The sequence below is a fragment of the Larus michahellis genome, chromosome 19 (assembly GCF_964199755.1).
Source record: "Larus michahellis chromosome 19, bLarMic1.1, whole genome shotgun sequence".
Taxonomy (NCBI): Eukaryota; Metazoa; Chordata; class Aves; order Charadriiformes; family Laridae; genus Larus; species Larus michahellis.
This window is the reverse complement of record NC_133914.1, coordinates 134673-201437: the sequence shown is the minus strand read 5'-3', so window position 1 is coordinate 201437 and position 66765 is coordinate 134673. Positions and strand designations below refer to the sequence as shown.

General features: G+C 58.5%; 5 protein-coding genes and 1 long non-coding RNA gene across 12 annotated transcripts in view; 1 reads left to right on the top strand and 5 right to left on the bottom strand.

The window, feature by feature from the left end:
• Positions 1-3679, bottom strand: part of LOC141733009 (uncharacterized) — a 6283-nt gene extending 2604 nt beyond the window's left edge. Inside the window, exon 1 of the long non-coding RNA XR_012584195.1 lies at positions 2418-3679. This is a non-coding gene — a long non-coding RNA (uncharacterized LOC141733009). The remainder of the gene's footprint in view (positions 1-2417) is intronic.
• Positions 3680-5032: 1353 nt separating this feature from the next.
• On the bottom strand, positions 5033-16958 carry NT5C1A (5'-nucleotidase, cytosolic IA). Its single transcript, XM_074562727.1, has 6 exons — positions 16656-16958; positions 10484-10651; positions 9506-9635; positions 9065-9187; positions 8460-8644; positions 5033-8168 (listed from the first exon to the last, which is right to left on the bottom strand). Exons 1-6 carry the CDS (start codon positions 16899-16901, stop codon positions 7803-7805), a joined length of 1218 nt encoding a protein of 405 aa, XP_074418828.1. The 5' UTR covers positions 16902-16958; the 3' UTR covers positions 5033-7802.
• Positions 16959-19122: 2164 nt separating this feature from the next.
• On the bottom strand, positions 19123-23238 carry HPCAL4 (hippocalcin like 4). Its single transcript, XM_074562591.1, has 4 exons — positions 23116-23238; positions 21165-21334; positions 20806-21021; positions 19123-20549 (listed from the first exon to the last, which is right to left on the bottom strand). Exons 2-4 carry the CDS (start codon positions 21324-21326, stop codon positions 20352-20354), a joined length of 576 nt encoding a protein of 191 aa, XP_074418692.1. The 5' UTR covers positions 21327-21334; positions 23116-23238; the 3' UTR covers positions 19123-20351.
• A 3190-nt stretch (positions 23239-26428) lies between these two features.
• LOC141732968 (CYFIP-related Rac1 interactor A-like) lies at positions 26429-34761 on the top strand. 6 transcript variants are annotated; one of them, XM_074562584.1, is made up of 13 exons: positions 26440-26879; positions 29680-29761; positions 30296-30376; positions 31636-31715; positions 32207-32328; positions 32412-32517; positions 32710-32846; positions 33007-33084; positions 33212-33328; positions 33434-33513; positions 33604-33730; positions 33968-34038; positions 34153-34761. In XM_074562584.1, exons 4-13 carry the CDS (start codon positions 31643-31645, stop codon positions 34214-34216), a joined length of 975 nt encoding a protein of 324 aa, XP_074418685.1. In that variant the 5' UTR covers positions 26440-26879; positions 29680-29761; positions 30296-30376; positions 31636-31642; the 3' UTR covers positions 34217-34761. The 6 variants fall into 6 exon arrangements, with proteins under 6 accessions (XP_074418686.1, XP_074418685.1, XP_074418687.1 ...); XM_074562585.1 differs by lacking the exon at positions 30296-30376 and having other exon boundaries at positions 26429-26879; XM_074562586.1 differs by lacking the exon at positions 31636-31715 and having other exon boundaries at positions 26457-26879.
• Positions 34762-39208: 4447 nt separating this feature from the next.
• TRIT1 (tRNA isopentenyltransferase 1) lies at positions 39209-55405 on the bottom strand. 2 transcript variants are annotated; one of them, XM_074562583.1, is made up of 11 exons: positions 55245-55405; positions 48528-48668; positions 47964-48062; positions 47601-47749; positions 46561-46703; positions 46167-46278; positions 45458-45570; positions 44250-44327; positions 42698-42807; positions 42237-42354; positions 39209-39857 (listed from the first exon to the last, which is right to left on the bottom strand). In XM_074562583.1, the coding sequence occupies exons 2-11, from the start codon at positions 48597-48599 to the stop codon at positions 39712-39714; spliced, it is 1140 nt and encodes a 379-aa protein (XP_074418684.1). In that variant the 5' UTR covers positions 48600-48668; positions 55245-55405; the 3' UTR covers positions 39209-39711. The 2 variants fall into 2 exon arrangements, with proteins under 2 accessions (XP_074418684.1, XP_074418683.1); XM_074562582.1 differs by lacking the exon at positions 55245-55405 and adding an exon at positions 54743-55023.
• Positions 55406-56930: 1525 nt separating this feature from the next.
• MYCL (MYCL proto-oncogene, bHLH transcription factor) lies at positions 56931-62268 on the bottom strand. The gene is made up of 2 exons (XM_074562810.1): positions 61588-62268; positions 56931-59095 (listed from the first exon to the last, which is right to left on the bottom strand). The coding sequence occupies exons 1-2, from the start codon at positions 62090-62092 to the stop codon at positions 58536-58538; spliced, it is 1065 nt and encodes a 354-aa protein (XP_074418911.1). The 5' UTR covers positions 62093-62268; the 3' UTR covers positions 56931-58535.
• Between the last annotated feature and the right edge of the window lie 4497 nt (positions 62269-66765).

Sequence of the window (66765 nt, the reverse complement as noted above, 5' to 3'; positions counted from 1 at the left end):
CGGGCACATCACTCCCGCCAGGATACTCCCAAGGCAGCAGCCGTCACAGCTGGACCAAGTCTGACAGTTACGCACAGCTGGAAGAAGCCCAGCCTCGGACAAGGACGGAGGAAATCCGCTGCGAGTGGTGCAGACCCTCCGTGTGGGGAGGGGGGGAAACGCAGTTGGGAGGGCCGTGGGAGACACCGACACACATGCACACGCACACACACAGAGGCCAACGTTGTTGCCGCAAGAGGAAATTATTAATTTGCTAGGAATAAAGTCGGCAGCGAGTCAAAAACCCATCCTCCCGAAGCGGCGGAGAAAAGCCTGCCGCCCTCCCCCTCACGCCCTCCCTGTGAGCAGCCCTGTCGCCTTTGTACTGAGAGACAGGCCCGACACAAGGGCGTCTGTCTGGGCACCACGTCCCCATGCCGGGATGAAATGGCTTCGCCCAGACGCCGAGAACCCTCACTCCCCCCGCGGGACCCGGGGCGCCCTGACCCGTCTCTCCCCCCTCCCCAGCCCCACGGTGGCGGGGGACGCGGCCACGGCCCCCTCCCAGACAGCCCTTTGTCAGTCACTGTGGTAACAGCCGCAGCGCAAATGCCGCTTCCCTGTTTGTTTTCTCCCTTGCCTCCATCGCGGGGGCGGCCATGGCCTCCCTCCCTCTGGCTCCCCAAGTGGGAGCCAGGGCATTCAGGGCTCAGCAGCCTGAATGAAGCCAGATCCCCGGACACATTCCTGTGGGTTTTTTTTTTTTCCCTTCCCTTTTTCTCTTTATTCCCCCCACCCCCCCACCTCCCTCACTTGGCACAAGCTAAAGGATTCAAAAGGAAGCCAGGCTTGGCAGACACAGGGGGAGGAGGGAGTGGGGAGATGAAAGAAGGCCTCTCTCCAGCTTTCTCTTCCAGTTCCCACACTCAGCCCGGCATGGAGAGCTCCTAATGATTACCAGCCGCACCTGGAGGAGGCCGCCTGGCCGCTGAGGAAACAGGGGCCTGTTTATACAGTCATCAGGAAAGGCCCCAGCACCCCAGCCATGCCACGCGGGGTGGCCCAATAGCCCCCTAGCCTGGTCACCCCGGTGACAAGGTGCCTGAGGTGGCTACCCTGTCACAGCGCCTGAGATGGCAGCCTTGCCATGGTGCCCGACATGGCCACCCTGCTGTGGCACCCAAGACAGCAGCACTGCCTCAGCACCCAAGACGGCGGCCCCACCTCACCACCACTGTGCTGAAGATGGCAGCCCCACCTCCGTGCCACTCTGGCATTTATGGACATGGTGCCCCATGCTGGAGCTGGCACTGAGGAAGACCTCTCCATTCTCAGCTTGGTGGGCTTCAAGCATACGCCCTTCCCAATGAAGGACGTACCCCACGAGGCAGTGGGTTGAGGACCACCTAGAGGCTAAGATGGCCACTGGGGCTGCTCTGAGGCAAAGACACCTGCTCACACGGTCCCCAAATACACGCCTGAAGGGGAAGGAGCAACAGGCGGCCCCGTGGAAGGTGGCGATGCCACTTGGAGCACGTTGGCCCATGAAGGACGCCTGCAAGGAGGACGCCTGCCACCATCGCAGCCCTTCACGCCCTCTCGTGGCACCCACTTGACACCACAACTGTCACCATCACGGTCCCCACGGCTGTGGCGGCAGAAACAGGCCCGCCATTCCCCAGGGTAAACTTATCCCTGCCAGGATGGGTGTGAATTTCCAGCACTCGCAACCATTTCCACCCGTGCAAATTCCTGACAGATGCAGCCCAAACTCCAGTGCTGTGCGGGGCCAGCAGAGCCAGGTTTCCCTCGCAGGGCAATCAGAGCAAGTTTTCCCCTTATTTATCCTCCCTCTCACAGAATTCCCCAGATAAAGACTCCTCACTCGGGGGTTTGCTGCCTCTGGGCAGTGTTTTGTAAGGCAGTGGTCTGGATGTTGTGACTGGAAGCAGTCCCCGTTTTGGACTCCGCTGCCTGCGGATGCCAACTTGCATGGACCCCAACAGGTTTGCTTTATCTGAAGGGGGAAGCTGCAGCTCGCTGCTGACAGCCATGGTGACAAGGACACAGCCGCAGCACAAGCGTGGACTAGTTGTAGCTGCAGGGCTGCTCGTGGCTACTACCACTGGCCGGTGGGATGTGACCTCCCATCGAGTAAAGCTTAAAAATTCAGAGGTGGTCCTGGGCTCTGCACCCCCTTTTTGCCACAGACAGAAGGGATAACCATGCAATCTTCCCTAAGGGAAAACAAGCATAAGTCCCATCCTGGGCGCAGGACTGCTGGATGCTATCTATCCCTGAGCATTTTATCTGTATATTTTTTTAAAAAACCACTAATGCCCATCTCCTTTCAAGTCATCCAGTCAGAAAACTTGGCAGCCAAGCTCTCAGCAGCATGGGGCTGGCCATCACTCCCTGGCGGGTGCAGCCGTACTTACCCGGCATCTGTAGCCCCAGGGCTGTGGAGACTCCCTCCTCTCCTCTCCGCTCCTCCTCAGTGGGATTATGTGCACAGTCCCAACTGGCACAGCGCTGCCAGCAAAGCTTTGAAGTGCAGCCCTGGTAACAAAGCTTTCGCTGCAGGAACGGGAAAGAGCCAGGAGAGAGACACCTCTGCCTCCATCGCTCCCTGGCCTGGGCAGAACTAGGAAAAATGAAGCAGTTTTTTTAAAAGGCAAGTCTCCAGGCAGGGAAAGGGGCATATTCACTCTGCAGTTTAAAGATCTTTGCCCTCTTGTGTTTTGGTCCAGCCCAGTAACCAAAGGGTTATCTCCACCAGCCTGGGCAATGCACAGAGCTATTCCCACAGCTACCTTGAGGACTCACATGAAGCTGTGGAAATTGATGGCTCCCCGACAGAGCTGGACAAGCCCCAGTTCTTGGTGGAGGAGGAAGATGCAGGGTGGAAGGTGGGTCTGTTTACCCCACTGACTCTTCCTGGTGAGGGGCCAGGCCTTAAACAGAAACCGTCTGGTGCATCTTCCAAGGAGCTGGCCTAGCGCAGAGCTGCCTCTTGGCAGAGGGAGATGCCGGCTTCCTCTGTCAGCAGGGTGATGAGCAGCTTCATACACGCTCCGTTGAGTCACTGCTTCGTTGGTGGCCCCCCCAGCACAGCATGGCTGAGCTCAGCCGCCCCAGGTGCACACAGGGGAACCATTTTAGGCTCCGGTGACAGAGGCATCAGTGAACACTGCTATAAATAGCGGTGTCAAAGAGACGAGATCATCAGGCTGTCCAAATCCTGGCACGGCCCCGCTAGCGCTGATAGCAAGTGCCCTTTCCTTGTTCTTTTGACGCCAGGTCTTCTTATCTATTCTTCCAACTCTGGGCATTTCTGTCACCAGGTCCCCTGCCCTGACATTTTAGCCTCCTGGGATGGCTGCAGGTCCCTGCTTGCATTTGTTGGCTCCTATTCTGCACTCCAGAAAGGGCATAAAACAAAATGCGCTACAGGGACAAAGTGGAGTCCCCACCAGCGCAGCCTGGGACCCTTCATGGCCAACACCATGGGGTTGTCAGGGCAGCCCTGTGTTTGCACGGCCCCTACACACTGGGACATGCTGCTGGGCATGCAGGCATCACTGCAGAGATACAGGGTTTCACTGCACTTAAGAGTACTCCTGGATTTCTGCTTTTCTTCTGCAAGGAGCTGGAGTCATCCTTCAGACCTAATGTTACCTCTGGATCATTCAGTTCTCTGTTACGGTGATGGGGGAACTGAGGTAGGGAGGTGTCATGACTTAACCTATGTACATGAGGACCAGGAGAGCAGAGTCCATACTCTGCCCAACCTCCCTGCCATGCAGCTGGTCATCAGGGGCATCACACCCTCATCAAGAAGCTCCACAAGTTCTTGGAGTTAAATCCTGGATTCGTCATGAAAAGCAGTTCTTGCTGTTCAAAGGCCATGATTACCTTGTGAACATCTGCACTGACAATAGCTGAGTGGCAGCATAATTCTCCATCAGCTCTGCCTCCGCTTTCTCCTCCTCCATGTTCTTTATTTTAAAGCACACTCATTGCAAAGCCCTTCGATGCCTGATGAAGGAAAAAGCTCGGAAAACAGGCAACAGAAAAAAAAAAAACCTCAGGCTTGCAGCAAACCAACAAGATACCACAGACCCAACTGCACAAACATGTCCCTTCCCTCCCTGCGTGGCCTTGGCGCATGTTTCTCCATGACCCGTTGTCTCCTCGGCCCCAGTGCTAACACTGGTCCCCAGGAGCGAGTTAAGGGCTCAGGACAGTCTTTACATGAACATCAGAGCCAGCTCCTGGTTTTGGCATGGACATCCTGACCTCTCAGAGCTGGGTCCACCTGGACTTTCACCGGTGGAACATGGGCCTTATCAGTGCTGGAATTTGACTTTTTCCTCCAGGCATCTGGTGGAAGAACAGGCAGGATTAGGGGACGGGCTTGGGGAAGGCATTCCAGCAAGCAAGGCTGCACAAGAACACTCTCTGCTGAGGGCCATCTGAACGCCCATAGCAGAGATGCTGCCCTGGGGCCTATGGACATTCCTTGGCTATATTTGGTGACGAATGGAGAATTTGTTGCTTCCCCTTAACCCATCTGTTCTCCCTATTGGTAGGGAGGAGCTAACACCAGAACTGTAGTGTCGCTATTCGGATAAACCCGGTATTTCAGCAGCAATAAATCTCCTCTAAGAAGCTTTTGCTGCCTCCCACCTGTTGGCTGGGAGAAGATCAAGTTGACAAAAGTCTGCCAAATTGTATTTTTATCCAGGACTTCATCACAAGTCCAGGTTACAATAAAAGCCTGTTCACGAAGCAGAGGGAGGTAGCTGTATCACAGTACATCTCTCAACTCAGGAATCGCACCTCTCCCAGAGGTCTCCAGTTCCCAGGTAGCTGCTTTTTATTACATTTTCTGAATTCCCTTAAATCCCAAAAGGCTCTTTTTCCTTCTCGTCACCCCCACCCCTTCACCATAAAAGCTGGGAGGTCCCAAGCTGGGACCCCTGACTCTCTTGCTGGCTGCACCAGGGAGCCAAAATACCCATTGTGAGAATGGCAACAGAGAGAGCCAGGCTGGGACCAACACAGTTTATTACAGAAAAACACCCAGAGGGATTTCATTAACACGGCAGTCCATTCACAAGAAAAACCACCGGAGGACAACGAAATGAAACCCACAGCAACAACACACAGCGGGTAAGTCCAGTCATCGGCCAGCGCAGCACAAGAGGCACAACCGCACTGGCCCATCAGGGTGGGAGACGTGCCCAGCTCATGCAGCCGGTCCTGGGGACCGCATTGCTCCCCCAGCCCGAGGGGATGTCACGGATGAGCAGACGAGGAAGGGACACAAGCAGCAAATCCACGTCTGCCAGTTGCAGTGACAGAGGAGAAAAAAAAGTAGGAAACCATGTGGATAAAAGCAAATGCAGCCATTGCAGGAACAGAAAATCCTCCCCCCCCAGGAAGGAGTCAGGAGGTGCAAAGGGAGGTCTACTGCACCTGGGGCTTGTTTCCCAAGCCCAGTGTCTCCCTGCAAGCCCCTAAGCTGCCCTGGCAGTAGGAGGACCCTAAGTAGAGTCACTAAAACTCCTGCCTGCGCTGTACCCTGCACCCCAGCTTGCCCCCCGCTCCCTGTGCATCTCAGGCCCCAGAAAGGCAGCGGTGAAAGCTGCTGAGATCCAGGGACCTGCCCCAAAACCACAACACAGTGCTTCCCTAGAGCTAACAGCACCTTCAGACAGGACATCTTCTCCCGCACAGCCCAGCCCTGCCAACACCCCTCATCCAAAAGGCACATCCCCAGTGGCTGTGCTTGCACGCTGTATCCCAGCTCAGCAGCACCTTCCCTGGCCGGGGGTTCCCAAGGACTTGCTGACAACCCTATTCCTCTTGCGACATCACCTCCTGGGCTGGCGAGAGGCCCCGGTGCAGCCCATTTGCGAGCTGGGCTTGGCTGGGCTTCCACGATGTGATCTTCAGGAAACACCTTGGAAACGTTTACTGGGAGACCAGGATGTTCTCCCCCTGCCAAAAAGGTCTCCGAGATACAGTTCAGATCCCAATATCTGGGGTTCACATTAAAAAGACAAGATCTTTTTATAAACCTGTATTTAATAGAAGCGTTACTGAGATACTCATTTCTTTCAAGACTTTAGTTTGTTTGTTTGGATTTTAGACCTTCCTCTAAGGTGCTTGTCACCCATATGTGACAACAGTCTGTCAAAGTGAAATAGTGTAGGGGGGGAAAGAGTGCAATCTGCTTTTCACTGCTAGAGCAGGATTTAGTGCAATGATAAAACAGTCTCCCAAGCCACTGAAGGCATCACTAGCTTGTTTATGTATTTGTCAAAAGTGCGGTAACTCAAGCTCTAACTTGGGAAGGGCTGAGCTGTTTTAGCTGAAACCTCCCCACAAAGTCGAGCCAGAAGCAGACACATACCTGGGAAAACTTCAGCCCACAAAGTTGGTGTTTGTAGAAAACTACTGTCTGATAACAGTGGGCATCCATTCTGCCCAACCACAGGGTACACTGACTGGAAAAAAGAGAAAAAATAATAAAACAAAAAAGAACAAAACCCCACAAGAATGAAGTCATCTTTAAATTTTGCTCCTGAGAGCTTCCTTTGGGACAGGGCTTTGTGCAGAAATGTCAGTGTGATTTTCACACCACTTTCAGAGCAGCTCTCCAAATGGTTTCTCTTCCTGTTTTTTTTAATCGGAGATTTGTTTCTCTCTCCCAGCATCACTAGCAGAGGTGTCTATTTTAGGAAACACCAGAGGTTTTAAAAAGCTGAGGAGAAAAAGATTATCAACTCATATGGGCTCAGCATAGAAAAGGAAAAGAAATCTTTTAATTAAAACCCCCAGGCTGAAATTCTCTGCAGATTTACCTAAGTGGACTTCAAATGATGCCCCTAATACATTAGGGGCTGCTTTTAACTTAATTCAAGCCCTAGGCATGTGTCTGCGGACCCTGGGCGGCTCACACAAGAGCTGGGCTTTGGATGCCTCACTGAGATTATTATTTTTAAGTGGTAACTCATGCAACTGTGAAACCCAAATTTAAAAAAACCGGGCCAACAATACACTGGCCCAAAGCTCCAAGCAGGAAACAGGATTTTTTTTGTGTGTGTATATTTACGTATATATGTATATACATAAATATACGTATATATTTAAGTGTTTGTTTCTATTTTTCCAAATTTAGTGCATGAAAGGAAAAGCTGTTCAGCTGACAGAATCTTGATGGAAGGATAAAAACATGAAAGATTTTCTGGTTAGGGAGCAGGGGCTGGATCTGCGAAGGAACAATATTATGGCTTAATTTTATTTAAAAGGGACAACATTTTGTTTCAAGGCTGCTAGAACGGTTTTTGTGTGCTCCTAACTTTCCAGTTCAACAGTTCAGCCTGAACATTTGGTTTGCAAATCAAAGGCTTTGGGAATTACCTGGGGTTTTAAAGAAACGCCAATAGGTTAAACCTGCCTGGCACAAAGAGTCCACAAAAAGAGAGATCCATCCTCGAGGGATTTTCCCTGAAGCAGGTGCAAAGCGCGGGGAAGAGAGGAGATGGCTCAAGGGGCTGCCCAGCGCCGGGGAGCCTCCAGCCCCACGAGGAACGGGGACAATGCCACGACATTGCAACGAATACAGAGGCGAAAGGAAGACTTTCGTCAGCCCCCTCCTCCATCCGTGCCCCCAGCAAGGCTCCTGCTGGGGAATAACCTCACGCTCGCCAGGCAAATGCTCTCTGCCTTGCAGACCACAACCCAGGTCAGAGCATGGTGCACAGGGTAAAGTCTGCGCCGCACGCTGGGGGCCGCGGGACCAGCCAGCTCCACTACTTGCTGTTGGGGGTTTGCTTCTCCTGCGCCGTCCGCTTGTGCTTCTGGGCGATGCCATAAGGGACGTGGGCAGCGACAGTGCCCATCTCCTTGGCTCCCTCCACGTGGAACATCTGGTCATCGAAGAAGATGTGAGGACGGATCTTCTTCAGCAGTGGCCCCTTGGGAGCCCCGGCCAGGAACAAAGCCTCATCTGTCTCCAGGCCCCAGCTGCGCAGAGTCTTTAGGGCCCGGGCTCCCGAGCTGGCTGCACTCCTGGCAGTGACCAGGTAGGTGCGAATGGGACACTCCAGCCTCAGCCCCTTGGAATAGAACTTCTTCTGCAGCTTCCCCAGGGCCTCCAGGAAGCCCTTCAGGGGTCCCTGCCAAAGCAAGAAGAAACCATCACTCCCAAGACCTCCATGCCGTCCCCTCCTCCAGGCACCCAGTCCCAACAGAGCCAGACAGGCTGGCTAACTCCTTCTCCCTGCAAACCCCCAGAAATGACAGCGAGGGGCCCGCAGCAGCCATCCCATGGGCCAAATCCAGCAGTACCAGGCTGCTGACCCACCCCATTTCACACCCCACGTGCTGATCCCTGGCTCGTTCCCAGAGGCAAGAGCTGTGGACAGTGTCTCTCCCAGAGGCTTTTTCTGGCTGCACCCCAGCACTACCTGTGCCAGGGGCTTGTTCTCATGAGCCTTTTCATGTTCAAAGAACATGTCCAAGCCGTGAGCCTTCACGATCTGCTCTGACTCATCTGAGAAGAGCACGGCGTCGCCATCAAATGCCACCCGCAGCTGGTTCTCCGACACCTCCAGGTCTTTGCTGGGGCCGAAGATGGTGGCCGCAGCGATCCCTGTGGAGGTAAAGTGCAAGGCAACAGGCGGCAGTTACCCAAGGACCTGGCCTCCTGGCTCATCTGTTGAGGAGCAGAGCAAAACACGACGGGCTGAAAGCAAACACTACAAGGAAATGCATGCACCCAATAGTGCCTGCAGCTTGGCCCAAAGACCTTTTACAGCAAAAACAAGTCCCCAGATGATAAACCTCCCTTTGCATACAAGAAATAATGCGGAAAACCAGTGCCTTTGCCTTGGAAGAGCTGTGGAGCTCCCTGGAGGCTCTTTGGTGAATCAAGAATGGGATGTGGGACAAGGCAGACCCCAGCTGCACATCAACATAGGGACAGGGACATTGGAGCTATCGCTCCCAGCACCAACCCCCTGAGGGGTCCAGGCTCCCCCCGCTGCCCCCCCGAGCTGAACCCCAGACTCACCCTCTTCAATGGCCTCACTCACTTTCTCAGCATCAGAGGAGAGGTAGAGGTTGGTGTGATAGGCCTTGAGGTAACAGATGGGGCTGTTTCCTCCTGTCATGCAGAACCTCTCGATGAACAGATCTGAGGGCAGATGGACCCTGGAGTGAGCATGGTCACCCCGCAAACACTCCTTGACACTGCTCCCCTGTGGCCCCCGAAGACTTGGCAGGATGGGGGCTAATTTTGTTACTGCCGTTAAACAGCATTGCCAGCAGCCAGAGCATCCTCACCACCAGCCAACTTCCAGTCCAAGCCCATGAAATCTGGGAGAAGTGGGCTCAGCTTGTGGTTTGGAGGAAGAGACAGGAGAAAGTATCTCCTTATCTTGCTGCCAAGCAATAACTCCCTCCCCAAAAGCCGGCAGCACCTGTGTGAAGGACCACTTTGCTCTGAGCTTACCATAGTGGTTGATGCTGTTGATCAAGCGAACCCCGACCTGGGCATGGTTATTGGTCATGAGGACAATGTCGAAGAGCTCCTCGCTGTTGGGGTAGAGCTCACGCAGCTGCGTGTTCACCGCTTCCAGCGCCTGCAGCACCCCGGGGTGGTAAGGGTGGGTGTCAGTGAGCCCCAGGAATGGCCCTCACCCCCTTCCCACCGAGCAAAACACTTCTGTTCACCAACGCCAGGGATCTGACCTGACCTCAACTACGCCCCGAGCCAAGCTGACATCAGCAAGCAGCTTTAGCTGGGAAAAAAGACTGATTTTGGTGAAAAAAACACATAGCTACTCTTCTATTTTCAAGCACAAAAGGTTTCAAGCTTTCTTTAGGAGATGAGAATAAATTAGCTCAAAGTTACAGATAAGTGTTTTTTGAGCAATCAGGAATGGAACAAGTCTCTCCCCACTAAGTGGATTTGTTTAGTCATTCCGAATGGGCAAGAGATTGCTTCAGTGTGAGCCAGCACACAAAACTGCACAAAATCCAGTGGAACTAGGGCAGAAATTGGAAAATATTTTTAAAGTTTGAATTGCCTCATTTCCACATGTCAAAATTAGAAATTGGCCAAGACTGTAGCAAAGCTAAATTCAGCCAGTTTAGAAGAATAAATAAATTGTAATAGTAATAATTAAAAAAAAAAATATATAAGAATTCCCTAAAGGGAAACTTTAAATATGATCCAAAGAGATGATTTCTTCAATTCTTGGGCTCAGTTGCCAATTTGGAAAATTCAGCGTTTCCTCAGTCTTGGAAGAAGCACATCGCTTGCCAGGAGGTTTGTTTGACCTCTGTTTGCTCTGTAGCTACACCCCTTGTGCCACGCTGCTCGTTTCCCACCCCATCCTCACGCAAGCACCCCACAGCACACCTTTCTCCCCAAAGCTCTTGGGTCAGGACCACAGTCCAGATTCAGCTGAGGTGGGTGGGTGCTCACCTTGACGAAGGGGAAGGCAGCCCCGGGGAGGAAGGGCTCGTTCTCATGGTCCAGCTGGTACTTCACATAGGCCTCCACCCCTTGCTCGCTGTAAATCTTCTGCTCCTCCTCCATGCGGAAAAGTGCTCGCGACGACACGGCGATGGTGATGGCATTCTCGGGCTTTGGCTGCAGGGAAGGGGAGAAAATGGGAAGGCAGCCCCCATACCCCGCTGCCCAAGAGGGCATCTTTGAACTTCCAACATGAAAGGCCACAGGGTGGGTGACACCTCCATAGCGATCTGGAGGATAACGAGACAGCTGCAACCCTGATCTTCCAATGTTTCAACAGATGAAGCCCTGATGCATCCTTTCCACATATTCAGGACACGTGAGAGCCTTTTTCTGCTCTTTGCACCATGTGCAAGCCCTCCCACTGCAAACAGGCTCCCAACGTGCTACCCCAGGAGAACCACTCAACCCCATGCAGAAGGAATTTGTGTGGCTTTTCCCCCTCCAGCCAGGAAAAACCACACACCGTGGCTCGGCCAGATCCGCACTCCCACGATGCTGTCCAGATGTGACAAACAACCCGTGCCAGCTCAGCTTATAAAAATACTTGATATAGTTATTGTGGGCGGAAACATGACAAACAGGTGGTGCAAGCAATGATTTATGAGTCATTATTATTAATGTTTGAGGGCTTGATCCAAAATCCACTGAAGTCAACAAGGGGCCTCTAGTGGGACTTGGCAGGGAGAGAGGGGACACCACAAAAATCAATCTCATCTTGACCCTCACCCGTCCTCCCTCTCCCCTTAGAGGGCAGGAGGGTGTTAATCCCCATCACTCACTTGCAAGCATGAAAGCAAATTCATTACTGATAGCCAACAAGAAATCCTCGCTCCCAGAACAGCAAATCCTGAGGAGGGATGGTGGCGCAGGCAGCCCTGTCCCCAGCAGACTCTGCCTGCAGAGAGCCCTGGGAGCAGGACACCGCCTGGGGGCTCACAAGGGGGATGCTCCCCGGGAGTGGTCCCAGCCCGTGCGCTCTCTGGCTGTGCTCAGGGATGCACCTCCGCAGGGAGCCTGCGAAATCCAGGCTGTCAGCACTTCAGTAACACCTCACCCTCAGCTCCTCTGTGATTTCCAGGATCCTCATGTACCACGTTACCCCATGAGTAATCCTCCAGCAATGCTGTTTGCCCAGGGACAGGAGGGCGCCTTGGCCAGCTGCTCACACACCCAGGTGCTCCAAAGTTCAAGCTCCCACCTTGCCTAGGGCTGAGCTTTACAGAAACAGCAGCCTGGCAAGAACAAGGTACCCCATCCACACTGGGAATCTTCACTCCCCACAGGGCTGGCCCTGCCCTGGGGCTCACTCTGCTCCAAACCCAGCCCCGCTGATCCTGCCCAGCACGGAGACGCGCCCAGGAATGAGTCAATGGCAGTGCCATTCCTAGCACCGCACCGCCCCCATAAGCGGTGCCCGGGGCCAGTCGCACAGCACGGTCCGTCCCAGACACCTCTCCAAGGCTGCATCAGTACCCAAAATCCCCAGCAAACAGATTAAGCAGTGAGCGATTAGGACTAGACACAGATTAGCTCAGGCTAAGAACATCAATGCGGCTAGAGGGATCCTTTTCCCACAGCGTTTGCAGAAAAATAAGGTCCCATTTGGAAGCAACTGTTTTGAGAAAGCAGGTGAACAACCCCCAGGACACACAGCATCACCCAGGTCCACACAGAAGCTGATCGGCGACACCAGCATCACTCCCACAAGTGAACCACAGCCACCAGCTCCCCATCTTAAGCTACCTGGTGGGTGTTAGCTATTAACTTGTCACAGGCCATGTCTTGGCGCTCCAACTCATTAATTAATAACTCTGGTGTCATGGGCCATTTATTAGCTGAAAATATTAATAACTATTAAAGGTATTGGGACATCCGGCCATTAGCCTTCAGCAAGGAGTCCTGCTGCTCCCGAGCCCCTGCAGTGCTGGGTTATTTATCTGGGTATGTAGGAGAGCTGCCGGGCACTCGCTCCCCGAGGGACCGCAGGGCAGAGCATCCTCCACAGCCAGCACCGCAGGAGGATTCCCAGTGGAGAAAGTAGGTCAGCAGCATCCACGGCACAGAGGGATGTTCGGGGGGTGAGATGCATGTGCGGGGGGGTGAGATGCATGTGCGGGGCCGTAAGCCGAGCCTAGCCAGGTACCCAGCCTGAATTTGCATCTCTATCTCCCCACAGCACACACCGTGCACCTGGCGGGTGCCAAGAGCACAGGCACCTTGCGCAACAGCAACAGGCTGCTCAAGGTCCCTTCCCTGCCATTTAAAGGCACCAGCCTCCAGGAGGTTAATTTAAGAAGTAATAAACACAGCAATAAAAATAACCGTAAGCTTGGGGCCCTAACTCTGCCCCAGCGTGGGCTGCCGAAGCCCCAGCTGCCTGCATGTGGGAAGCCTGGCCTCCAGGAATGGGACCTGCTGGATCCTGTTTGCTCCTGCCAAGGAAGATTTGCACCTTTGGAGCACTTTCTGCAGGGAAGTCTCACCCGGACACTAACACAGCTCCCAGCTCCAGCTGGGCTGGAACAGCCCTGCTGTTCTCTGGGAAATGCTGACATTTAAAAAATAAGGCAATTCTGCTCTGTGAGGAGGGAGCCACATTTTGACATTTCTTTGAAGTAGAGGTTTCATTTGGAAGCGTTCCCTCCTCAAGGTTATTTGGATGCTTCTCCATCCCCACTGGTACTGCAGATTACTACATTCATTACTACATTCAAAAAATGGGCTTTAAAAAGTCACAGTGCTACCTCAAATCCTCTATCAGAGTGCTGTGAACAACCCAACAAACCTCACCTTGCCTTGAAACATCACAGTTTTGGGGGAAAACACACTTAATTTTTAACAGAAAGCATATGCATGGGAGGGGTCCCACTCACAGTCCTCTTTGGGATGTATTTAGTCCCAGGAGATGTCGTGGAGCCTGCACAGCATCCAATCCCAACGCAGCCTCCAGCTCTGGCTGCCCCAGCCCCGACGGGTTTGGGCACTCTGAATGACAAACCCTGTTTGACTCTCAGAGCAGCATCCAAGGTCAACCAAGGTCAGTTAAAGCTCATCATCCAACACAAGCCCAGGGAGCGGCTGTCGGGCTCTGCTCAGCCAAATCCAACTGAAATTTTCTGCTTGGGGATTTATGGTGAGCTCTTCTCCCTTCCCACAGGAAGGTCAGTCAGATCCAGCCCCATCCTTAACATCAAGCAAGAAATTAATGATGTGTTTAACATAAGTGCAAACAGGGCAGTGTGGGGGAAGGTCCCATTCCAACCCTGGGTCCATCCCCAGGCTCAGCCAGACAGGAGGGACAACCAGGGACACAACGCGACAGCCCAGCTCTCCGAAGAGGAACATCAGCCCTTGGCACAGCTCCAGGTGATCCACGAGGTCCCAACTCCATCTCAGAAGCACAAGTGACCTTTCCAGCAGGCTCTGGCTCCATAAAGTGCAAAACCCATCCCAGACCCAAACACCCCACTTTCAGGGCAAAGATGTATTTCAGTAGCGCCTGGAAATGGCACGTTTTCCTCTGCAGACCCAACAGCTGGCAGGCCTTTAAATCGCTCTTTTAATCGGATGCAAATCCTACGCAGCCCCCCAAGGATTAGAGACAGACATTTGGAAATCCCACACACTCCGGGGATGTGCAGCAGGGCCATGCCTTCTCACCCACGAGAGCCACAAGGTGCCCATAGCGGCACCCAACACCAGTGGCTTCACTGCCACCCCTGGAGGCCATTGCTGGCTGGCTCCATGGCAGGAGCCACAGCAGGGACCCTGTTCTGCACCCCCTGATGCAAAAGGTACGTTTGCATCGCTTGGGCATGAATAGGCTGGACCCACCTTGATCCTAAAAGCCTGGAGGAACTCTGGCAGCCCCATGCACTTCCCTGGATGCTGCAGAAAACCAAATCCAAAATTTTGAGGTGAATTTTGGTATGAGATTTGGCCACAGAAAAGGAAGAGGAAGGGCTCGCTCCAGGGTCAAACATGGTCCCCCACCCCAGATAAATCATCCCAAAATTGAGGCACCCTGGTGAGACAGATGGGTCTCCACGGGTGCAGGGGACTGGCAGAGCAGGGGAGGCTAGCAGAAGGCCAGCTCCCACCAACCCAGCTTCTCCTCGCCACATGCCGTCACTGGGAGGCTGAGGAGACATTTTCCACATTGCTGAAAAGTGACAAGTCTCATCGCTGACCTCCCCAGCTGGCAGGAACAAGGCCGGAGCAGGCTTGGGAGCCGGAGCGTGGGAAGAGCGGAGCCCCCTGCAAAGGAGAGAGCCCTGTGGGCTGTTAACCCCTTCCCCAGCCAGGAATGGGCCCCCCAGCAACACACTCCAAGATCACCCTGCCTTCTGCCATCTCACAGCCCGTCTCCAGGATGGGTTGCACCTGTGCCTGGTCCCTCACCGGTATCTGCTCCGTCTGGCGGAGACATTTGGCTGAGAGGACGGACAGACCCGGCACCCACAAGGGCGCAGACGGACAACAGCAAACTCCATTTCCCACGCACACCAGGGAGCCCTGGGCGGCCGCAAGCCCCCTGCTCGGGATCAGATTAAAGTTCAGGGCAATGGCTGAGATGTTTTTGAGTTTTCCAAATGCATTATTTATACTGCAGAAAAGTGCTCTGCAGCCATCCATCATGGGCTGTGACAGCTGCCTGGCAGGGCAGGGCAGCCCAGCTGTGTGCGAGGGCAGCCGAGCTGCCTGGCCATGGGCACGAGGCCCCCAGCCTGCCCTGGCCGAGGGGCATGGCGCTGGGCAGACACCGCGAGCACGGGCCCGGGCATCACATGGGTGGATGGCACAACCTAACTTCAGGGCCCAAGTGCCTGGATCTCGGCTCTGATGCTGGTTTGCTGTGTGAGCAAACCACAGCACTGCCCCTTGCCTCAGTTTCCCCAGCTGTACTACAGAGATGGGCATGCTGGTCACCAAGCTCGCTGCAAGGAACGGAAGAGGAGGAGCCTGTGCCGACATTCACAGGAGGCTGAACGCATGGCACGGAAGATAACTAGACACGTCCCACCACCAAGCCAGGCTGTCCCTCTCCTCCCAAAGGGCGAAGGCAGCAGCACCATCAGTCGGCAGCGGGTACAGGACCAGGGGGTGCAGCCAGGTCCCCAGCAGGGAAAGCACGGGGGCTGCTCCAAGTCAGGGTGCGCAGAGCAGGGGCTTGGCCATCTCCCATCGCCAGACTCGCACGCAGAGCCTCACTGCGAAAGGCACCAGGTGTCATTGGGCTCCCGACATCCCTGCGGGCAGCACCTCTGCCAAAACCCCACGCTTTGGGGGCACACAGAGCCCCAAGAGTGACTATGGCTGGGTGGGCTCCCAGGTTGCAGGGCCAAGGCCAGCCCGCCCCGCGATGCAGCCCCCAGCCCCGCGCGGGAGCAGCTATTCTGAGCTACAGCAGCACTTGCGGACGCTCCCATGTTTAAACCCAGCAGGCTCAGCCCTGGTTAGATAACACAGGCTTTCCCTCTAATCTCCCAGAGCAGGCGAGCCCCTGCGACACCCCGCTGCTCCAGGCAGGGATTCAGCCCCTGGGCCGTCCCCCTGCTCCACCACAGCCACCCCTCCTGTCCCTGGCAGGGCCTCGTGCCTTGGCGCAGGGGACAGGCAGCTCACAGGGCACCGAGCCACTCGGCAAGGACACCTCAGCCCAGGAGGGACCCAGGAACCCCCCACGGACCTGCAGGAACCCAGGGAGACCCAGAGAGACTAGGGGAATCTGGAGAGAACCCAGGCAACCAAGGGCAACCCAGGGATGCCATGGAGGAGTGGGGGCACCTGGAGAGACTCAGAGCTTCCCCAAGGACCTGGACGAAGACAGGGGGTCAAGGAAAAAGCAGAGACACCCAGGGTGACTCCAGGGCACCTGGAGGAGACAGGGTACCCAGAGAGATGCAGAGGGATCCACGGGGAACCTAGAGAAAATGGGGCACCCAGGAGGACGCCAGAGAACCTGCACGAGGTGGGACACCTGGAGAGACCCAGAGGGACCCGGAGGCGATGGGACATGCAGGGGGAGGCACCCAGAGGAGATAGGGCACCCAGAGGCACCCGGCGTGACTAGTTCCTCCCTCGGGCGGGGAGTGCTGCCCGGCTCAGAGTCTCTCACCGATTTGGGCTTCTTCTTAGGGGCGAGGTTGTCGTAGAAAGCCTTGGCCTCCTCCCAGGGCCGCCCCGCCGCGCCCGGCGCCCCCGCGGTGCCCGGAGGCTCCATAGCGCGGCGGCTCAGAGGCACCGGGCTCGGGCTCGGGCTCCGCCGCCGCTGCTCCGTGCACGACGGCGGCCGGTCCGCGCGTATCGGGAACTGCCGGAGCCGCTGCCGGTGTGGCGGAGCGCGCTTTATAAGGCATCCCATGAAGCTCCGGGGTTTCAGCCCACCGGGGCACGGCTTAACCTCTTCAGGACCGGGGCCGAGCCCGCCCCTCCGCCGCCTCCCCCTCCGGTGCCGCATCCCCCCCCATCTCCTCTAAATGCCGGGGTCCCGCGGGGAGGGAGGCGGGAGCGCTCCGCGGCCGCTCCAGGGCAGCAAAGCCCCGGGGGGGGGGGGGGCGCAGGAAGGGGCAGGGAGAGAAATGTGCCCCCAGCAGAGAGCCCAGGGGGCAGGTGACCGGGCACCCACGAGAGACAGCAGCTCGCTCTCGGCCCGAGAGCATCGGAGGCCGTTGGGGTTCACCCATCCTCACAGCATGGCACCGGTGGCGGGGAACCGGGTGGCTGGAAGGGCACAAGGGTGATCAGCACCGGGAGCCGGAGGGAAAGGAGCAGCCACAGACATGCTCACACTCTGCTCCGTGCCAAGGTAACCCGTGCTGTGTGCCAGTTAATGGAGGGAGCATGGGTATTAATTAAGGCTCTTCACTAAACGTTCTCCCATGAGCACTGGTGGGATTGAATCAAGCCACAGAGATATGCTTAGAGCCCAGCTTTCAGCTCAGGTTGAAAACTGCACCACGACCAGCAGACACCCACAGCCCAGAGGCCACCAGGGAGCAGGGACTGTGCCCCGGAGACTAAAACTCAGCAGCCAGGAAGGACCAAGTGATGGAGGATTCCACCTTGTCTCACCCAGCACAGGGCAACATCTGGGAGGAGGTCACAGAGCCCTAGCACAGAGGCCAGCAGAAGTGTTTTGCCCAAAGCTCTGTACCAGCAGCTAAACACCAACCCTCCCTACAGACCACGGTCTTGTGGACACTCGTGGCCCTGCCCATGAGACTGATCAAACGCAACCTCACTTGCAGTGAGGTTTAATCAGGAGAGCAGAGCCAGGAGAAGCCAAGTGCTGGTGAACAGGGCTGGCTCCAGGGCTCGCCCAGCTGCCCAGATCCCAAACCATTTGGGATGTCCTTCTGGGAGTTTCACATCATTTGAGCCTCAAAGACACCCTTTCCCCAGGGCCTTTGCGTGTCCTTCCCGGGAAATACCTGAGCTTCCTTTGGGGTGGCGCCAAGGGAAGCAGGAGCTCTGAGGGCCCTGGGATCACTGAGGCAATTCTTAGTTCCTTCTCGAGCTTGAGTTACTGCCCTTTCAGACGGCAGCCTTGGTATGTCCCCAGGCTCCCACACAATGGGGACAACCTGCCCCATATGTCCCTCTTTCCCCAAGCATCGCTGAGCTGCAAAAGACACACTCCCAGACAGCCCAGGCAAGCACTGCAGCCAAACCCAAGGTGCACAGAGCTCTCCCTCAGCAGCGCTCCTAAAAATACTCACGCAGCCACGGCTTTGGCATCCTCCCATCTCTGTGCTCAGGTGCTGGCTGCTGCAGGACTGATGAGATGCTGGCAATTTGCAGGGTGGAAGCTGAGCCATGCACCTCCCTGAGCACTGGAGCCAGGCAGGATGGGGTAAGCGGCACCGCACAGCCAAGGCTCGCAGCCAGGAGCCAGCCCTGCCTCATTGACTACAGAGAAGCGTTTAAAATTGGTGAGAGGCCCTTAGCAACAGCTACTGTCTCTGCAGGCTGCTGATGGAGAAGAAAGGCCAGAGGAAAATACATGCAGGGAAGATGGGCTTGGAGAAGAGGGGGCTGGGGAGAAAGATAAAGATACAGTGATAGCAGGTCCCAGTTGCTGATGGTGCTGGGATGGAGCCTGGGAAAAAGCCACCAGGTCCTCTGGCTACGCCCAGCCCTGATGCGTTCCTGTGCAACCTGCTCTGGGTGACCCTGCACTGGCAGGGGGGTTGGACTAGACTAGATGACCTCCAGAGGTCCCTTCCAACCCCTACCATTCTGTGATTCTATGAATGAAGGGAACAGCCAGGATCTGGCTCCTGGTTGACAACTGAAACCTATTTCCAGCACAGAACAGGGATGTTTGGTCCTACCCAGCCCCAAGAGATAACATTCCCTTCCCCAAAGCTACCTGCATGGCTGAGGGGTTACACTCTCACCAATCTTCAAGGCTCCCCAGACTGAGCCCCACTGTGCTGTCCCCAAGGGCTTCTCTCCTTGGAGCATCACAGTCTCAGATGAGACCCATAAATGATGCTCATGAATGCAGTGTTGTCATCTCACCCTCCCCATAGCTGCAGCAGCCAGCTGCCCCCCAGGAAGCTATTCCAGGGGACACCACACAGGGGGGACTGTTTATTTTTCCATTAAAAAAATAGATAACAACTTCACCATCTCCTAACAGATATTACAGTCATCAACACCACAACGTGCAAACTACATATCAATCTGTGACAATATTCCTGTCCTGGGGCAGGAGGGATGGAGGCAGCAAGTTGGGATGGGGGTAGGAAGGAGACAAACATGTTTCTTGTGGCCTCAGAGCCCTGCCAGGAGGCTCAGCAGGTACGGCACCCATCCACACCTCTCCACAGCCCCAGTCCTGGACCCACCAGTCCCCACAGTAGTGCCACTGACCTGGAGTAGCACCAGGGTATGCCTTTAACACTCACACTCCTGACCTTGTTCCAGGGCAGCCCACGGAGTCGGGCAGTCCTTGGCTTTGATTTGGGACACCAGGCATCACTTCAGTATCCAGGAAGGCCAGAAATGCCACAAAGCATCCAAGATGCTGCTGGGGCAGTTATGGAGGTCACCCGCTTGCTCTGCCAGCTCACACAGATGATGTGGTAGAAGGCGGCTTCTGGGATCAGACACTGGCCACATCCAGGGGTGGCCTTGGACACTTGCTCTCCCCTTAAAGTCCCCTGACCAACCCTGGCCGTTCCCAGCAGCAAAAGCAGAGGTGGAAAACCTGAAGCTGGGCAGAGGAAGCCAAGGCAGCGAGCCGTTAGGGAGGGGGCAGCACCCTGCCCAAGCTCCCCAGCACCCTGGGGCCAGCCCTGGACCCTCCAGGCAGCCTTGCAGGGAATTGCCAGTGAAGGAGAGACCAGGACTTGGGACGTTTCAGCCTCCCTGGAGGCACCACAAACAATGAGGGGAGATCAGCAGAAAGTGGAAAGACCTGGTTTCAGTTAGGACAAGGGAATGGGCCAGGCAGAGCAGTGGGGGAAAGCAGGGAGGAAGCAGCAGGGATGTGGGAGCAGTTGGCCCTGGGGAAACAGGATGCTTGCCATCTGCTGCTGGGAGTCCAGCTCCAGGACAGGGGAGGGTTGATTTGGGGGTAACCTCAAGCTGAAAATACCCAGAGGGGTCTTTACCCATTGAGGGAGAACTACAGCCCATGGGCTGCAGGCTGCCCAGGAGGCAGATGGGTGGCAGGAGGGATGGAGCGTGGCTCACACCTGGGGCCAAGCAGGTACAGGGGGAAACTCAGCAGAAACTGGGGATGGAAACCACCACAGGGAGAAGAGGTTGGCTGCAGCCAGTCCAGCGATGAGCCCCCAGGGCTCTATTTCTGCATGTCGCACTGCAGGAGGAGGACGATGGACGGGTCGCTCTTCGCTGCCTCCTTGAACTCCTCCAGGGAGATCTGGTCATCCTTGTCCTTGTCCATCTTTGTGAAGATCTTGTCAACACGCTGCTGGGGTGTCAGCCCATCTTGGTTCATCCTCATCATGATCACAGTCCCCACCATCTTGTAAATGGCCTGGAGCAAGAAGAGAAGCAAAGTACCAGGGCAGGAATGCTGAATGGGCGGAATGCCCCAGGACAAGGCAGGGGGCAGGATTGCTGCTCTGCTGGGACCCAGCTAGCTGCTGGCACAAGCTATGCTGCTGCACAGTGCGTACCTTTCAGACAAAGCTCCGGGCAGAAAAAAACATTCTTTGGTGCCCAAAGGGACCTAATAGATGTGAAAAGCCTGGAAAAAACAAGTTACCCCTGCTGATTTTAAGCACCGGTACCTCAATGATCTCCAGCATCTCCAGGCGTGTGATCTTCCCATCCCCGTCCAGGTCATACATTTCAAAGGCCCAGTTGAGTTTCTGCTCAAAGGTGCCCCTGGAGGTGACAGACAGGGCACAGATGAACTCCCTGAAGTCGATGGTCCCATCACCGTTCTTGTCGAAGGTACGGAAAGCATGCTGGGCAAACTTGGAGGCATCTCCATAGGGGAAGAACTGCAGGGAGGAGAAAGGAGAGAGACTGAAATGAGGAGGAGGATCTTGCTGTGGAGGCTGCACCCAAAGCAGCACCCTTGCCCTGGCAGGAGCAGGGTGCTCCAGCACTCAGGGCAGCACTCAGGCCCGTGGCCAGAACCCACCTTGATGTAGAGCTGCTGGAACTCCTCCAGGTTGAGGATGCCGGTGGGACAGTCCTTGAGGAAGCCCTTGTACCATTGCTTCAGCTCCTGCTCACTGAACTCTGTGCTCCTCACCAGGTCATCCAGCATCTCTGGGGCCAGCTTGCTGCTGTGCTTGCCCATGGCTGCCCCTGGGAGGGAAAACGCGCAGCTTCTACACACCGGGCATGGGAAGGGCTGGTACTCCCAGGTCCTGCTCCACCCCACATGCCTCTTCCCCATGCTGGAGCCGATCCACCTGGTTGGTGGGTGTTCATGCACTGTCAAATGCTGGGACAGCAACTGTGTCACAGGGGACAGGCTCGATGCCCATGCTTAGCTGTGGCCTTTGCTGCTGGAGCTGTGCAAGAGCTGCTAGTGCAGCCAGCAGTGTCACCTTCAATCCCCCCATCTGCTACTCAGCCCTTTGGGCTGCAGAAGAATGCTCAAAAACCAACTGAAGATCCAGAACATCTCCTCACGTAGCCTTTACCAGGCCACGATGTCCAGCTGCCCTCTGTAAGGATGGGATAAAGAAGAGGCAGCACAAGTTCGCCATTAAAGCAGGGAAAAGCCTCTCTGGCACTATCTGACTTGCAGCATCCAGCCGGCTGCAGCGATGCCCAACCTGCTCCTGGCCAGCCCTTGGTGAGGACAGGGTCCGCAGCCAGGCACCCCTCTGCCACGGGGCTGCCTGCAGCACAGTGCACTGGAGCTCTGGGAAGCCCGCAGCCGCGTGGGCAGGACACGGAGATGCTCCGATACATGCCGTGCCCGCTCCCACGCAGCCTTGGCTGCCAGCGCCACTCAGCCCGAGCAGCAGATGGTTTGCTGAGAGCTCCTGTAGCTTCTCTCTCCATAGAGAAAGTTGAGTAGAAGTTCACCTGGAGCCCAACCAAGCACCATCTCTCTTCCGAGCATCTAATTTCCTGGCCATGTGGGCTTGGGGGAGATAGGGGTACCCTGGGATGGGCACAAGCCCCCCCCCAACCCTGAGTGAAGCAGGGCTCCTGGTGCTTCCAGCCATCCCTGCTCCCAGTCAATCCCACAAGCAGAGGCTCCTTCCTGCCCCATCGTCCCACTAGCATCTGTCACCGTCTGCCACGGCAGTGCTTAACCCACCACCCCTCAGCATCCAGAGACGAGGAAACGCCCAGACTCCCACGGAGCACAACACTTCCCCAGCAATCCCCAGCTTGGCTGCGGAGCTACACAAGCACCACAGCCTGGCTCTAACCCACAGGGACCAATTAATCCCCACCATGTACCCTGCTGGTGCCCTCCAGCGTCTCCCACCAGCCGTGCTGGCAGGTGGACGCAACCTCTCACCTGCACAAGGGGCAGCTTTTCCCATATGGGAACAGCAGTGAGGACCTTTGCTAGAAGCACCACACCTTATCCTGCAAGCAAAGCCCTCGAAGAGGCCGGAGCTCAGGAAGAGCACCCTTTGGTCCACAAACATCAATTCTCTTTTCTGAGCAGGATCCAGCACAGGCCATGCCAAGGCAGGGGACAGCAGGGACAGCTGCTGGGGCCAGTAGCTAGAAGGGCCATCACACACTTGACACAAACCACTTGTCTCAAAGCGTTAATATCATCACTGATCACTGGCTGCTGGTCCCAAAACAGGACACAGGGGAGTCGCTACAGGTGTCCCCCCCGGGTCTGCACCCTGGGCAGCAGAGGGTCCCCAGGATCACGCCGATGGAAGGGCATCCTGGGAGGGGGCAGGGTCCAGCCCCAGGGGATGGACGGGGCGGCCGGGCTGGGAGCAGCAGCACTGGCCGGGGCTGCTGTGCCCATCCCGGGGGGGGGCAGCTCCGGGGCACCCGACTCTCGCTGCAACCGGCTCCCGGGGACAGTGCGGCTCCGGGCACCTGCCCCGACGGCGGCTCCGCACAGGGGAGGCAGCTCCGGCCCCGACGGCCCTTACCTGTCGTGCGGCGCGGGCAGGCGGCGGCTTGGCAGGGCTTGGAGACGGCACCGGTACCGGAGGGGCCGCGGTCCAGCCCGCCGGCTCTGCCCCCGCCGCTCCCGCCCCTCTTGTAGCCGCGGGCCGCCCGCCCCCCCGGCGGCAACGTTCCCCCATTGGCTGGGAGCGCTGTCAATCAGCAGGGAGGGTCCGCGGGGCGGGGGGCGCGAGGTGGGATACTGGGGGGCTATTGGGATGCTGGGGGGGAAACCGAGACTCGGACGCTCGGGGATGCTGGGGAGGATGCTGGGACCGGGATGCTGGCGGGGCGGGGGGAGGATGCTGGCAGTGGGCTGCAGGGCGGGGGGATGCTGGCGGTGGGATGGGGAGGTGCTGGGTTCAGCATCAGGGATGCTGCCGGCCCTGCCTGCCCGGAGGTGTCTGCCTGGTCCCCAGCCTTGAGCGCCGTTCCCCTGTGCTCCCTGTTCCTCCTGCCACTCTCTGCTGCTGCTTCCCTGCTCCTCCTCACTCTGCCCCCCTCACCTGCCTCTGGCTCCTGTCCCGGGTGGTGGCTGATCCCAGAACACCCCAAAATCCCCTTCCCTTGGTGTGCTTCAGGGCTGGCAGGGGCCATGCTGCCTGCGTCCCCTGCCAGGCACCCAGCAAAGAACCCCACGCTGCCTGCACTGAGGGGACACTGGGTCACACCTTGGTCCTCCTTGCTGGGCAGAGCCGCAGCTGAAGCACAGAGGGGAAAGGGCACAGAAAACTGCTCTGCTTTCCAGAACCAAACAGAGTGTTTCCATAGCGATCTCTGGTGGCTCTTCCCCGTGACCTTGGCCATCCTGCTGTGATCCCAGTGCCACCCAGACTCATCTGCAGCAGCCCCTCTGAAGCTGGTGGCCACTGAGCTCAGATTAAGTCTCCAGCCAGCCAGGGCTGGTCCCCATCCCGGTCCCCACCGGGGCTGTGGGGTGCCGTGGGGTGCCCGCCCTTCCCAATGGCTCAGCATCCCCTGGCCCAGCCCTGAGCTTGGATGCACCCAGCTTCACTGTGGAGGTAGCTGCAGAATCCGCCCGAGCCAGAGGCAAGAGAGGTCTGGTTTGCAAAAAGACACAAATATTTGCAGTTGTGTATATCAAGCAGGGCTGCAGGGATCCGTTATCCGCCTGCCCTGCGGACAGGAGGGCTGGGATCCCCCCACAGCCAGAGGTGACATCCCTGTGCTGTGTCCCTGTCCGGGGCTGGATTCCCACCCGGGGTGGGGGTGATTCATGGCTTTTGGGTCACTCCAGCAGCCTCTGCCAGGCTCTGGGTACATGGTTCTGTATGTCCCCAAAGCCTCTACATGAGCCTCCCTGAGACCGCGGGGGAATGAGCCCCCCCCCGTGCCTGCTGGGCAACCTGCTGCCGGTTCTTACATGCTTAAGTAGAGAAGACATCAATTAGCACCACTGCAAACCGCCCGTGCTCAGGGTGGGCAGGGGGACTGAAAAATTAATGAGGGCTTAATTGAAGCAGCATGGCTGCCAGGGCTGAGACTGGCAGAGCTCAGTTCATGGAATAGGGTGTGCTGGAAGGGGCACGGGGCAGCTGGAAGAGGCGGGAGAGCACCAGGCTGGGGGTCCGACAGGGACATCCTGGGGACAGGGACAAGGGCGGCTGTGGGGTATTGGGGTATCCACACTTTTGGGTCTGTGACATCCTGAGTCATTGTGCTGGGAAGGTGGCTGGGCTCATGCAGGGCTGGCGGCACTGGTGGCCCTGAGCGCATGGGCTGGAGCCCAGCACCCTGATCAGGGCACCCCAAGCCCTAACACGAGTCCGGGCTCTGCTGGGCATCAGCCCTGGGATCGCAGAGGGGGCACAAGGCTGCCCGGGGGGGTGGGCAGCTCTGCAGACAGTGCTGGCTCCGTGGCAGCCCTTTGCTCCCTGCTGCCGCAGCAATGTCACCCCAGCTCCCAGCCCTGGGGTTCCCGGGGTGCAGAGCTGCCGGGGCCTGGCTGGTTCCTAAAAACCTCGATATCCAGCCACGCTGCAGAATGCAAAGGGCTGCAGCTTCCCCCAGCGGCTACGGGCTGCACCAGCACGGCCTGGGGGGCCATGCCCAAAGAGGGGGACCCCACAGCCACAGCCCTGGGCCACTGCAGCCACGTCAGCCTCCACAAACTGCTGGGAGCCGTGGGGAGCAGGGGTCACCGCTGCTCACCTCGGCCTCCTGACAGCCCTCGTCCCACTGCACCATGAGATCGCCCGGCTGTGACACCGGTGATGCTCAGGGCATCGGTAGCTCAGCCAGCCCCTCTGTAACCCCCACAACGCTGCTCTACCATGAGTGCCCCCATGACACTGTCCTGGGCAGGGTCCATCACCCCGGGTGGGGTCAGCTGGGCAGACGTGGGGACAGGGACAGACACCATCCCTTTGGGACAGTGCACAGCGCTCACGGCCGGTGCAACCCCACAAAATCCCCCATTTTCCAGTGACACACTGGGCAGCAGCCACACAGTCCAAGCATGGGGTTGGTGGGTCATGGGCATATGCTGGGACATTGGGGTGGGCTCCAGATGGCTTCTCCGCTGGCATAGCCCTGCCACATCCACGGCATGGGTGCCCAGGGGCAACCCCGTGCCAGCCCTACTGAGGGCAGCGTTTGGGGCTGAGCTGTGGTTTGCAAAGAGTTTTAGAGCAAAACAGGGATTTCTCACTCACTTGCGCATTTCTTCTGCCATTCCTTTCCTTCAAGCCACATTTCCTCACCAGCAGCCTCAGCCTTTCCCCAGCCTCTCGCCATCCCAGAGCAGGTCCCTTCCTGCCCGCTGCGCCCCAGGGCCAAGGATTCATGGCAGGTGCCCTGGCCAGTATTGGGGTGCTGTAGGGTGGGCACCTATGCCATGCTCTGCTGCACAGAAGTGCCCTTGTAAAGCATCAAGGAGCTGGTGTCACCCACGCCATGTCCCTGGGGGGGACATCTCTGGGTGCTGCTGGTCAAGCTGGACGTGGGGTGACCACAACACTGGGGGTCCCTCTTGATGTCCCTCATGATGCCCAGCACTGGCTTGGGAAAAGGGGGTGAAGAGTGAACAAAACACAACATTCCAATTTGGGGGTTCCCCACCTGCTTCCCACCTCACTGGTCAGAGCATCCCCCCCACGGGAACAGCTCTGCGCTGGCAAACGCTCTCCAAACCCTTCCCGGCCCCAGTCTGGGGGGGTCCAGGGGGGATGGATGGTGTTGCGTTGCTGAAATGGTGCTCCTGGGGCATGTGTCTGCTTTGGCCCTGTGGCAGTGGCACTGGGCGGGTTTGGTGGCTGTCCCCCTCCCTGGAGAGGGGGAGCCAGGGAGAAGCGGTGCCGTCCGTGGGCTGGGGCAGGAGCAAACGAAAATCTGGGGCTTCCCTCCCCCTGCTCAGAGCAGGCTGCCGGGCTGAGCCAGGCCGGGGGGGGGGGGCAGGTGCCCACTGTGTTACCGTGTCCCCCAAAACCAGGGAGCGGCACCCCAGCAGGACCTGGAGCCCACACCCGGGCAGGCTGCAGCAGTGTGCCGGCCGGCACGCAGGGAGTTAAGCGTCCCCGTCTCCCTCACACTTGAGACGTCACCGTCACCAGTGGCGTGGGGGGGGCCGGGGGGCTATGGTGGTCTTTGTGGTGCATTCGGCAGCTGGCGCAGGGCGGCTCACGCACGCGGCGGACGGCTCGTCCCCGACACCCCGCGCTCCAGCAGCATCCGCAGACAACCGGCAGCGGCCACCGCCTGCCCACGCCTCGAGCTCCCCACCGCCACGGTGAGCAAGGGCCGCCACGGGGGACGGGGACAGGGATGCCACCAGGCCTGAGAGCGGGTGGGGGGTGGGGGGAGCTGTGGCAGCCCCTGGCTGCCCCCCCGCGGGGACCAAAACTGGTAGCAGCCCCTCACGGGGGCCCTTCCCTCCATTTGCACCCCCACTCCGGTGCACCCAATGCTTGCTGGGTGCCCCCAGGACGGCAGGTGATGGGGTGGGGGCTGCCCTGACCCCCCGCCCAGGATGCTGCAGCCCCATGGTGGCCCTGGGTGGGTGCGGGGGCACAGCTGGGTGCTCACCCGCGCCGGCTGGGTGCTGCAGCTCAGCTCCCCAGCAGTCCTGCAGTAAATCCTGCTGCTTGCCCGCAGCTGCAGCAAGGCAGAGGGGAGGCCCCCCAGCACCCCACTGGCCCCGCTCGGGGGGGAGCTCAGCCCTGTGGGGGGGACTCATGCCTCCCTCCAGCCAGGGAGGTCCCCAAACCCAGGGGGGAAACAGCCCCAGGAAGCCCCAACCCCACCCTGGGCAGGGCTAGGGGTGCCCTGGCTCATCCTGGGGCAGGATCTGGCCCCGGCACTCTGGTTCTCGATATAAGGCCCCCCCCCAAGAAAAATCCTTCAGGCACCATGCGTCTGACCCTGCAACATCTGCGGTGATGACAGTGCGGCCAAGGGTGGGGGGCAGCAGCAGGATCGGCATCGGTGGTGGCAGTGGGCACGGGGCCCAGCACCCAGAGGGCACCCAGCAGGCAGGGGGGGCTGTGGGGTGCAGAGCCGAGCCAAGGGCAAGGGGCACCCAGACCTTGTCCGGGGCTGCAGCGCTGCACCAGGCTGTGGTGCCCACAGCGATGCTGCGCTGGCAGCAAAGGGGCACAGCCCCATAACAGCCCCGGGTGACACAGGGGTAGCCTGATCCAGGGGCACCGCTGCCCCTTCGGTGTGGCCAGCCCGGGCACCGCCAGCTGGGGGGGAGCAATGCTCCTGGGTGCAGGATTTGGCCCTGCCTGCAGCAGGAGGGGGGTTTCACCCCATCGGCTGGGATGTCCCCGTGGAGGTGACACCGGCCGCGGGGTCCCCGTGGGGCAGGATGCTCAGGGGGAGTGAGGAGAGGCAGCGGAGCAGGGAGAGGAGCGGGTGCCCGAGCAGGGTAGTGGCGCGGGGAGGCCACCGCAGGGAGGGACAAAACCCAGGGCCACCTCGGGTGTGGCTGGGGGGGGACCCCACTGCCTCCAGCTCCGTGCCCCTCGCGGGCAGCCCTCCTCCAGCAGCACCCCTCTGCAAGAGCGGTCCCGGGAGGAGGTGAGTTTCCCAGTGGATTTGGGGCACGCGGCTCCCCCAGTTCAGCCTCATGGTGATGGGCAGCCCACAATGGAGGGAGCCCCTCACCCTCCTCGAGAGCCACCCGGGGAGGATGTGCTGTGACTCCCAAGGCCAAGAGCCACCGCAGTGTAGGCACCCAGAAACAGTGAAAATCGGGGGCTGAGCCCCAAGCAGAGCTGCCCCTCCAGGCGAGGGGGGACTGCAGCGATCCCCATCCTCCCACCCAGCAGTGAACCCCCATGCCACAGCTCAGGCCTTGTTCCGGGGTGTCCCCACGCCGAGGACTGTGGGCACCCATCCGTGTCCCCTCCCTGGGCATAAGCAGAGCTCAGCGGTGACAAATCCCAGCCCCAAGTCGCCCATCAAGGACAAGCGTGGCGCGGGTACGAGGACGCCCGCACGCCGATCACAGCATTTATGTAAATTCCTGAGCAGAGCAGGTGCGAGTCTCCCGCACCCCCCGGCACCTGGGGCACCCCAGGGACCCCCTCAGCATCACCCTGCAGGGACCAGCACCCTTCTGAAACACCCCAGCACCTTGTGGGACGAACCCCAGGGTCACTGTGCAAGGGCAGCGCTGGGCACCCCCACTGCGGGCTACAAGCACCCACCACACGTAGGGAAACTGAGGCAGGGGGGTACAGTGGGGAACCTGGGTGCCCTGGCTCCCCCAAGGCAGCTTGTGTTTTGGCACCCAGCTGGTGCATCCCATGGAGCCCCAGTGTAAATCCGCCACTCACCAGGTCCAGGAGGAGGAGCAGGAGAAGGCAGAGCCATCACTGTTGATGCCGAGGGGCTGCGCTGGGCTGGCGGCAGCAGCCACATCCCAGGCACGAGGCTGCCCCATCCCTCCCCACTGCTGCCACCTCCTCCAGCTCTCCCCCTCCCCTCCCCTCCCCTCCCCAGCCATGTTAATTAAACCCTGGTGCTTAATTGCAACCTGCTGAATCCCACAGCTGCTTCACGGAGCCTGCTAACACTGTGGGGCCAACCCCGACTGCCCACATCCCCATAGGAAACGTGGGGGACAGGGGAACTGGGGGATCATCCCAGCACCTGAGGGATTTGGGTTGCAGCTCATCAGCGGCATAAAAGGGATGTTCACGCAATGCGCAGAAAAGAGCAAACCCAACCAGCGGCGCCAGGAAAGGCGTCCCAGGGGATCTTGGCCTCTCCAAGGAAAGATGGGGACAGATGGCTCAGTCCTGGGTTTGTCCCCAGGCTGCTGGCAGGTCCCCCAAGTGGTGCGGAGGGAGGGGGATGCTCAGCTGGTGCCCGGTGAGCTCCTGTTGACACTGGCTGCTGGCAATAAAAAAATAATCAAGGCAAATAAGGTGAAGGCTGGTGGCAGCGTGCAGAGCTGTGAGCTGGGGTGGGGGGAGCCAGTGTCTCACCCACATCCCCGCCTGGTCACCCACCGGCGGGTCCCTGGGACAGGGAGGTGCCCAGGGGGGCGGCCTGACCCTCTCTCGCCCTCCTGCCCGCAGGTCCCCACCAGCCCATGAAGTGATTCAGGTGGGTGGCACAGCCCCTGCTCCTGCCGTAGCCACTGCCACACCAAGCACTGAGGTAAGGACCCAGAGCCATGGCCATGGGGTGGGTGGGATGCTCTGGCATGGGTGCCAGACCCCCAAACCGGGCCTGTGGGGCAGAAATCCCAATTGGGGTCTTCCCCTGTCCATGGGCGTTGCCCAGCTCCGTCAGCTGGGGGAAATGGCATGACCCCATGGGGGTCACCCGGGGCAGACCCCTGCCCTCCGTCCGAGCGTTCGGGGGGAACCAGGGTGCCTCAGGGGAGGCTGTGTGGCCGGGGCGCCCCCAGGAAGCACGATGCTTGTGAACCCGTACCCCACGTCCCTCCCCGCCGCGGCAAACAGCAGTGACAGAAGTGCCGGGGAGAGCTGCCACATTCCAGTGGACACTCACACCCATGTGCCCCAGCCGGGAGGGTGCGGGTTGGGGACAGCAGGGCCGCGGGGCGCAGAGCCCGGCAGGACGGGCACAGGTAGGTGCCACGGCAGCGGCGGCGGGTGCTTGGGCGTGCCGGGGCGTCCGGCCGGCGGCGCCGGTGCTGTTCCACTCTGTTCTGTTTCTCTCGCTCAGGTCTGCTGGCCATGGGCAACCTGATAAAGGTATTGGGCAAAGATTTAGAAAACTGTCCTCATTTTTTCCTGGATTTTGAAAGTAAGTCCCGTGAGCAGGGCGGGCGTGGGGAGGGGGCCGGGGCCACCGCCACAGCTGCTCTCCGGAAGATGGGGACAGGCACGGTGTCCCCGAGCAGCCCCGTGTCCCCAGGCGCCTCGGGGCAGCCCTGGCCATGCCCTGCGAAGGGCTGAGTCGGGCAGGGGAGCGGGACCCCAAGAGATGCCTCGTCCCTGAAAGCGCGGGGAGACGTCCCCAGCCGAGCGGCAGGGATGCAGGGTACATCCCAGCAGCAGGACCTGGCTCATGAGGACCTCAGGCACGTGCCTGCTGCTGTTAGTCAATGGCGCTGGGTGGCCATGTGGCACGTCCCCTGCCACCACCATGGCAGGGACAGCCTGGAGTCTGGGGGTGCTGGGGAAGGAGGGATCTGTGCCAGGAGGGGTGGCACAGTGGCCACAGCCTGTGCCTGAGGGACGTGGACTGGGGACCCCGGTTCAGCCCGGGGGATCTGCCTCAGGTTCCCACCGGACTGGGCTACCTGGGACAGGAGAGCATCGCTCTCGGACCTCCCAGGCTGGACACGGGGGTGCAGGGGAGATGGTGGCTGCTGTGGCCCGCCCTTCCTCCCTCTCCCCCCCTTCCTCCTGGGGCACGGCTCAGAGCGAGAGCGAGGTGGGTAAAAATAGTGCAGCGGCAACGGCTCGCCCCGGCCCAGCGCCGTCGGGGAGAGGCTGTGCACAGCTCACCGCACCGCCTCCGGCGCCGGCACGTCCCAAAATAGCTGGGGCTGGGGTCATGCAGCCACCCCGCTCCCACGGCAAGGGACCATTCTGTCTCCTCATGGGTGCTTTGAGGCAGCACAGCTTTGACCCCCATCCAGCCCCCTCTGCAGCCCCCCGGCTCCGGGACAAGGCCATGGGGGCCTCCCAGGACTGCCCGATTTGGGGCTGGCTCCACAGCTAGAGGGGAACATGCCCGTAGCCAAGACTCCGGGGACTCACTCACCGCTTCACCCTCCTCATCACAGCCCGGCAGCTCTCTCCTCCCTTCGCTCCTTCCTCTCCATCACCCCATCTGCCAGCGCTCATCACCATTGAGGGGGGGAAGAGGCTGCAGCCCGGGGCCAGGAGCAGCCACGGGGTCACCACCAGCCAGCCAGGAGCTCCCCGAGCCCCTGGGGAGCAGCGGGAGCAGGACGGGGGCTCCGGCCACCACCAGCCATTGCCCACAGCCCAGCACCTCTTCCCCAAGCACCACCTCACCATCATGCTTTTTTCCTCTTGTTTCTTCTCTTGCAGGTTTCACATGGGGAACCTTCTTAAAGTGTTGACTTATAACGAACTTGACCAAGGCCCTAATTTTTTCCTTGACTTTGAAAGTGAGATGGGATTTTTATTTTCCTTTTTTGTTTTGTACTTATTCTGAGTTCCACATTCACGCCATTTTGAGTTCTCGTCCCCGTCACCCATTGCATCGCGCCCATCCCAGACATCCACCCCCCACCTTCGCTGTCTGGGGGTCTCCCCGGGGAGGGGGGGCAGACCCATGACTGGGGGCTATCGCTCCGCACCTCTTCCCCAGGGCACTTCGCAGCCCGCTGGGGCCAGCCTGGGGCTGGGGGCTGCTCGGGGACCCCGGTGAGCAGGACCACAGTCACAGGGCAGCCAGGACTCACCCCCACCTGCCCCCGCCTCTGCGGCTTGGCTTGAGCTTGGGCAAGACGGACCAGGGGGAGAAACCCGCCAGGAAGGGCTGCGGGCTGGCGGGAGAGCTGCGGGACGGGGTGCTGGCACCCCAACTCCGGCTCTCGCCGCCCAGGACCCCGCTCAGAGCCCTCCGGGTTTCTCTCCCTGGGGCACTGCCCTGCAGATGCGCAGCCGACGGAGGCCGAGACGGCAGTGTGGAACCAGGTGAACGCCGTGCTGGAGGAGGCACAGGCCGTCCTGGCCGAGCTGCAGTCCTACACGGGCGCCGGGCAGGAGATCCGAGAGGTGGGTGCAGCCCCAGTGCCCACTGCCCACCCACCCACCCACCATGGCTTGGGACAACCACTGGTGCTTTTCCCCCCACAAAGGCCATCCAAAACCCCGGGGACCTGCGGCTGCAGGAGAGGGCATGGAGCGCCGTCTGCCCCCTCGTCGCCAAGCTGAAGCGCTTCTACGAGTTCTCGCTGCGGCTCGGTGAGCACCCCAAGCCTGTGTCCCCCTTCCCCGTATCCTCCCATTGCACCCTGCATCCCTTCCCAGATCCAGGAATGGAGCAGGCTAGGGGGAGCCCTGGCCGTGGTGTGGGTGCCATGCTGCCCCATGCCTCAGCCGGGGCCAGGGAGGTGCACAGGAGCGGGACGGGGGCCAGTGGTGCTTTGTCCCCAGAGAACGCCCTGCGGAGCCTGCTGGAGGCCCTCACCAGCCCCCCGTATGCCCCAACCCAGCACCTCGAGCGGGAGCAAGCCTTGGCCAAGCAGTTTGCCGAGATCCTCCACTTCACCCTCAGCTTTGATGAGCTCAAGGTACCATGTGGAACGAGGGCTGGTGGGGGCCCACGGGGTCCACACACTGGGGAAAAGCTGTGAGCAGCACAGTCCCTTGGGACCCCCATGGCTCACCCTGGGGACACCAAGCCGGCCATGGCCCCCGCCCCGGCCCTTAATGCAGGGCTCCCCTCGGCAGATGACCAACCCTGCCATCCAGAACGACTTCAGCTACTACAGAAGGACCATCAGCCGAAATCGCATTAACAACCTGCAGGTGAGAGGACAGTGCTGTCCCACCCCTGTGCCCAGGGACAGCCTCCCACAGGGGGTGGTGACAGGATGGGGGACACGCCAGGGAGGGTCACTCACCTCAATAGCCGCCATCATCCCCCCCTCCACAGCTGGATGCAGAGAGCGAGGTGAACAATGAAATGGCCAACAGGATGTCCCTCTTCTATGCCGAGGCCACCCCCATGCTCAAAACACTCAGCAATGCCACCACCAAATTTGTCTCGGAGGTGAGCGAGGCCAGGGGGTACCCTCAGGGGGGAGGGGAAGACCCCCTCCAGCCCCAGCACCCGGGTCAGGAGGGGAAACGGCAGCCAGGACCTGTTGGGTTTCAGAACAAGACCCTCCCAATCGAGGACACGACCGACTGCCTGAGCACCATGGCCTGTGTCTGCAGGGTGATGCTGGAGACCCCGTGAGTACCCCACACGGGGAAGGGGGACACCTCGGTGCTGGGGTCCCTGTGCCGCCCACCCGGGCTCAGCCGGCCCTCCTCCTGGTGCAGGGAGTACCGGAGCCGCTTCACCAACACTGAGACCCTCCTCTTCTGCATGCGGGTGATGGTCGGTGTCATCATCCTCTACGACCATGTCCACCCCGTGGGGGCCTTCGCAAAGACCTCCAAGATAGATGTGAGTAGCCATGGGGTGCACCAGGGGGTGTCACAGCCATTCCACTCATCACAGGACAGTGGTGATGCCCAGGGGTCCCTCTCGCTGGGTATCCCCTGTGGGGACATCCCTAGGTGAGCTGATCCAGACAGGGGAAATCATCCCTGCCCAAGCAGCGAGGAGGAAGATGGGGAGGAAGGGGAGCAGCTCCCTGCAGCGCGTCCAGGCTCTCACAGCCTCTCTTTCTCCCCACACCAGATGAAAGGCTGCATCAAAGTCTTGAAAGACCAACCATCAACCAGCACCGAGGGGCTCCTGAATGCTCTGAGGTGAGCTGGGGGACTGCGGGACGCAGGGGAAGAAGTGGCGTCCCCCAACGGTGCAGTGGAATGGTGGCAGAGTGGGTCAGGGTGCCACAGGGTGACCGTCCCCTCTCCATCCAGGTACACCACTCGGCACCTCAACGACGACACCACGTCCAAACAGATCCGAGCCCTGCTGCAGTGAGCACGGAGCCAGCCCTGACCCTGCGCACCGTCACCATGTTACCTACGTCCATGACCATATCGTTCATTTTGTACAGAGGGAAAAAGGACAATAAGAAATACACAGAAATACAAAAAAAGAAAAAATCAAAACGGTCCGAGGCCACCCCCTATGCGCTCCTGCCCCCTCCCAAGCCCCACCCCCCAAATTAGCACCCACTGCTGGACACAGGTGCAGGTGGCACCACGGGGACACTGCGCTGGGGGTGCTGGGGCTGGGCAGGATGGACCTGGGCAGGGATGTGCCGATGGGGCTAGTGGCAGCGAGCACCCATGGCACGGGGGCAGTTTGGGGAGGGGGGAAAGGGGCAGGTGTCACCCCCGTCCTCGTCCCCGAGCATCCGGCCGCAGAGGAGGAGGGATCCTGAGAGTCTGCGCTGACTCTGGTGGAAGTGGCTCAGTCTCACCCGGTAGATTTTTAATCTGAGCAATTAAGTCTCCACTCACCTCTTCTTTTCTACATCGGTTTTTTTTTTGGGTGTGAAATAAAATGACATTTAATCTGTTCATGGTAGAACGGGGCCGTCTCTGACACATCCCATCCCGTGCCACACTGGTTGGAGGCCCCCAGAGCAGCTGCAAACTGGGAGGACTGGGAGGCTGCTGGAGGCCATGGCGGGCTGTGCTTTTGCCGGCAGATGGCCCTGTGACACCGTGACAAAGCAGCCCCGGCACCCCCCCACTAGTGCCAGCCCACTGTGGGGGGACCCCCTCGGCCTCAGACCCCCACCCGCAGCCCCCCGAAATGGGGGGGGAGGCCCGAGGGGGCCCCTGCAGCGCAGGACCCCGCACCAGCCTTGGCGGGAGATGCATCACCCCCCCCAGGGACACCCCAGGGCTCCCCCCGCCATGGCCACACTCCTGGGGCACGGGGCCAAGTCCCCCGGGGTTTGGCGTCCCGCCACTCTCCATCCCGCTGCCTTTCCCGCCGGGCAGCCGTCCGCAATGCCAGCCCCCCTCGCTACTACGCACGGCCTCCCATGCTGCTCGGGGGCAATGGGCACCCCACGTGTGACACCAAGACCCCAGAACCTTCCTGAAGGGTGGCTCCCCAGCAGCATGGCTGTGCCTCAGTTTTCCCACCTGTGCAATGGGGCACGACCGCTGGGGGACGCATGGGTGGGGTCCCTGCAGCCCCCTGGGCCCCAGACGCCCCCACTGAATCGCTCAGGGTGCCAACACAGGGGCACCCATCCTGCCCAGCCACTCACTGCAGCCCAGCTCAGCCCCCACATCCCCAAACCCACACGGGCACCCACCAGCACCCCCTGGCCACGGGAGCCACAGGGGCTCACAAGCAGCACAATGAGGGGACACACGGGACCAGGGCGGGGGGAAGACCTGGCAGCCCCCAGCCCTTTGGATACCGGCATTTCCTGGGCCCAGTGCCAGAATCCGGCCGTGCACACCCAGGCTTTGCCGCCAAAGCCGCCAAACTCCCGCGCGACGCAGGATGCACACGCTGTTGCACAACCTGGGCCAACAGCTCCTTTTATTTTTGGGCTCTTGCGACACGGCTTCCCCGCAGCCTGCCCGAAATGCTGCCAAGGCACCAGATGGGACACAGGATCCGAAACACCCTGCCCTGCTCCAGCAGCTCTTAGAGTAATTCCGTGCACCAGCCGTGCCTCAGTTTCCCCATTAGTTACCTTCGCACACCAGCCCTGTGACAGCACTGATGCCAGCCAGCCCTGCCCACCCTACGCAGACCCCGAGGGCTTCCTCCCGCTGATCCCTTCACCCAGGGCTTTGTTAAATCTCCCTGGTGGTCCACGGATCCTACCTGCAAACTGAAGATGAGGCCAGGACGTGGCTCAGTTCGGTGGCTGCAGCTGCCATGGGTTTGCAGGAGACGCTGTTCCCGGGTGACACTGTCCCCCAGACAGTCCCCAGCCCATCCAAGGCAGGATCATACCCTGCAGTGTGGGAACTGGGGTGGGAAGAGCTGGGACAGCATCACCACCCGGGACCTCCAACTGGTACTAAGGGACAGCCGGACCCTTTAAACCCACCAGCAAACATGGGCACAGACACCAGCTGGTCACCGGTGCCAGGCGAGATGGCAGCTGTGCCACGGTGCTGGCCGGCTCCCAACTCTCCAGCCGCCCGCAACATCCTCCCCCAGCACCTGCAGAGCTGCCTCTTCCTTATGGGAGGGATGAGGCCAAACTCACACCACATCTGTGGCTTCAGCCCTGTCTGTCCCCCACGCAGCACCTCGTGGGGCAGAGCAGGCAGCACATCCCACCCCAGTGAAGGGCAGCACTGCACGGATGAGAAATTCCCTGCAGGATGAGCAGATTGGAGCATTTTACAGCCAAAACACGGTAGGAAAAGGCAACCAAAAGGTAGAAGAAACAGAGCAAACGCAAGTCCTTGAACATGATGGATGGATGTTGGATCTGAGATCAGCAAAGGGGCTGCTTTGAGCTCTGGGGATGGCGGCCACGAGCGAGAGCAGCAGCGCTCGACCAGCCCAATCTTCCTGTGCTGGCGGCGAGTCGGGGCTGAGCTCCACATGGTGCTGGGCAAGGGGCTGGCGAAGGCTGAGGGCAGGGAGCGATGGGGAGGCAGACAGTGGGATGCTGCCTGTGCAGCTCTTGCTGCCGGACGCGAGGACTGGGGCTGCGCTGGCTGCCACAACGCCTGCACTCCTCCCAGCGTGTCCCCTGGGACCCACATCACCAACCCCGCCTGGCACCCAGCCCTGCTGGTGGCCAGGGACAGGAGCCCACACCACCACTGTACCGAAACACCAGCACCCAAGTGAGGGGACTCCTCTGGGTACCGGCAGCACCATGGGGACGATGCTTCATCAGCGAGGGAACAGGTCTCCCAACTTCAGCTCTCCAGTTGCGATGCTGAGCCGTGCCAGAGCACCAAGGACTTTAATTGATGGCGAGCCAAGCCACACCAGGCCTGTACTGTTTTCTAATCCCAGTGTAATTAATGACCTTATCTCTGGCCAAAGCCATTTAGATTAAGTGGCTGGTGTGATGGGCTCGGCTGCTCCGGCTGCACAGATGGGAGAGCTGCGTTTGTCTGGGGATTAGCAGAGGGCAGATGGAGTGAAGTGCCATTCCCCATCCCCAAACCGCTCAGCATCGACAGCAGCCTGAAACCTGAGACCACAACAACTTTCTCAGCAAGTCCTGGCCGGGACTGGAGTGCGATTTCCCATTGTTTGTCCCTTCTGCAGGGCCCAGAGCAAGAGGAGCAGGAGTTGAATGTGTGCCGGCACCGGGAACCAGTGCGACCGCTGCCAGGAGCTCCATCCCAGTCCCCGCCTCGAGTCCTTTGAACAACAGAAGTACAACAGAACCAGCTTCTTCCTCGGAGAGCAAATCATCGCTGAGCCCTGGCTCTGCATCAATAAAAAGCTGTGTCCTCATCGACAGCCCCAACCTCTCCGAGAAAGCAAACTCACCTTCTTGCTGCTGGCAGGATCAGGGCGTGCTTCCACCTTCCATTTCCCAGTCCAGCCACAGCATGAACAAGCAAATGTGACAGACCTCCGTTCTCCTGGGACACCTGGGAGCTGCCACCCCCAAAACAAGGCACTGCAGCGGGTGGCACAGAGCAGGGGGGAGGCCTGGGAGACCCTGCCCTACCGTGGCTCTTGAAGAGAACAGGCAGACTAGCAGCTATTGTGGAAGAGGAATAACATTTATCTGCGGGGATAACAAAGTTCATATTAAACCGATTAAGGATATTAAATCCATTTCTAACAGTATGGTCATCTGACTGCACTGAGGAGACAGAGCAGGTAATCCCACTCCCCATTCACAGAGCTGCCCCAATGATCCCAGCCTGGCCTGGGGAGATGACTCAACATGTCCACACTATCAGAAGACCACACTCAGCACACCTGCGGCAAATGGGGCTTTATGCCCAGCCTCACCTGCACCTCGTCCATCCACGCCAGGAGAGCACAGTTCCACGCCTCGACCCTTGGCCGTGTGCTCCAGCGCTGGGCTGAGCCCATATCCACATGCACCTGAGTAAGGTGGACGGCAAACAAGTCTGGGCTGGAGAAGAGGTTCAGCTGGCGCCGCAGACAGACCCAGCAACAGGAACGCGGTGCCCAGCATCTCAAAGCTGATGCCCAGCTCTGCCCAGTGCTGGCAGAGAAAAGCCAACCCAAATTCCCAGCTCTCCTTTGCATATTCCCTTGAGTCCAAGCTCTCACGCCACCCTGCGCCCCTATCAAATGGCCCAAGGCAGCCATCCCACAGAGCATTACAGAAATAATTCAATGCGGAGGAACATAAACTGGAGGTTTAATCTCATCCCCATCAGAGCAGGCACTTCCAGAGCCCGCGATGGCAAATCTGCCCACGCAGCCCTTCCCCTTGCAGGCTGACCCCCAAGAGATGCCTCTTGCCACGTGGTGTATCGCGAGCAGCGGAAGGAAAGAAATGTGCTCTACCACCCCAAAACCCTCCCAAGGAGGAACCGTCTTGATTGCATTTGCCAGGAGAATCCCAAATGCCCTGGAAAAGGCCCTCCTGGTTCCAGCCAGAGCGGCACGCCAGGAAGTGCAGTGGCGCAGACGGCGCTCGTGTCCTCCAGGAATGCCGCCGCGGAGACCAACTGCCTCACGGATGCAGCACAAGGAATTTGCTGCTCAGCAACTCAGTCAAATGCGGGGCTGGTTCCCACTGCCAAACCACAGTGTAAACCCCCGGGAATTCAGCTTTGACTAGGACAGACTCATCTGTTGCAAACTTGATGAGATCATTTCCAAGTTCCTGTTTAACAGGTGTCAGCTCCTTCTGCACCTGCCCTGTGCCGAGGGATCAGACTGCCTCCACCACGCTGAGAACATCTGCTCAGCTCCCTCAGAAGCTGCACAAAAGGTGACTGGAAGAAGCAGCCAGGCCTGGATGTCCTGCCCTGTGCCCAGAGCAGGGAACCTGAGCCCAGGTGGAAACAGAGAGCAAGAAAACTGTGCTTGCTAATAGGGAGGGGAACCCACAATAATCCTGGAACTTTATTTCCATATAAAAGAAAAAAAATACATCCTCTCCACAATAAAGGTGGTAAGAACTCGCTCAGCTCCAGAGTTCATTCCTGGCCAAGCTGGAGGAGCGCAGGGTGTTTCTGTCTTTGAGAACGACACGTTCACATGCCAGCAGGATCAGCTCAACCATTCCAAGGATAATGCTGCGTCTGTGGCAGGAATTTTAACACTTGGCATGGGAGGATGCTCCTAGCAGCATTGCCCCAGGGCCCAGCCCTTTCCAGGCAGGGCTGGGGAAGCATGGGAACGGGGCGCGATGAGGCCACATGAAGAGGATCTGATGCAGCCAACGGCCTTTGTCCATCACTTACACACCTGCCTCATCCTGAAAAAAATGACTCAGCTCGTTCGGTTCAAGGCCATCCAGAACTCAGTTGCTTCCTCGCCGTACAGGTGGAAGCGTGGCTGCTCCCCTTTGCCAGCTGGTTTGCAGTCTACGGCAAAGGCAAAGACACGCTGCTATCCTCGCCCAAGGTCTCTGCACCCCCACTGTCCCCCTCAGTCTCTGCAGCACGGCTGGCGGCCTCCAGCTTCCTTCTCTTCTTCAGGTGGTGCAGGTGGGATTTGGATCGTGTGTGAGCTGGAGGAAGATGCAACCAAAGCATTTAACTCTGTGGAATTCGGAGAAGGAAACACCCAACCCGATCCCCACCCCCCTCCCTTCCCATCCTCCCGCACAATTCATTCCCGCAGAAAAGTGAACTCCCAAGCCCTGCCCTCACCATTTCTAAGGACACTTCTAGGCCAAACTATTGGGGCTCAGAAGGGGGGACAACACTTCCAAGCTGTCTCCTGACTGCAGGAATGACTGGGAAAGAGAAAAAAACTGGCTCTGTATATGCAGAAGACTCCAGATTGTCAACTCTCCCAACAAGTCCACTCCCAGCCGAGGCACGACACCGGGAGGATGGGAGAAAGTGTTGCCAAAGAAGCAGCACACTGCAGGATGCGGGTGAGGTTGTGCAACTCTCCGCCACCCCATGGAGCACTGCCAGGGTCGTTTGTAAGCCTAGATGCCTGCACCGCAGCACTGGGGATATCCTGTACATCTACAGCGCAGATAGGGACGGAGCCTGGAGCATAATTAGGCTTTTGCATAACTCCAGGGCAAGGCCCCCAGCTATGAGAGCATTTCAGTAGGAGTCGGACAGGAAGAGAGGCATAATCCCAAGGATGCAACTTGTACTGACACAGCAGGGCAGCAGGAGCTGCATTTCTGCTTGAAATCACACAGTTAAGGACAGTAAAAGCTCCTGTTATCAGTGGTATTATCTAAGTAAAAGGCACTTTGTCTAACCAGACCAATGTAACATCTTAGCAGGGTGGGTTTGCTCTTTCCAAGAGATCAGAGCAGCAATTAAAGCAGCAAACTTTTCAAGCAGGGCCTTAATTAAATGAGGGTATGTGCTCACTGAATCAAGGCCCTCAGGTGTTTTCCAGTCATCCTTTTCTGCCAAAGGATGAAATTACATGCAAAGCTGCTGCTATATCACAATGCTGTAGGGTCACCCTCAGCTTGAAATACGGTCTCACCTCTTACAATTTGTCGCAAGCAGCATCAAAGCATAGAGTGGCTGGATTTCTGCTGCTGTCTGGGGAGGTGTGCTCTTTTAAGTCCATACAAATTGTAAAATTAGATAAAATTTAAAAATCTTTCAGAGACAGTGGGGTACTGAGAAGCAGCTCCCAGAACTATCTGTAACTTGACTTAAAAAACCAGACCAGATTGCAGATCGACTCAGCTCCCACTACGGTCTTCACTTCCCTTTGAGCTTTTACATTTTGCATTTACAAGTAACACCCAGGTTTTGGACGATTTTTCTCCCACCATCTGGGGATTGGAGTCAAATTCAGCTGGATGCAGAGAACAACAGCTGATCTCGAATGAGAAAGGTATTGTCATCATCGATCAGAATTTGGGATGACATCCCTAGCTGTAGTGTTTGCAGCTGTAGTGTATGGGGGGATCTTCAGTTCCCACGTGGCCACAAGACTCGCTGGACCTGGCAGGAGGGCATGGACCCTCGCAACTTTCAAAGTCCTCTAGTTCTGGAGTAGGTAGAGCTCCTACAAAGCACGTCCAAGCTGAGACTGGCTGAAATAACAATTACACTTACAAACCGATCTCACTACAATGAGCTTCCTATTCTGAGCCAACTTCTATCTTTGCCTTCAGCAGCTCCCTGAAGCAATAGGAATAAGTGACTCGTTCAAATCCAACGACCAACGACCTGGGAAATTTATCTTTGCATTGTGTCTGCTTATACTGCATTCAGGCAACACATGGAGATTTACCAGTTTCATTTCTGCAGCCAGTTTCTCCACCACTTTTTGTTTCTGGTTCTCAGCATGAGCCTCACAGCACAGATAAATTCACTGAGTTAATCTGATTCCAACTGAGCTCTTTTAAAGTAAGTCTATTGAAAACAGAAAATCCCTTTCTGTTACTGTTACAGCTAGGAATACTTTTTTTTTGAAAAACATGCAAATAGGCGATATTGGAGCAAAACTGAGCTATTAAAAACATTAAGAAACTTTAATTTTATACAACAAAATTTTAGAAGAGTCAAATTTGTCCTGTATCTAGAAGTATCTAAAGTGCTGAAAAGGACCATCAGCCTTGACTAAACACAGCTCTGAGGTTTGATGCTACGCATAGATCCCCATGTCTGGCGTGACGGCAGAGCGCGGCAGTGTTTACTGGGTGCCGGGGAAGCGGGGGAAGCCTGACAGATGGCTGCTGTGGCACTGCTCCTGCACCCCCTCTGGGCTCGCAAATGGCTGCTTTCATACACGGGCTGTAAACAATTCTTGAAAGCCCAAGATCATGCGCTGAGTGTCACCCGGCCGAGCTGAGACAGCCAAGGAAGCTGCTCTGCTCCACAGAACTGCCTCGCTCCATCCCTCTGCGTCACCATCCCCTCCCAGGTCCTCTCCTCTCCCCCTTGCCGCATCCTACCTGCCCACTCCCTGTCCCCGATGATGACTCTCTCGCAGAGCTCACACACGTGATGACTCCGTTTGTTCTCGTTTACATCATACTCCATCTTCACAGGCTCTGCGGGGGGCTCACGTCCCTGTAGATTAAATAACTTCTCAAACTGGTTTCTACTATGAAAATGTGCTTGTCTGTGTTCATTTTGGTAAAGTTTGGGACGTGAACTTGCCATACACAGACACTAGGGTTAGCAGGACAGAGGCTGCAGTTTTACCATGGAAGACAAGCGGAGTACTGGGCATTAGGAGAAATTTTCAGCTTAGACAACAACCCTCTGCCACTGCGAGGAAAGCCCAAGGCTGGACATGTAAGCAGACAGCACTGCTCATGGGAGAGACTAAGTGCCAAGTGACAGGGCCTGGAGACTACTGAGAAGCTGACTTCTCAGCCGTGGCTCACGTGTTACTCTAGTTACCCAGTACCTGGATGAAGCTCTCCACAATCTCCAGAGCAGGTTTCAGCACATCCTCCTCCCACTGCAAGAGATCAGACACCTCCAAGCCATACACTGGGGGCACGTTGGGCCCGGGACCTACGGAGGCATAGAAAGGCAGGTCACCACCAGAACATGGTCCACAGGAGGCCACAGAAGATCAAAAGCTGGATCCAGGCACAAAGCCATCACACAAAGTTTACAAGGAGATGCAGGCATGGAGGTCTGGATGAGGAATCTGTGGGTGCAGGTCCCCACTCAGAGCGGTAATTGCTTGTGTGGCTGCAGGAGCCAATGCTCCCAGTAGCAGGCCACAGTGGGAGATGCTTTACTAATGCCTTGACCTGACAAGGCACAGTTTCAAAGCCACCCCTTTGGCCTCCCCCAGGCAGGGGGGCACAGAGTGCTCAATGCAGCCCAGCTGGGGGAGACAGCTGCAATCAGAGGGCACACACTCCCTCCGGAGATGTCGCTGCCTGCATTGCTCACCTGCCCGCAGACACTGGGCACATGGCCCCACTCAGACAAAGCCATCAAAGGCAGCCGCGTGCCAGTCTCCAGCAGGTGCTGCTTTTTATTGCTGTAACCATAAACAAGCTCCTGACAGGGCTGATCTGAAACACACCTGCCATCAGAAAGGTGAGCCACAGCCACCAAGCACATGGCTCCAGGAAAGCTCTTGCATCCCATTCAAAGCCCATCTTTTGACTCAAGTTTCTCCCTGCCTTTTTTTTTTTTCCTTTAAATTTTTTTATTGTTGTTTTGCCCCTGCCAAGCACCTTTCAACAAGTGCCTGGCTCCCAGCTGCTGATGCTGGCCTTGCTCCAAGGCTGGGGCTGGGACGGGGAAGTCCTGCTGGCTCCTCGCCATCACGGTGAGCATGGCCCAGGCGAAGGGCAGCCAATGGGCTCCTGCTCCTAATCTGAAGGGCAGCTGCCAACTGGGCTTTTCGCCCTGCGCAGGGAGCATGTGTGGGTGCATTGGGAGAGGGACCATACTGGGTACTCCCTCCCCGAGCCCCTCGGGAGCTGTCAGCAGCACAGCATCCCTGCAGCCACCATCATCTACTGCTGCCCACCATGGGGCTGAGCCTTTGCTTGCTTTGTTCTGTCAGGATATTAGCCGTCCTGATGGCACTTGTGTTGGGAAGGGAAGATCTTCCCTTGACTGGCAGCCAGGGGTACAGGGGAAGCAGTGAGAAGGAGCTGGACAGTGCTGGGTGGGCTGTCTCAGCAGGGTTGAGCGGCTGCTCTCCTTCCCACATGTTCAGGTTGGAATCAGGGCAGAGCCTGGTGGGTGGATCCTGGACGGATCTGGCTGGCAGCAGACACTTGCAGAGCCAGGGCAGCCTGGGCCAGCCAGAAGAATCCAGGCAGGATGGTCTGATCCTGCCAGACTCACACCCCACACACACACACTGCCCCAAAGCAGAGGAGCCACCACTCTCCTCCCTTGAGCTGGGAGCCAGGGACGTGCCAAGGAGGGGTGAGAAGAGATGCGAGAATAGGGATGGTGAGGCAGGGCAGGAACAGAGGACTTACGTCTCAGGAAGCGGTTTCGGACCCATTTGTTCTGTCTCCGGGCATACCTCTTGGTCACCTGTTTCAGGGCCTGGATCCCTTTGAAACAGAATAAAAAATAAAAACAAAGGTCAGTGCAATGCTGCGAGCTGAGTTCACAGCAGAGTGAGAAGAGGCTGTTGGCTCCAGTGGGGGGAAATCACACAAGACAAAAGTTTGTGCTGGAGGGTACCATGCTCGCTTAAGAGAAGTATTCCTACTGTCAGTCTGAAGGTCTCTGAGCCAGCAGGGAGAAGCAGTCACCATGGCAAAGAGGGTGAGCCCTGCCAGACAGTGTTGGGGCAGTGGCAGCGCGAAGGGCTGGACAAGGTGCCCCTTTTAGCAGGTAGGACAATGTGTTCAGGGGCCGCACTGCTCTCATAACACGTAATTGAATACTTCTCTGCACAAACAGAGCCCAGGACTCCTTGTCCTACCCCCAGTGGGCCCAAAGGATGGTTCACCATTGCACAACCTTTCAATATTTAGTACCAGACTTATCGTATTGCTCCACAATCGTCTCCTGAGCAGACACAAGAAGACCCATCTGCACCAGACTTGTTTTCAAGACTTTTATCATTTCAGTGGTTTCCTCAGCCTCCATCTCCACTTCACACCCAACCCTCCACACAGACCAACTCCGCCTGGGACCTCTGCTGTGCTGAGAAGCAGAGCAGCTCTCTCCTCTAACAACAGCGTATCTGTCCAGACACTCCAGAATGACACATGCCAAAGAAAAGGCATCACTACTGACTCATGCTGTCATCCGCTAGATCCCCAGATCCCTTCCCACCATCCTGCTGCTGAACCAGATGTGGAGTTCTGCTTCATTCCTTTTTTCTAGCCGTATTCTCCACATCATCCACACCTCAGCTGGGATCCCATCACCCAGGTCACTGATGGACCAGCTCCAGATCCCAAGTTACACTGTGCCCAGTACAATTTCCAAGGAGACCTGGAGGAAGGGAGGGAGGAATTGGTGGGGGTGAGCTCAGAGATGTTCTCCAAGCACTGAAAAAGGAGTCCCTGTCCCTCCTGGGCTGGCAGAAGTGGAAAACTCAGAGAGAAAAGTGCAGCTCAACCCCAACAAGACCTGCCCCAGGGTTTGAGCTTGGTTCAGACCATTACGCAGAGTCACCTGGAGCTGCGTGGGGCTGAGGGACACAGGGCATGCAGGGTGCCTCTCTCACCTTTTTGCAGCAGCAGAGCACTCGTCTCGGGTGAGCAATTCCCCTCACTGACAAGGTACTCATGGAACTCCTTGAATCCAATGGACTGGAAGATGCCGTGCTGGTAATCCTGCCTGGAGAACAAGACAAGAGACGGGCGTCAAAGCAGTAGCCTTCAGAACAATGGCAGACCTCAACCCTCCCCGTAATAGCTCACATCTATGCGTCTCACCCTGCAGGGACCTCCCCAGGTGACACAAGCCCATGGCCTCAGGGGACAAGCCAAGCCACGCATACAGGAATGCAGACTGGTGCCTTCAGTGCCACCCCATGTCAGCTGCGCCGTGTGAACACTCAGGCAGCACCAAGTAATTCCCCCCAATTACTGAGGGGAAATGTCACCGCTTGGCAGGTATGGTCCAGGCAAAATTAATTCAACACTAAGACCCACAGGGACTCTGCTGTTTGCCCAGCCCTGATCTAAGGGTTCTGGCAGGGAAGTCCAGGAAGTGCTGGAGGATCTGGCTGGTTCAGACCTTTCTGCTGATGGTGCTCCCACAGAGGCAGGCACCCGTCCAGTCTGCTGGCCTTGCTGCAGAAGCAGGTGCTGCTGGGACAGGGCTGGGAGCACTGATACATCGGAGCTGCTGCAGAGAGAGCTGGTCTGGGCCCTGCATGGGTCTGGAAGGTGGGACTGGGAGCCCTGAAAGGGAGCTTGCTTCTCACCCACCTGTTCTCGGCCACTTTCTCTTGGTTGTACCGGCGGTGGAAGTCCCGCAGCTCCTCCAGTAGTCCCGCAGCCAGCATGTCATCCACCCGCTTCTCCAGCCGCTGGTCCAGAGCTGAGAGGAGAAGAGCACACATCCAGCCGCTCAGAGCCATGCCCTCAGGAGGGCCACAACTGGACAACGTACTAGGACTCAGTTTGGCACTCCCAGCCTCCCGATCCACCAGAGGAAGGCACAGCCCAGCAGGGGAGAGGAGCTAGTCCTCTGTCACGCCCACTGATGCCAAAGCTATTGCTGCCTTCTTTAGGGAGGAGGCTGGAGCAGGAGCAGGGAGTCAGCTCTAACCCCACATCACCAAGCTCAGCCAGCCAGGAGCTGTGCAAAGCCCACTCTCACCTGCCTGGTCTGCATGCAGCCACAAGATGCAGGAATGGGGGTATTTCAGGGGTCCCCCTAAGGGTCCCCCGCCTTCCTCCTCCTGCTGCTGGTGCAAGATTTCACTATGGGGGATCCCCGTCTCTTCGAACACTTGGAGGCTCCTGTAAGCAGACACAGACAGAGCTCAGAGGCTGGGTGAGGATGAGCTTTTCCATTTCCCCAGCAGCCCTGGGGGCTCCAGCAAAGAGAACCGCAGACACTCGCTGCGATGCAACCCTCTCATGTGGGGGGAGGGCAGGTTTCTGCTCCATCCCGTGCCCGGCATCCCAAGCACACCCAGGTCCTGGGGGTGCAATGCAGTGCAGAGCACAGCAATGGCACCCAAGGAACCCAGAGCACAGCCACCCACTCCTGCCTGGCACTGGGACAAGCCCTGCAGGGGATGGGGTTCTGGCTCCAGCCCTGCCCTTTCCAGCCAGGCAGGGCTGCAGGGAAGGGGCCAGCATTGCCAATGCGGTGAAGCATTACTGCCAGCTCAGCCCAGCCCCGCCAGGGAGGTGGAGGAAGCTGCATGGGGTGCCCAACCCTCCATCCCCCTGCACCGTGCGAATGGGGTGGGCGGCATTCTGCTCCCCCCAGGCCAGGGCTCGGCTGGGACGGACCCGTCAAAGCAGCAAGCCTGGTCTTGCTGCTGTGCTGTTCCCACAGAGCTCAGGTATGTTACTCAGCTAGCACCGCAGCTTGCTCTTTAAATAGCTCCAGATAAACCCTGCTCCTGGGGCACCGCAGCGGGAGCAGCCCTGGTGCACACAAGCCAGAAGCCATGCACTGTCCTGGCCACCAAAGGCAGCTCAAACTGGGGGCTGTGTGGCCAAAGGTCTCAGATCCCAGAGAGTTCCCCAACACCAGTGCTCCAAGGTCCCCAAGCACGTTGCTAAGAGGCTATGAGCACCCACCTGGGATGGGAGAGCCCATGTTGCTGTGTTCCCAGGCACACGATTCCCTCAGGAAGGGGTGCTGGGCCCTGGCATCCCCTGCCCCCAGCACACCAAGCATACCTGGCCACTTTGCGCTTGTCATGAGGGTGTAGCTTAGCTGCCATCTCTGGGTCCACCTGGCTCAGACGGCGATGGAGCTCCACACCATCCAGTTGCTCCAGCTCCACTTTCCTGTCGGTGACCAGCCCAGGGCCTGTGCTGGCCTTCTCCTGTGGGGCACGAGGCAGCCCTGAGTCAAGCCACTCATCCATGAACAATGCCAGCACAAGCAAGATGATTCCCCAGACTCACGAGGTGAATGAGAGGGTTTTGGTTCTCCTTGCCCCACTCTAGCAGGGGGAGCACCATGCCCGGTCGCAGGAAGCCTGCCCTGAACATGGGGCTCACCCTTTTCCGGAGGGAAACACAGCCCCACAACGGTACCTTGGTGCTGATAAGGACCTTCCAGAGCAGGGACTCAATGTAGTAGTTGGTTCCTCCCACAACAATCGGGATCTTGTCTCGGGCAAAGATATCTTCAATGTGCCACAGTCAGGGAGCATAAGCAGAGATGCATGGCAGGGAGGGAGGACTGTGGGGAGCAGCAGCCTGGGGCCCAGACCCCACTCTCCCAGCCCCACAGGGCCAGTGAGGCAGCAGGACAGGGTTATAGGTGTCCGATCTCTCACTATCCTCTGCTACCTGTGCCAGATACCACCAAAACTCAGGGACACGCAGGGACTGCCAGGGGGGGCAATATCTGGCTCTGCAGTGTTGCAGTGCAGCAGAAAGCTTCCCCAACCAGCCCTGAGCAGAGGCCACCCTGAGTATTAGCTGGAAAAAAGAAGCTCCAAGCCCCCCTCAGCAGCAGTATCCTCTGAAAACTGGAGTTGGCGCAATGTGAAGAGCCCAAGGCTGATGGAAACACTGATCTCTCTTGCAGGGCTGGCTGTGGAGGGGGGGAGTCCGTATCTGCTGAGCCAGGCAGGCTGCAGCGTGAAAGGATATCAGAGCCACAGCTTTGTCTCTGAAATCCACCACTGTGTAGTTAGAGACAAGGGGATCCACAAAGCTGATCATGTGGTGTCTGCACAGACGCTGCTCCTGGGGAGAAACCTTGTTCGTGATGATGTCCAAGCCCTTGTACACCTGGGGAAGAGAAGAGCCTGTCATTCACCTCTGCGTCCCATGAAACGCCCACCAACCACTGCTCCTGCCCCACACACAGCCTCTGCCTGCCCCTATTATCCTCCAAGCCCCTCACCAGTGTCTGGAGAAGCAGCACAGGCAGGGGCATGTGCCCCGTTCAGGCGAGGCAGCAGGAATCTTGCCAACACCTGCTCCTGCCAGGGCCAAACTGCCTCTCTCTGGTGTTTGCTCCTGCCTTCAGGAGACGAACCGTGAGTCCGACTGCTCATGACTGCCTTCCTGCTCTGATACAACCCTGCAGTTAGGGACGGAAAGCCTGATCGAGCAATCAGAACAGTGTCAGAGCCCAGTCAGTGTAACCAGCCAAGCCCGGCTCTGAAGCACAGAGCTCCAAAACAATGAGGGCAGCTGCCTCCAAGCTGCAGGTTCCTCATCTTCTGCCGTTGCAGCTAAAAGTTGAGGTGTGCCTCTCTCCAAACACCCGTCTGCAGCACAACACCAAGTCTCATTGGGGGACAAGGATCACTGCTTCCCATAACACACAAAGATCTCCCTGGATGCAACGTGCAACTTCATGGAGCCTCCTAAACACACACAAACTGTCTCAGCTCATGAGCACCATAAAAGCCTGGTGTTCCATCTGCTGCCTGCTCTCACTGAGCTGGTCAGGGACAGAAAGGAGCAAAACACATCGGTGCAGGCCAATGACCCCAGGGGAAAAGAGGCAGGAGACACTGGTGAGTGCAACCAGCAGCATCTCACTGCTTCGAGGTGTGTCTTCAATCTTGAGTTTGGGATATACAACCTGGAAGAGCACTGCCGAGAGATGCTGGCCCTCAGCTAGACAGCTAAAAGCAGAGTAGAAAGAAAAGCCACCAAAACCAACCCCTCGGGAGCATTCTTGGTGAAGAATGCCAAGGTAACCTGCGATCCCAGCAGCATGCATCCGAGCCACAGCCCAAATCCACCCTCCAGGCTGCACAAAACAACAGCCACAGCCCAGCCCACAGACCCAGGCTATGCAAGTACCAGAGCAACCTCAGCCCGGCATCCCATCCCCACAGCTCGGCTGGGACCCAGGAGCAGAAGAGCCCTTTCAGATGACAGCATCTTCCACCCAGGAGAAGAAAGGAAAGCTGCTCGCCTTCTCCCCACAGCATGCCCATCAGTGGGTGCTGCGAGGCTCTGCAGAGCTGCAGACAAACGGGGACCAGAGCGGGGACCTGCCCCCCAAGGGTGCTGGCAGCAGGCACATGGTCGCAGTGGGGCGCAGAAAGCCCTTCTGTCCAGCCCAGCTCCGCGCCGTGCCAAGGACCGAGCAACCTCTGTGCCAGGTGGCAGCTAAGGCTCTGCTTCGTGCTGCGGTCGCAGGGAGGATGTTTAGCTCCCAGCATGTCCCCGCTTGGAGCAGTCTCCCAGCTTGGGATAAACTGGCCTGATGGGAGAAGAGACTGAAAATGGATGTACTCATTTCCTCCTCCATCACCCAGAAAACACCCCAGGCAGAGGGCCAGCCTTCCAGAAACAAATTTACCCTTAATCCCCTCTGAGAAGCCACAGCATGGCCTCCACCCACTGCCTCCTCTGGTCCCAGACCAAAGGACAAGGTGACATAGAGGTGACCGACAGGCAGAAGGCACGGAGCGGCAGCACGGGACGATCCGAGGTTAGTGGAGCAGGGAAGCCAGATCCCTGCATGGAGCAGTCATGCAAGCTGCTGGGGCGGCTGAACCGTCTGCAGCCCAGCAGACACTCCCCAGCTTAACTCTTCCACTTGCAGCTTGGAGGGTGAGTGCCAGCCCCTGCTCCCGGTCCCTCATAGGAGAAAGGCTCGCCTGGGGGCAGGAAGCGAGGGGGGAGCGGGAGGGCAACCCAGTGCTCTTCCTTTCTGCCCTGCAGAAACCCAGCTGGCTCCAGGGGACAGTGAGCAGACAAGGAGAGGCCCAATAGGCAGGTCTCTGCCAACATGCCCTGTGGCTGGCTGCAGCCTATTGATCCCCTTCCATTACCCAGCCCTGGGCTGAGCAGCACCATTCAACAGAGGTCTCCAGTTGGCACTAAAAACCTTTGAATCTGGGGAGCTTTGGCTCAGTGCCTTCTTTCCCCCAGCAAAGGCCAGTCCAGCCCTCCAGCTCCAACTCCCACTCATCTGCCTGAAATCCCAATCAATACAGAGGGCTGACGGGGAGGCTCGGAGGCAGCTGGGAGCTCCCACTGCCCTGTGCGGGCAGAGCTGGGATTTACAGCCCAGGCTCCAATCCCCCAAGATTCTCCTGGAGATTAAACACCGAGAGCCTCCCCAAATACCTGGCAACAAGAGACGGAGGAATGCGGTGTCAGTGTGTGGGCTGGGAGGAAACAAAGGCAGCCTTTTACACGCACCCAGCAAAGCCCAGAGAAGGTTTCCACCAGCTGGCTGTCGGCAGGGCCTCGCACCGAGACGTCCTCCCAACACTCATTTCTATTTTCAGCAAGCGGCTCAGATAAGCCTTTGTTGCTTTCTAAGGCCCCAAAACAGATTAGCAGCAGGCTGGAGCAGCAGGCCTCCGAGACACCAAATACAAGCTGGGGACTAAAGATGCTTAGCCTTGACGGCATCCTCCCACCTCTGCCACTGAAAGCCCGGGCAGGTCAGCCCCATGGCTCACAGCACTGTGCTGCAAGGTCAGCGCCGTCTCCTCTTCTAATGGGTGGGGAAACAGGCAGGAGACCAGCGATCCTCAGGAAACGGTGGCTGTGAGGACCCTCAGCCCACAGCCTAGGAAGGGTGGGCTCTCCCAAACCCTCATTCTGCCACCAGTTTCATGCACAATCCCAAACTCTGCCCCTTTTTCCCCATCTGCACCAGATGGAAAGGCACTGTCCTTGACGGGGAAAGGCACTGTCCTTGCCCTGAGTGCAGGGAGCACAGTAGCAAAGGTTGGAGGGGGCTTTGAGCAACCCCATCTAGTGGGAAGTGTTCCTGCCATGGAAGGGGGTTGGAACTGGATGATCTTTAAGGTGCCTTCCAACCCAAACTATTATTCTGTGACTCTATGACACGACGGCTGTGCCATATGGGGAACCCAGACACATCCAAGTCACCTACACCAGAGAAGAGCATGAAGACTTCACAGGGGCCAAAGGATGTCCCAGCTGGAGATGGGCATGGAGGACCCAAACCAAGCTAGCATGCAAGGACAGCACGATTCACTGCCCGCTCTGATCCCTGCCATGAGAAGGATGTCAGCAGAGGCTCTTAGGATGTCCTGACTTGACACACTAACTGATAAATGTAGACGGTGTGCTACAACAGCCTCCGGAGAAGGACTGCATCCCCACCCCAAACTATGAAATCCAGAAGGGACAACGGGATCACTGCGCACCCACTGCTTAGCCAGGAATGAAGCGGGACTGGCTTCACCCGGCCGGGCTTCCCCAGGGAATGAGTTACAGGAGTAAGGAAACTCACTGGGATGACAAAGGGCACCAGAAAGGACAAAAAGAAAGATTAAGAGGCCACCAGATTAACCAGAGCTCCTGAGCTGCATGAAGGCAGCAGCTAAGTCTGTAATTTGACCACAGCGACTCAAGGCCATGACGAAAACGTCTCTGGAGATAGAGGGGTGCCTGTGTGTGGGAACAGGTGGGCTCGGGGCTCCCCGGCCCCTTCCCCACCCTGGCTCCAGCCCCAGCAGCTGCCCAAAACACTGCCAGCATTTGTCAGAGCTCCGTGAAGACCCACACGGGGCCCAGCGATGAATGGACAAGAGAGGGCTGAGGGCGACATGGTCACTGGCAGCTGTCAGTCGAGAAAGAGCAATGGGATTTTTAAGACCCGGCAATTCTCCTGCAAGGACACCGGAGCCAGCGCTGCATGGCAGAGGGATAGGCAGCAGGGAGACAATATTCCACAGGAACAAAGCCAGCAAGAAAGCAGACCCAGTTGGCTGGCTGCAGCCGCCTAAGCGGGGCACGGGGGTTAGTGGAGCACAGTGGGGGAGGCGCAGACACCGACCTGCTTGAGGCTGTGCCTTCAGGCGACCAGGGCCGTGGAGGGGCAGGGCTCCCCCGCCTCGCCGCCCCGAGAGGCCACGCTGAAAGCACGCTGCTTTACGGGATAGAAGTAGTGGAGCTGCTCGGCTCTCGCTCCACAGTCACGCTAGAATGAGATTAAAAGGAAAGGAGGACAAGAGCCATTCGAGCCCGGATGCCATTGGGCGCCTGCAGCCAGAGTCCTCCCAGCGCCTGCATTCCCATAGTGGGATCTGAAACAACCAGAGCACAAAATACATGCTTCAAAACATCCACCAGCACGAAACGAGAATCCACAGCATACCAGCCGGCTCCATCCATGTCTGCAGAGCTCAGGATGCAGCAGGAGTCTCGCATTCGCAGGATCACTCAAGTAAACAGCCCTTTCCCTGATATTCAAGCCTGCCGTACACTGGGCTGTCAGTCACCATACGGTCCAAGAACCTCAGTATTCACAGTACACTAACAGGCACAAATAATTGAACGAAAGCTCTAGGGTTTGTCCGGATCAGGAAGCTCGGTATCAGTAAAACTGCCCCAGCCAAGCTCTGCTCAGAGGCGTTTCTGATGCAGACACTAGAGCAGGGTAACTTGCCTTGGAAACTAAACAGCAGCCAATTAAAAGCCGCCCCAGCCCAGACAGGGTCTGTGGAGAAAATGAGCCTGCAACGTGCGCTGGCAGCCCAGAAAGCCACCCGTATCCTGGGCAGCATCCCCAGCAGCTCTCTGGCATACAAACAGTGGCCAGCATCAGCAGCCTGGTGCAGGAAACCAGGAGGTGGTCACAGGACAGCGAGAGTCAATCTCTGAGCAGCACAAAGGGCAAAGGGTGTTGGTTGGCAGAAAACACCTTTTTAAGAAGTGTAACAAATATGTTAAACATTAAACCTGATAGAAAGTTCAGGCATTCCAGAAAGAGAACAGTAAAAAGTGTTGAGTAGGAAGGAAAACATTTTACTAAACAACAACAAAATCCCTGTGGTGGCTGGAATCCACATCTCGTGATAAAGCTCTTGTAGCTGAATGCAATTAGGGTAAAAAAAAATGAGGCTCAGTTCCTTGGTGTTTACTGATCCTGACTGTACAATCCATATACTCCCTGCTGCCGCTTGCAATATGAGATGGGACCACAAACAGTGCAACCGGCAAGTAGCAAATACCATTTTCAATATTCTTCTCCATATCTCGTCAGTGTCCCTTTGCTGGGTGACTGGGGAGGGAGCCGCTGGCCTTCGGCTGCCACCTTACAGCCTCACCTATGCTACATCCATAACACAGCCTCTGGCAGGACAGCCGGCACCACTGCCTCGCCAGGACGAGAAGCACAATGCAGGGACCAGTGCAGACCAAACCACGCACCCTAAGGCCTCCATCAGCCACGGTTTCCCAGACAGGACTCACACCATGTCCCGCACGGTTGCCCACAACTCGAGGTCCATGTCAGCCGCATCTGCAAGAGCAATCCTGGGCATCGCTCGCTGCCGATTAACTCCAGCTGCTGCGTCCCTTCGTCAATTGCTCCTCACACCTCTGCATAGCTTTTTGCAGGTTAAAATTAAAACACCCTTGCTTTGGTTTCTTTCCAGAAGATTAATTTATTGGCAAGGGCGGGGGTTGGTTTTGGTTGTGCCGCCATACTGAGAGCTCAGGCATGAGGACAGCACCGCTCCCCCGAGCTGTGACACCGCGCACCCAAAAGCAAAAAACTAGCCACCAGGACAGGGCCATCGAGGCCTGCCCAGGAGCACAGCCGGCGGACAGGATCCGTCCCCCGGGTTGTCCCCCACCGGCACCGAGCCTGGGGTCCGCGGAGGAGCTGGGCCTCTCCGGGCCCCGACCTGGCCCCACTATCCCTCCCCCGGCACCAGGCCAGGCCGCCTCCGGACACCCTCAGCCTCGCCAGCGACCCCGGGCTCAGCTCCGGCCTTCCTCGGTCCCCAGGCCCGGCCGCGGCCTCCCCCGGGCCCGGCCGCGGCCCTCCCCGAGCCCTAGGCCCGCCCCCGGCGTCTCCCGGTTCCCGGGCCTACCCCCGGCCTCACGGAGGCCGGTCCCGGCCGTACCTGCATGGAGTCGGCGCTGACGATCTCCCCGCCGAGGCGCAGCCCCAGCTGCAGCGCCAGCGCCGACTTGCCGGTGCCGGTAGCGCCGAGGATCACCACCAACGGCCGCGGCCGCGGCGGGGCCCGGCCCAGGCAAAGCGCGGCCGCCGCCATGGCCCGGCCCGGCCTGGCGGCTGCCATGGGGACGAGCGGGCGGGACGGGGGCGGGACGGGGCTGGGGCCAGCCGCGGGGAGGACGGGGCCGGGCCCTGTGCCCCGTATCCCTCTGCCAGGCGGGGTTCCTGTCCCCCGGAACGGGTCCCTCCCCTTGTCCCCGTCCCGGGTCCCCCTGTCCCCTGTCCCCCACCCACCCCCACACCCCCGGCCCCGGACCGTGTCCTCATCCCTGTCCCCTGCCCATCCCCACGCCCCCAGCCCCTCTTGGGGTCCCCCGGGCACCCCTCGCCTTCAGGACCCCGAACCCCCGGGCCGTGTCAACGAGTGGGGTTCTGCCCCGTGGTACCTTTTTCGGGGCAGAGGGGTGTAGGATGGGGTGGGAAGGATGCTGTTGCCATAGCAACGGGGCAGGAGAGTGAGGAGCGGGGCTGTTTCCATAGCAACAGAGAGGAGCGCGTTGCCGTGGCAACCCGCGGCCTCCGCGGGCGGCTGGTCCTCCCCCATCGCCACGGCAACACGGGGAGATAGGGAGCGGGGCGACTGTCTCCGTGGCAATAGAGCGGAGGGAAGGCTGGGAGACGGTTGCCATGGCGACGGCGGGAGGAGGGTACCTCCGCGGTGCCGTTCTCCCTGGCAACACGTATCCTTTGCCATGGCAACAGGGAGCAGGAGGCTGCGGGCCGGGGAGGGGTGCGGGCAGTCGGCCCCCCTCCGAGGGGAAGGGATTATCGCCGCCTCGGGCAAACTGTCCTAAAAATTTGCCAGCCCAGGCGTGAAAGCGGCACCGCACCCGCAGCACCCCCTGGGCCGGCTGAGGCTTCCCCTCTGCAAAACCGGGGCTACGGTGGGAAAGCAGAGGTGGTTTGGGGGGAGGGGGGGTAGAGTAGCCGAGGCAACGGGGCGAGTCGCAAGGAGCAGGGTAATGTGCATTAAAAAAACCCGACTGTATCAGGCCCGGAAATGCAGAATTGTGATGGTGACAGCCGACACTTGCGAATTGCAGAACAAGCAAGGAGGAAAAGCCCTGTGTGTTTATTTTGTTCACTTTGTAGCACTGTCAGTCTGCTTTCCTTATCCTTACGGTGGCAACGCGAGAGGAGGCATCTGCTTTAGTAACCAGGGAAGTTTCAGGTAGATATGTATTTATGTAGGAGGGCTTTAAACAGAACTCAAAGATATGTGCAAAACTGCAACTGCTCCTCAGTTTGATTTGAGACCAACTACATTTTCCACTGATGATGGTCTCAGCTCAGGTCACAGTATCTGCACATCATTTCTAAGAAAGAGAAATAATGTTTTAAACAACCAGTGTGCCTTCGGCATGAAAAGAAAAAGCACACCTTACTAAAAACCTTATTGGGAGGGTCACCTTGAGCTGAAAAAAGACACCAGTCTGTATGTGTCAGTGTATACACAACAAAAATAAACATTTGAGGGACTGGTACATCTGGGCCTTGTTTCCTGCACATGGGCGAGGTGTCAGATTTAGGTCACCCTGCTCCGTGTTTAAACTGTGGTTCCTCTGAGCGCCTTTTAATACAGCTCTAAAACGCTTTGACATGGTACGATGTAACAACATGCAGAAAGCATGAAGTGTTGCCAGAACCAAAGGGAGCGTTTATTTAAGAGCTTCCGTACAGAATCATTGCTTTTTAAGGCTGGCTTCACCCTGGTGATTGAGTCTCCTGCAGCAGCGGCAGCTCTTTTCTGACTTCTCAGCAGTAACAGGATCCCATGTCCCTCTTGCATTTAGAGTAAGACTTTTACCACCAATATGAAGGAAACCCAAAAGCATCGGGTTCAGGTGCAGCAGGGAGAACACACATATATATAATTTCATCCACTCGGCAGATCCGAGTATATGAAGTTGTCCGATGCCCCTTGAAGGGAGTAGATTGCATTCCCCACTCCCTATAGTGTTACTGCCAACCACAGCGCCGTCCCCTGACCCACGGGGCAGCGATCGCCCCACACCAACTGCTCCGAGCACTATTAGGGGGGTTTACAGTTACACCAAAGCCTCCTCTGAGCCCAGAGTGGGCTCCCTGCCCCTCCTTGCCAACAAAGCCACCTAAAAGGAGGAAAAATAATCCCAGTGATTCGTTTCCCTGGCCCCACCACTGTAACTACTTCTGTTTCAATTGCTGGGAGAAAGCCAGGACAAAGAGCTCAGTCTTACTGGCAGCAAGGCAGCCAAGCCCTGGTGCAAAATATATTAATTTTTGTGTTCCTGAGCGGCTGCCAGGACACCCCAAAACACAGTGGCCAGGCCAGCCCCGCCAGGAGCATCATGGCACAATGCATGGAAACCCACTGCCATCTGCATGGAAAAAGCCAACCCAGGCTGTTGCAAACTTATTTATTTATGAAGTGTGAGGTAACGAAGAAAGTGCTAAATCCGACCACAGTGTTAACTCTAACAGTTCTCAGCAGGTCAGTGGGGACCCAAGGGTGCCATCCTGCAGGAGCACCCCTGGGAGGGGACAGGGGACTCTACCACTCACACAGCCCACTGCAGGTTGGGCAGCAGGATAGCACAGGCAGGGGGAAGCCTTGAAGGCAGCACAGCCCCCCACGCACCCAACCAGTCCCCTGCAGCCAGGCTCCCTGCAAAGTCCAAAGCTTTGCTGGGGATTTTAAGTCGCTGCTGGTCAGGAGGTGCTTGCAAGGGTGGGAAAGGCCGGGGGGGGGTGTCACAAGGATGCTCACAAGGAAAAATCCCCTGTTATTGCAAATTGGTGGTTTGGAGAGGTGCAAGGGGGAAAACAGCTTCCATGAAGACTCAGCTCAAAGGTCCAGCAGGAGCCAGCCCCTTCCTGATCTCCCTAAAGTGCAGCAGGAGTGAGCCCTCCCCTGCAGCAGGAACCCCCCTCCAAAAAAAGTTTATTTTTATATATATATATATATATAAAAAAAAGGAAACTCTTTACCAATACTTCTCAAAAAGTGGTACAAAAATACAGTATAAAAAACACAGCCTCCAGTATAAGACTCGCAGTTACAGCAGCAGTTTCTAGAACATAAAATCCACGACAAGCTACTGCATGAAGTGATAAGAAAGTGAGGTATGGTCCAGCTGAGCAAGGGGATCATCCACAGGGTGCTGTTAACCCCGGTGTGAGAGGCATCCTGCCACCACCATCTCCAGGGGGATCCATCCAGAGACAACCCCTGTAAGCTGGGCTCTCCACGTCTACCTCCACCTGCTTCCCTGAGCTGAAGTGGACCATGGTTGCTTGGGATTTTTAGGGTGAGATGGATGCCCAGGGGCAGCTCCCAGGGATGCTGTTGGTGGCAAACAGCAGAGAGGGGTGCAAGGGAGGGGGAATGGAGTTGAGCCCATGAATTGAAGCAGTCACTTGAGAAAGCTTCACAGGGGGGACAGGGGAAGTGTTGCAACACCCAGTGCCAGAAGCCAGCCCTAGGCAGGCGACGCCACGGGCAGGGGGCCCTGCTGGGGCCGCCTTCCTGCAGCTGGGAGCACCACCGCAGCCACCCCACACGCAGCAACCACCGCATGCTCCAGCCCCCCAGGGCAAACAGTTCAACAAACAACCAAAATAAAAATTAAAAAAATGTGCAAATTGAGAGGGAGCCAGGAGGGTCATGGGGACCGGGGAGGGGGGCACATTGGGTGCTAGTGCCCCTTGAGGTTAGCAATCTGTTTGAGCAGCTGGGACTGCTGCAGCTGCAGCTGCCGCTTCTCGGCTGCCATCCTCCTCTCGGCACTGATGAGCGACTGCAGGTACTCAGAGGATTTGCTCAGGATCACAACTTTGGGTGTTTTGGGGCAGCTGGCGAGCCCAGGCACCTGGTCCCGCAGGGCCAGGAAGCGCGAGCGCAGGTCATTGCGCCGCTTGCGCTCCAGGTAATTGTGGTTTTTCCTCTTGGCCACGTCCTCACTGTCGGAGCCGGGGCTGCTGCCAGCTTTCGGCAAGCTGGGCTCGGGCAGCGTGATCACAGGGGCTGGCTCCGTGGTGGTTAGTGGCTTGTCCTCATCCTGCTGGGCCGGCTCTGGTGGGGGACAGACATCTGGTGGCGAGCGGGCGGCATAGTTGTGCTGCTGCTGGTGGACGGAGATGTGGAAGCGTTTCATACAGGGGTCCAAGGGGTCAGCACGCAGCGTGATGGTGACTGGCTTCCTCAGGCTGAGCGATTGTCTCTTCTCCACTGTCACCACATCAATCTCCTCCCCTTCTGCTCAAAACAGACAATCAAAAAAAAGAAATCACCATCGGTTGGGAGCCCCTGGTCACCTCTCGTCACCCTGCCGGGGCTCCCCACAGCCCCCCAGACAATCCCCCTGCTGCCATCCCACAAAAGCTTGCTCATGCACTGCAAAGCCACTCTGCAATCTTCAGGAGGGATTACGTGATTTAGATGTTTTTCCAATGCCATCACAAAGGAAGGAGCTTTCCTTCCACATTCGTGTGCCCAGTCCCCTGAAATTAGGATAGGGCTTTATTTCCGCCTCACTTCTGCACATCCTGCACCGTGTCCAGGATAAAGAATCATCAGGGAAGAAACAGCAGAGCCCATCTGCCCAGGGGGGGACACAGGAGGAGTAGGATGATGGGTACCTGGGACAGCCAAACTCCAAAGTTCATCCTGGTCGGGAGCTTTCATGGCCCATTGGAATTGTAGATGAGGGACGTGGGGGCAGAGCTGCCCTTTGTTCCCCTTGGCTGCAGCTTCCCACTTCGGTGACTTGTTACTTTTCACAAGTGATAAACCCCATTCAGCCCAGGCTCCCCGAGGACAGAAGGGACAATCCTCCGCGGTGCACGGGGGGAGGGAGAGGTGAAGGGGTCCCTCCAACAGACGCAGTAAACCTCGAAGGCATCCCAAGCCCAGGAGTCAGCGTGGGTGGGGGGAGTGTGGGGGGGAAAGTTATCAGAGCTGTGAACAGAAAGACCCAAATAAAGCATAACTGGACCCAAGGCACCCTGTCTGTTGTCATTGCAGCTTGCCCAGTCCAGCAGAGCCCAGCGGCATGAAGCTGGCGCTTGGGGACAGTGGGATGATCTAGCTCCAGGCACTCCTGTGATCGGTCTCTTTTTAGGAATGTGCTTCCACCTTTTTTTCCTAGACTTTGGGGGAAAATACAGCCCCTCGCTAAAGGTGCCCCGAGATGCCCAAACCCTCACCAGCACCTTGGGCAGAGGCCTGGCCCCAACCCCTCCGGCGACAGGGCCAGTGGTGGCCACAGGAGCTGGGCTCCAGGGCACCCTCCTGCTTGTGGCCCCCAGCCCACACGCCGGCCCCCCACCAGGCTCTGGGTTCTCTGCCCAGCAAGCACAAGCCACCCTGCTACTGGAGCTACTGCGGGGAGAGAGGGGGACACTAGCTGCCCACACACAGGCCGACGGCTGCGCTCATCAGTGTCATAACCCGGCCGGTCTCAGCCACGGGTAGAATAGGAATAGAGATAGAGATAGATAAACACACACAACCCCCGCCGCCGCCGCCCATTAATAAAAGTCGAACTGCGGGGCCCCGCCCCCCCAGCAGCCCATTGGCTATCCCGCCGGGCCAGCCGGCTGCCGCACCCTCCCATTGGCCCCCGCCCCTGTCCATCACCGTGACCCCTCTCATTGTTTGCAATCTGTTGCTTTTTGTTCGGCGTCCACGTGGCGCGGCCGGATCGGGATCGGGACCCCCCCCCCCTTCATCCCCAGGGCGGCCCCATCAATTTGGGTTAAGCCTCTTAACGCCCGCGACCTGCTTACGGTCCCCGGGCTCCTAATGGCATTAAGTCCCCCGTCCCGCGCCGTGACTCACCGGCACAGGTCGCTGCAACCGGCAGATTTATTAACGGGGTCACGGCACCGCGGGGCCGCGTCAGCGCTCCCACGGCAGCCGAGTCAGCCCGCTGGGGCGGGAGGGAAAAACCGCGTACGGCCCCACCGGGACTACAGGGCGGGTGGGTTTGGGGAGCCCCGGGGGTGTGTGTTTGTAAACAGGGACTGACAATGGGTGGTTATGCGCTGAGGTGAGGGGGAGGTCGCACCACACTGCCCTTGCCCGATGGGTTTCAGAGGCAGGCGCTTCCCAGCCCGAACCCCTCCGTGTAAACACGCCCCCCCCCCCCATACCACGCAGCACAAGCAGACATGCCTGGGGGGGTCTGATGCGGAATGTTCCTGCCCATCCCACAGAGCCACGGCCTCAGGGGGGGCGGCCGCTGCACTGCAACCTGCCGGCCCCGGGGGCTATTTTGCCTTTTCTCCCGAGAAAAACCCGTCCCAGGTGGGTGCCGTGAGCGTGGGGGCCAGGGGAAGCAGCTGAGGTTACGAGCCGGCAGCAGAGCACGCTGCAACGCCCGAAAACCCCAAAGTTTCCACGCCGAGCTGCGAACTTGTCCCTCGCCAACCTGCCCACGAGGGTCCCGTGGGGCGGGACGAGCGAGAGGGGCCACCAGAGACCCACGCAGCGGACGGGGAGCTCCACGCACCCTTCTGCGAGGGGTAGGGGTTTCCCGAGGAGAAGCCCCGCTGGAAGGGGAGCAGCCGAGCCCGCTTTGTTCGCGGGGCCGGCACCGGGACTCGCCTGGAGCTGCAACAAAGGCGCTGCCCGGCTGGGAGGCTCCCGGCACGCACATGTGCGGGGACGCGCGTGTCCTCCACGCCGGGCTCCCCGCGGGTGGCAGCAAGGCTGGGCCGGGGGCAACCCGCACCTCGGTCCCTTACCAGAATCGCTTTGGCCCTCGGATCCCGAGGACGCGGGGATCTTGCTCTCGGGCAGCGGGCAAAGGAAGACGGCAGCGGGATCCACGCACTCGCTCACCGAGCTGCCGAACCCAAAATCCTGGGCGAAGGAGGGTTTGTGGGGGGTGGCCCTCTGCGTGCCCGTGGAAAGTTTCTCTGTCATCGCTTTCTCCAACCTCTCCCGGGCTGAAAATCCGCTCCACATGCAATCCTTGAGGATGAAAGCGCTCAGGTTCCCGAAGATCTCCCCCGTCCCGATGAGATACTCCGGCTCGTCCCCGGACAGGCAGTAGCGGGAGAGGCAGCCGGAGCGCTCCTCCGCCCCCGACCAGCAGGCTTTCTCCCCAAGGGGACCCAGGGGGGAGAGGGGGGGCGTGGGGACAAGCTCGAACTTCTTCCAGATGTCCTCGCTGGGTGCCGTGGAGCGGTGAAAATCCTCCTGGGCATCATGGTCGTAGAAGTAGTGTTGGTACGAGTCAAACTCCATCTCCGCGTTGAGGGGGGTGGTAGAGCCTGGGGGCGGCAAAGGCAGGGGTGGGGACAGAAAGAAAAGGGGATACCGCCCCCCCCGGTCTGCAGTCCCGCTCAGAAAAGGGACACCCCGAGCCCCATGGAGGAAGGGGGGAGCCCCCACCCTCGCCCGGCGCTGCAGGACGCAGCCGCACCAGCCACCGAACCAGGACCACGGGGGCATTGTTTCCCCCCCCGCTATTATACCCTGTCTGCGGCGCCCGGCCCCGCCCGCCCGCCAATCGCCGGCCTGTGATTTGCATAGAGGGCGGGGATCTGCCCTATTCTCCTCCCGGGAGGGGGGCAAGGTGTGAGGGTGGTCACGGACCCCCACTCCAACCCCCCGGGTTCCCCGGTTCTGCTAACGGGGCTATTAATCAGTGGCCGCCCCGTGCGCTGGGGTGGGGGACCCTCGCTGCCCCCCAGAACGTCCCACCAGGTCCCAGTATCATCTCCAGCCCATTAGAAAGGTCAGGGTTTGGGGGACCTGCTCTCTGCAAGTGCTAAGGAGGGACTCCTGCAAAGAGGATTTTGGCTGAGGACACCCGGGCCAAGCGCAGCTGTGCCACCAGCCTGGGGACATTCAGCTGAGTGCAATAGCAAAGCAGACTGGAGAAGTGGGGTCATGTCACAGAGAGGCATCGCCCACCCCCGGGTGCCCTTTCCCATCCACCTCCCCCTGCCCGGCTGTCCTTCCCCTTGGGCTCCCAAGCTGGCACTGTGGCACTGCCACCACCCTCCGCTGCAGTCACCCATCACTGCAGTGTGACTGTTCCCTGCAGACACGGGCAGGAGAGCGGGTCCAGCCCCCATCAGCAGTGGAGTCACTTAGCGTTTGTGTCCTGCCCAGGTGTTCCCAGGGAGGTGCTCCCACAGCCACTGAAGCCCTCGCAGGTCCAGCTGGGAGCTTTGCCCCTCTGAAACCACGACCCAGAGGGGCTGGGAGCTGACAGCAAAGACGGGAGCAACGGGTTGGAGGGAAACCGGGGATGGACTGGGGCACAACAGACCCCTTCTCACACATGCAGCTCCCACTACCAGCACTGTGTCCCATTGTTGCTGCTCAAACTCGGCTTTGCCTGTGTGGCACCTGGCACATCTAGCCTGGGGATTTGGAGAGACATGCTGCATCCTCAGGGACCTGGGTGAGCCCCGTGGGATGCCGCATCCCTCCACTGCAAACGTCTTTCTAGGAAGGGCAATAAACGTTGTGAAAACACGGTGAGGCTTTCACCTCATGCACTGACAGCCGTGGCATCATTACACACACACACGTGCCGTTACGAAGTCCACCTGGGATGAGCAAATTCGTCTAAGCAGCATGAGCTAACCCACTTCAGCCCCAGCACCCTCCTTTTGCCACCCAGTGCAGTTGGGGACACAGGATCTGCCCCAGCCGGCAGTGCTGGGAGCCTGGGGGGGCTGGGGGCTGGGTTCCTGGGCTGTATCACCAGCCCCTCAGGGACCAATCAGCCCCAGCCTGGCGACCAGCATAGCCCAGTCCAGTACAGCACAGCACAGCCCTGTGTGGTCTTTCACAGACCAGCGCAGCCCAGTAGAGCTCCGCACAGCACAGCACAGCACAGTGCATACCCGTGTAGCCCAGCATGGGCCAGCACAGCCCAGTAAGCTCAGCACAGCTCAGCCCAGGAGAGCCCAGCACAGCCCAGCATGATCCTGCATGGACAAGCACAACCCCAGCTCAGTACAGCCCAGTGCAGCCCAGTGTAGCCCAGCACGAACCAGCACATCCGATCGCCGCCCATCGCGGCCCAGCACGGTCCGCCCGGCGCCTCCCGGTCCCGGGCTCCGGCCGCCGCCACCGGCGGGCGCGGGGCGCCCCCTGCTGGGGCACATGCGGGGCCGGGGCCCTTGAGGGAACCACCGACCCGTGGGACAGCGGGGACGGGGGAGGGGGACACCGCACCGGGCACCCCCGGCCCTGCTCAGCCGAGCCGGAGCAGGGAGAGCTGAAGGGAGAGTGCGCTCCCGCTGCGCACAGCTCCGTGCCTCTGTTTCCCCACTGCCCAGCCGGCAGAGGGTACAAGGGAGGCAGAGGAGCCGGGCTGGCAGCAGACGCTGGGCTGGCAGCTGTCCCCAGGGTCCCCGAGCATGCGGGGTGCCCCAGCCCTTTCCATGCTGGCACGGGGTGCAGCTGAGCTTGCAAAGCTTTGCCAGCCTTGTGCATCTGGGTCAGTGCAGCAGGAGGGTCCTCAGCGCAGTCCTGTGGTTTCTGAGCGGCAGTGATGCTGTGGGCTCCCCATGATGGCCACAGCACCCTAAATGCCCTCCTGGCCTGTCTAAAGCAGCCCTGAGCATCCCAATCCTGCTCAGGGCTGGGGCAGGAGACCTGGGACCCCCACAGCCCCGGGGAGCCTGGACTGATGTTCCCTTTGTGCTCCGGTCTCAGTGTCGGCCCCGGTCCCCAGCCAGGTTGGGAGCCCTGGGCACATCCCCGGAGGTATCCCCAGCCAGGCTCCTCCTGCCCCAGGGCTCCTCCCAGCCCTTGGCTCTCCCCGGGAAAGACCTCCATTTCTCTTTAGGAAACAAATTGACCTGTTGGAATTAAGGACAGGGGCCAAGATGCCACAAGGACTGTGGAGACTCGTCCTGCCCCAATGCCATTGGGGTCAGCAGGGTTGGAGGGTCACAGCTAGGGACACAGCTGGGACTGCCCCATGCCGCCTGTTCCAACACCAACACATCCCCGGGCACAGGAGCAAAGGCTCCTACAACCTATAGCTCTTGGCCACGTCTCCTTCGCCCTCCCTGCTGGCCTCGGGGACCTCTCCAGCTTTTCCCAGCGTGAGGCAGGAGCTTGTCCTGGCTTCAAGGGGCTCTGGATGCTTTGAAGGTGCAAAAGCACTACTGGAGAGGGCTGGAGGGGCCGCACAGCCCTTTCATCCCTGTCTCTCCAGGAGCTTGGCAAACAGGATCCGGAGAGCCTCTCGCTGCCAACACCCACGCCGGCTGCGCAAACAGCGGTGGGTGGGTGAGTCCCCCGGGAACTGTGGCACTGCTGGTGACGGGGCTGGGGGGGCTGGGTCAGGCCCATGGGTCAGGCCAGCACCTCACCGTGCCCCCCAGCATGGCGGCACAGCTCCACAGGCAGCACTGAGCACGTGCCCCTGGAGCTGGCACAGATCCGCGGGAGCTGCTGTGGCCCAGCTGGCTGCTGGCACGGCTCCGGCACATGATGCAAGGCAGTTCCCGGGCCCCCGTGCCCTTTGGATCCCCACTGACAGCAGGGTTGGACTTTGAAGCTCCAGCCCCAGAGCACTTCCCCACGGCAGACAGCCACACTGAGCCTGATGGGTGTCGCAGGGGCATCCTGATCTGGACTCTGCCTCCAGCTGTCCCCATCCTGCTGCAGCAGCCTCCTTTGAGCCACCTCGCTGTCCCTGTGGGGTTCCCAGGTCCCCAGGGACAGCAGAAGCTGTGAGACCCCATGCCAACACATCCCCAGCCCCCTTTCTTGTTACCTTCAGCCTTGCAACATGTTCCTCCAGGGTCCCACATGGGAGAAGTGTGGGCAGCACAGGACAGCTGCCTCGTGCTGCCGTGCAATGTGTCCCCTTTGTCCCCATGAAGCTGTTGGGCAGCGGCCGCGGGGGATATCTGGGCCCTTGCAAAACGCCTGCCCAAGTTCCTGTGGGGTATGGGAGCACCACGAAATACTGCCCAACCATATGGTGCCACCACCCACTCTGAATTTAGCAGTGAAACCTAGAAAAAGGGGAGGAAAATGCACCATTGCCTTCAGCCCCTGCTGCCTCTTCAGCCCCCTCCCCGGCACACCCTGCCTGATGCCAGAAAATGCCCAGAGCCCTGGAGAAGCTCTGCGGCATGCAGGTAGCATTATCCTCAAGCTGGAGAAACAGCTGAGGATGGCCTGCAGCCTATGGCCCCCCAACAGCTCTGGGACCCACTTGCTGCTGTTTGCCCCCAAGCCCACTCTCCCCGTCCTGGCAGGCCCAGCCTGGCACAGCTGTCTGGTTTCGGGTGCGCTCACGCTTGCTCAGCTCCTGCTCCGGGCTGTGCCGGATCTGCGACAGCAAGGAGGCGTGGGTGGCAGGCAGGATTGCAGAGCCATCATCCACTGGAGCGGCCCCCATCCCTATCCCTGTCCCCAGGGCCAAACCATGTCCCCAGGGCCAGCATTTGGGTCCCAGTCCCTGAAGAGCCACATCCAGAGCCCGATGGTGTCCCCAGCTCAGGGATGTGGAGGCTGGGATGGCGTAGCATCACCATCAGAGCGGTATTTGAGCTCTGTTTTTTCCTGCAAGACCGTGGCACTGAGCTGGTCCTGATGCCAAGGGTGACCCTGCAAGTGGCTCAGCCCCATCCACCTCCAGGTCCCTGGGGACCCCAAGCCTGGTGGGAGCTGCTGCACCAACATCCCCACTGGGATCAGCCCTTGGTGGCTTATTTATTGCTGTGAGGATCCCCCAGAGCATCTGCTTGGGACAAAGGTCTAAAATCCACCACCGGAAATTGTGCGATACCAGACTTGGAGAAAATCCTCCTAATCCAGGGAAATCCTGGTCTTTCTACTTCTCCTACTTCATATGTAAGGCAGAGCTACACCTATCTGTGGTCTTTTTGCACAATCTCCAGCACAAAGGGCGGCTAATTGTTCCCCTAAAGCTA

Bases quoted from the DNA above. Each gene is read 5' to 3' on its own strand.
- NT5C1A (XM_074562727.1), bottom strand. From the start codon at position 16,901: ATGGGATGCCTTATAAAGCGCGCTCCGCCACACCGGCAGCGGCTCCGG. The intron at 9,188-9,505 runs GTAAGCTCAGAG...ATCTGCCCTCAG, and splicing joins CAACAGCATCAACCACTATG to ATCTGTTCATCGAGAGGTTC. The intron at 8,169-8,459 runs GTAGTGCTGGGG...TTGCTTTGGCAG, and splicing joins AGAACAAGCCCCTGGCACAG to GGACCCCTGAAGGGCTTCCT.
- TRIT1 (XM_074562582.1), bottom strand. From the start codon at position 54,922: ATGGCAGCCGCCAGGCCGGGCCGGGCCATGGCGGCGGCCGCGCTTTGC. The intron at 45,571-46,166 runs GTGGGTGAGAAG...CTTGTTCTCCAG, and splicing joins GAGAAAGTGGCCGAGAACAG to GCAGGATTACCAGCACGGCA. The intron at 42,808-44,249 runs GTAAGTCCTCTG...ATGCCTCCGTAG, and splicing joins CCGAAACCGCTTCCTGAGAC to GTCCCGGGCCCAACGTGCCC.
- MYCL (XM_074562810.1), bottom strand. From the start codon at position 62,092: ATGGAGTTTGACTCGTACCAACACTACTTCTACGACCATGATGCCCAG. The intron at 59,096-61,587 runs GTAAGGGACCGA...TGTTTTGAGCAG, and splicing joins CGAGGGCCAAAGCGATTCTG to AAGGGGAGGAGATTGATGTG.
- HPCAL4 (XM_074562591.1), bottom strand. From the start codon at position 21,326: ATGGGCAAGCACAGCAGCAAGCTGGCCCCAGAGATGCTGGATGACCTG. The intron at 21,022-21,164 runs GTGGGTTCTGGC...TCCTCCCTGCAG, and splicing joins TCCAGCAGCTCTACATCAAG to TTCTTCCCCTATGGAGATGC. The intron at 20,550-20,805 runs GTACCGGTGCTT...TTCTTGCTCCAG, and splicing joins AGATGCTGGAGATCATTGAG to GCCATTTACAAGATGGTGGG.
- LOC141732968 (XM_074562588.1), top strand. From the start codon at position 31,604: ATGCTTTTTTCCTCTTGTTTCTTCTCTTGCAGGTTTCACATGGGGAAC. The intron at 31,716-32,206 runs GTGAGATGGGAT...ACTGCCCTGCAG, and splicing joins TTTTTTCCTTGACTTTGAAA to ATGCGCAGCCGACGGAGGCC. The intron at 33,085-33,211 runs GTGAGAGGACAG...CCCCCTCCACAG, and splicing joins ATCGCATTAACAACCTGCAG to CTGGATGCAGAGAGCGAGGT.